Source organism: Callospermophilus lateralis, chromosome 1 (assembly GCF_048772815.1).
Source record: "Callospermophilus lateralis isolate mCalLat2 chromosome 1, mCalLat2.hap1, whole genome shotgun sequence".
Lineage (NCBI taxonomy): Eukaryota > Metazoa > Chordata > Mammalia > Rodentia > Sciuridae > Callospermophilus > Callospermophilus lateralis.
Window position 1 is genome coordinate 144,418,568 of NC_135305.1, and position 71,705 is coordinate 144,490,272.

The 71,705-nt window shown below is 42.3% G+C and overlaps 1 long non-coding RNA gene and 3 pseudogenes across 1 annotated transcript; 1 reads left to right on the forward strand and 3 right to left on the reverse strand.

Moving 5' to 3' along the window:
• Positions 1-12,047: 12,047 nt before the first annotated feature.
• LOC143642043 (chondroitin sulfate synthase 1-like) lies at positions 12,048-27,076 on the reverse strand (annotated as a pseudogene).
• An 8,357-nt stretch (positions 27,077-35,433) lies between these two features.
• On the reverse strand, positions 35,434-38,619 carry LOC143411701 (uncharacterized). Its single transcript, XR_013092888.1, has 3 exons — positions 38,571-38,619; positions 38,091-38,115; positions 35,434-35,477 (listed from the first exon to the last, which is right to left on the reverse strand). It is a non-coding gene; the product is annotated as an uncharacterized LOC143411701 (long non-coding RNA).
• A 15,177-nt stretch (positions 38,620-53,796) lies between these two features.
• On the forward strand, positions 53,797-58,002 carry LOC143642044 (carnosine N-methyltransferase-like; annotated as a pseudogene).
• Positions 58,003-68,141: 10,139 nt separating this feature from the next.
• LOC143642045 (protein phosphatase 1 regulatory subunit 26-like) lies at positions 68,142-70,152 on the reverse strand (annotated as a pseudogene).
• Between the last annotated feature and the right edge of the window lie 1,553 nt (positions 70,153-71,705).

A 71,705-nucleotide genomic window follows, 5' to 3' on the forward strand; every position in this document is an offset into this window, starting at 1 on the left:
TGAAAGAACCTTCAGAATTCAAAAGGGGTAGGGAATCTAATGGTGGAATAACAGGCCCCGCTGTTGAGGCCAGTTCGCCCTAGCCCAAGGAGAAGTCTTTTGCTAGTATAGAGCCTCATTGAAGGCCCAGGAGTGTCTGTCCCTTCAAGGGAAGAGAGGGTGAAACAGCATGAGCAGGGGGGATTGCTGCTGGGAGGCTGTCCCAGTTGAGTGTGCACCTGGGTTGGAGAGTTGAGGGCAGCTGGGACCATGCAGTGACTGGCTGGGAAGAGTGAACTCCTCCCCTGGGAGGGGATCAAGCAGAGAATGAGGCCAGGGAGGAGGCTGCAGGAAGTGTTCCAAGCCAAGTCAGGAAGTGCTTAAAAGGGAGGATGTGTGGAGGAGGGAGCAGCCTGCTGGGGGCAGGGTACTCTGGGGTGGGAACTGTACTCCTTCACCCATGCCCTTCCTATACCCAGACCCCTGTTCTTGTGATAGCAGAGGTGCTAGTTGGTAGACCCACCTATACCCCCTGGAACCCATAGTGGCTGCTATTTGCAGTTTTTTCTTTAAATCACAACTCCCCATTGTGAAATGAGGAGGACTCCCCAGAATCCCAGCTGCTAGGTTTTATCAAGGGCTACAAGGGCCTAGGCTGGGCCTATGGTTCTGAACCTCAGTGTGCCTCTTTCTATGGTCTGAGAGGAGGATTTCCGCATAAGCTACCCAAACCTCAGCAGCTGACAGCCTAGGGATGAGACTTAGATTGCAGCTCCTCTTTCTGAACCCCACTTCCTAGTAGTTCCTAAGCTCAGTCTGGGTGGCCCTACAATGTGTGCCAAGAGCAGGTCTCCTCCTCCTCCAGCATGACCTGCAAGCTGTTAGGGGGCTGGGGGCAGGCAAGCCAGGAATATTGCTTCAAATATGGGGATGGAGATCAGGCCCAGGGGGACTCTGTTCACTAGAGTCTCAAAGGGAAGAAGTAGACATCCATTCACCCATTCAGGAGTGCAGACCTGAACTCCAGCCCTTCCTATCACCAGGCCCAGACACACCTACAGCTGTACTGTGAATCCAGGGGCTAGCCACCTATTCAGAGGACAGGTACCATACATGGGAGAGTGGCAAGAGGTGATCCCTCCTTCTATGGAATCACACAGTGTTTGGTACATAGAATCCATCCACCTAAAGGATAGGGAGAAGGCATAAATGTACCTCACATCTGGTTTCATTACTAATGTCTGATCCAGGAAGGGGCTGTGTCCCCAGCTCAGCTCATCTTGGGGAATGTACTGGGCAAAAAGAGAGAGTCTTGTTTATATCACAGTGAAAGTGGAGTTGGGGACCTGTGTGGAACTGAGGCATGTAGGAGGGTCCTGGGTGCCGATTTTAAACCCCAGAAGGATGTAAAATACAGAATGTGTGTATATGTGCTCGTGTCTGTAACATATGTGGGTGCCTGCATGGGATTTCACATGTGCATTCATTTGTCTCATAGCTCAGGTACCCACAGTGTGGGACTGCCAGGACAATAACCTGTTTAATAGGACTAACACAGAGTTCCTAATGAGAGGAGTCAGTTCAAAGACCGATGCAAGATTTAAGGCTGGAATCCAACACTTGACTGTAATCTGGAGCACTCATTGACTAGCCATGAACTGCTGAACATGAAGAACTAAAGAAGGGAACTATTGAGCTGTCCATAGGGGACAGTAGACAGTAGAGCTGACCCATGTCTCTGAGGGACTTTGAAAAAGGAAAAATAGCCTAACAGGGAACACAGAGAAGAATGTTGAGTAAGTGAAAAGGATCTAGGGGTCAAGAATTCCTTTCAGTGAGTGCTATACAGAGGGATTATGGGGACCAAGACTGTGTCCTGGGGAGGTAGAGCAGGATGGACATGGAAGGAAGAGCAAGTGGCTCCAGGCTGTAAGGACAGATATTACGAGTGGGGGAAGGGAGACATAAAAGGGATGGTCTCTGGGATGTGGGCTTAGACTGGAGATGGAAGGACATTCAAGGATGAAGTGACATTCAGAATGTCCCAGTGAAGGGAACTCACACATCCTCCTGGAGGCCTTGGGGATCCAAGGAGAGACTGATTCTGGGAGTGGGGAGGTGAACAAGTCTGCACAAGAGGAGCAAGCACAGGGTGGATAGGTGAAAATATGCAGACTGGGTTCCTGCTGGGGGCCATTCCCTTGCTGTAGAAAATTCTGTGGAGTTTGGGTGAGAGTAAAAGCATATACCAGGGAAATATCATAAGTATTTCCTGGCCATTTTGACTCAGGTATAATTGTGTACACCTGATGGGATGGCCAAAGTTAAGATGGGAATTGTGTAATCTAAAATAATCAAGACCATGTTTTTTGGTTGAAAAGAAGGATGTTCATTGAGGGTTTTCTGGTTTGAGGGAGAATGGCTGGGATGCTCAGGGTGGGAGGAGAGAAGCTACCCTGGGGTTTTCAAATCCAGGGTGGAGTGAGGGTCTAGAACCTAGGAACACTGTGCAAGGGACACACTCTTCTCTACTGTGCTCCCCTCAGGAGTGACCTGGCAGGGGTATGTCTTATGAGATCCACTCATCTGCTGTCAGAGTCAGGTAGCTGCTGTCCATGTACTTATTGTTGGTCTGTTTGGAGGGCTGAGTGGTCTTCACTCCCTGGGTGACCTTAGTGCCACCTCTGTTCCAGGACATCGTCATGGACCTGAGTAGAAATTGTTGACCAGACACACCAGTGTGGCCTTGTTGCTCTGGAGCTCCTAAGAGGAGGGTGATAACAGGTAAGTGAGGACACAGCCTTGGGCTGACCTGCAAGATGGAGCAGGCAAAAGGGATCAGTGTTCTGGTGTACACTTAGGGGGGCCCCTATGCTAAGTGTGTGAGGAGAGTCATCTTAGTTAAGGAGTCTGTTGGAGATTGTGGGATGTAGAGGGTGTCCTGGGGAATTCCTTAAACTATTCTCCATGTTCCTACACTTTAAACCACCCAGGAGTCCTGTGTATCACCTTTTCTAGCACCTCTTAGACTATGGCCTTGCACATAAATATGTCACCCTTGCCTTCTTGTCCTGATTACCCCTACATCTTGTTTGGTCTATGTGTGGTCTCTGTCTGTCCCCTGAGCTCTCTGGTATTTCAGTGTGTTCAGTAAGGGTCAGTTCTTACCTGATTCCTTGGCTCTGAGAGACAGTGTTTTTACTAAGGAACCCATTTCACCCCAGTGAGTCTCCTCTTGAGTCTCTGCAATGGGTAAAAGTCTGTCTTTCTGGCAGGACCTCAAGGTAAGGGTCCTTGTCCACAGGGCAGATATGTTGGTTTTCTGCACTGGTAAGTATTTTTCTATGAGTTCAGGATCTCATACTTCAGAGGAGCTCACATTGCCATATCATGTTCTTCAGTGAATCTGTACCCAGCATCATGTATACAGTCTTCTCCTCCTTTCTTTCTCTTACTAAGTTTTATGAGCCCCAATATGGCTCTAGGCCCTTTACCTAGAAAACCATGGGGGTTTAAGGATCCCTTCTATCTCCTACTTGTCTGGCTCTGTATTATGAGTCTCACAGCCTTGGGCACATGATATTCTGACCTCTGATTTCCCAGCCTTAGGTGTTCCATTTCTTTTTAATTCAACTAATTTCAGTTCCTCATAGTGCCTGGTCCCTCTTCCCCATAAGATAGTGCCTCAGTGCATGTTCACACAGCTCATTAGACATGGGTTAGGCCAATGGAAGACAGGACAACACAGCACATCTGAGGGAAAATATATGGCACAAATAGAGAGAAAGACAGCTGAGTATCCAAAGGTTATCCTGTCCAGTTTCTTTCCTCTGATGTCAGAGTTGAAGGGTCATGGGTACTACCTGAGTTTTCATGGGGTCTTAACAAAAAAGCAAGAGTTCAGTATCCCAGGGCTCAAATCCATGGAGAATATTTAACCCCAACTTGAGACAAGGCACAACACAACCAGGAGGAAACTCTTACAATCCTCGGGGATAACAAAGAAAGTGGGGTAAGGAGTCACTCACCCAGGTCTGTCAGCTGGTTCCCTCACCAAACACCAAAACACTGTGACACAGCTTGTGCAAAAACCTTTCCTGACTTACCCCTATCCCCTTAGATCCAGCTGCAGCTGTGCTGGAGGCAGTCATTGATAGATCTGGCATCTTCTTGATAAAAAGGTGAAATCCCTAAGAAATGACCAGTACATGGTGTCTTTCTTGGAAGGTGGCATCTGTCCTGAGAAAACACCTCACCAAGAGATTACCCGAATGTATTTCTCTTCACTATGGAAGAATCACTTGTTAAGGAAAGGAAAAACATAGGAAGGGCCCATTTTGTGCTCATACATTGCCCTGGACCCTCATTGCAGCCTCTGCCCACACCCATCTGGGCTGCCTACCCCTAGTGGAAGTGACAGTCCCTGGGTCTGGATCCCAAGGAGTCCAGTTAATTGAGGGTTTCCATGGAATTGGGACATTTCTTGGGGCTATAACCCTGCTAGTGTCACACTGCTATCTGACGTTCTTGGAGGATGTGTAAGTCCTTGGATATCTTCCTATCCCAACATTTCCCTATCACCTGTGCCTATCAGAATATCTTCCCTGGGAATCTTCTGTTGGGTCTCTCCTCCAGTCATAGGATGGAGGGTGGACACATTGAGACTTGTGAGTCCTTAAATTTCCCATCCCTGGCCAAGGCATCCCAACTATAATGGGGCAGCAGGAGAAGAGACCCAATAACTGGATCTTTTTCCACAGAAAGTTCTTCCCCCATTCTTGTTTCCTTTATATTTCCTTCTCCATCACTCCAAGTTTGCAGTCTAAGTCTCTCCTTAATGTGTTGAGGCAGACCATAACAGAGACCATGGAGGATAGACCCTGGGAGGCCAAGCACTTCCCATCCCCCTTTGTAGAACCCATAACCCTACAGCTTTAGCCAGAGACACTTGTGTGACTCTGATCCCTGTGGTTTAGACAGCTCAGCAAATGGAGGTTGTGGATATTCCAAAGATCAGTCAAAGAAAACCCCTTGAAGATGTCCCTTGGGCCAGAGGGAGATTCTGGCAGGGCACAGGAAAGGGTTATTTCTATCCTGCCCCAGAAAATAACTAAGACTAGGGGATGAACTGGAGAAAATGAGTAAGCAGATAAGGAGGGGCAAAGATGTCAGATTCCTGCATAGGTTGAAACCTCAGCTCCAGAAAGGATAGAAAGGAGAGAGAATACACCAAATGGGAGAGGAAGAGGAAACTCACCAAGGACGGTCACCTTGGTCCCATTGCCAAACACAGCACCCTGTGACACAGATCTGTACATGAACCACTTTTTTTCACCACAGCCCAGACCCTCCTGCATTGCAACAGAGGCCCAGTGTTCAGCCTTCTTTCACAGGGGCTGCTCAGCCATGGGTGGGTGAGAATTCTTGCTTCAGCTTGAGTGGGAAGATGACCTCTTTAAAGGCTGTAGGATAGGATCATCTTGAGTCATCCCAAGGGTTGGAGAGGATTTCTTTATTTTCTTTATTTAAATGTTGTATATATGTATTTTAATTATAATATGAAGAGATGAAAGTGTAGAAATCTGTCAAAAATCAATGGCAATCATATGAGGTGATGGGGTTCTGGATAACTTTCTCCTCATCTTACAATTTTTTTGTAATTTCCCAAAACAATATGAAAACCTTAACATTACTGAGTGAATGATGACTTTATATGTACATATATAAATATATATTAATATATATGTATATGTAAGTATATACATGTATGTGCATATATATACATGTGTGTGTGTGTGTATATATATATATTTACATATATGGTTTCAGGTATTTGAAAACTCAATGACATCCATGTTTTCCAAGATTTATTGTTCTCTCCTTTCTATTCAGAGAATACTCAAAATTATGTCACAAGGATATACTGGACAAACACCCATTATGTAATATTCTAATAAAAATAATGTTCTAATAATACAATATTCTAACAGCAGTATAAATCTCATGACTGATGATCCTAATTTAAAATTCCAGGGGTAGTTCCTGGGTAGTGGTTGGTAGATTTCCCTTGCTCCTAGTACAGTTTATTCCATGAGCTCTAAGTGTGGGATCTCTGCTTTCCCCTTGACCTCCTTCTGACTTACACATGCACATGTGCACATACTTGCTTCAACATGTCCTTTGTGCAGACATGAAGCAGTCAGCCTCTGTTCATATTGTCACCATCACTGGGTGCACCTACAGCCCAGAGACACACATGGTAACCCTCATGAGAAGGGCATAAGCACAGTGGGATCCCAGAACCAGCTCTCAGTGCACTTCCTTGTGCTGGCCCATTAACTTGTAGAAATCACAAGGGGACACACACCGGCAGTGTGGAATACCTGAAGTATCCTCCACAACAAGTACCTCCCTAGTTCTCCAAAGTCACCTGCTTCTCCCTGAGAAGAGCCCTTCCCAAGCTTTCTTCTCATTGTCACTCTTGGAATGGACAGAAACTTCCTCCCTTTCCTCAATGTGAGTGGCCTACCACAGAGACCATTATTCTGGGATTTTGGTGATGACATTTGATGATCGTTTTCATGACACCAGAGGGCTTCACTGTCTCTCCTGCTACCTGGAGTCTTCCTGATCCATTAATAGAGATGCTCAACATGACAATGTGTATCAAAGGGCATATGCTTGTTATATGCATTTTGTGTGGAAAGGTGCTTGTTTGTTTGCGGGCATATATGTTTATGTGTATGTGTTTCTACAACAGCAGGGAGCCTACACCAAGTTGTTAAGAAGGTGCATCAGCTTGCACACAAGTATGTGGAAGGTATCTCAGAATGTGGCTACTGACTTTGAACACATTAGACCCACTGACAACCTTAGGGCACCTATGGTGGGTCCATTAGAAGCAATACTGATTTGTGCCTCTCAGGGGACTGGAAAATAGATGGAAAATCGAGGGACACACATAGACCACAGGTCCCAAGAGGGGAGTGTAGGATGAATCACCAGGTTTCATGGACTGAGGATCCTATTAATAAGTTATATAAGGGCTGGGAGTGGGCAGTGCTATGGATCCCAGGCAATGTCCCCAGGGAGGTAGGAGCAGGGTTGACACAGAAGAAAGAGCAAGTGGCTCTAGGCAGCAAGGACAGGAATTACAGGTGGGGAAAGGGAGACAAAGGGGAAAAGAGGGATGGCCTCAGTGATGGGGGCTTAGGCTGGAGATGGAAGGACATTCAAGGATGGAGTGATGTTCAGACTGTTCCAGGGAAGGGAGCTCACCCATTCTCCTGGAGGCCTTGGGGATCAAAGGAGAGACTGATCCCGAGAGTGGGGAGGTGAACAAGTCTGCACAAGAGGAGCAAGCACAGGGTGGATAGGTGTAAATATGCAGCCTGAGTTCCTGCTGAGGGCCCTTCCCTTCCTGTAGAACATCCTGTGGATCTTCCAGGGTAATATCAGCAGCCTTTCCTGGCCTTTTTGTCTCAAAGTCTTTGACCACACTGAGGGGATGGTCAAAGTTAAGATGGGAAGTGTGGAAACTAAAATAAACAAGACCATGATTTCTGGTTGAAAAGGAGGATGTTTATTGAGGGGGTTTCTGGGTTGAGAGAGAAGGGCAGGGATGGGAGGGGTGGGAGGAGAGAAGCTTCCCTGGGGTTTTCAGCTCCAAGGTAGTATGAGGGTCTGGGACCTAGGAACACTGTGCAGGGGACACACTCTTCTCCATGGTGCTCCCTTCATGAGTGACCTGGCAGGTGTATGTCTCATGAGATCCACTCATCTGCTGTCAGGGTCAGGTAGCTGCTGGCCATGTACTTATTGTCGGTCTGTTTGGAGGGGTGAGTGTTCTCCACACCCTGGGTGACCATGGTGACATCTCTCTTCCAGTCCATGGTCACGGCACCCAGATAGAAGTTGTTGATCTGACACAACAGTGTGGCCTTATTGCTCTGGAGCTCCTCAGAGGAGGGTGGGAACAGGGTGAGCTAGGGCCCAGCCTTTAACTGACCTGCAAAATGGACGAGGCCAAAGGGATCAGTCTTCTGGTGTCCACTCTGGAGCCCCTGTGTTCAGTGTGTGAGGAGGGTCTTCTTGTTCAGGAACTCTGTGTTGGAGCATGTGTGATGTAGAGGGTGTTTTGGGGAATTCCTTAAACTATTCCCCATGTTTAGCCTTTAAATAACCCAGGATACCTGTGTATCACCTTGCTGTCACTTCTTAGACCATGGTCTTTCACACAAATATGTCACCCTTGCCTTCCTGCCCTGCCTTCTTCTGACATCTTTCTGGTCCATCCTTAGTCTCTGTCTGTCCTCTGCGCTCTCCAGGACTCCAGTGTGTTCCATTATGGGTCATTTCTGACCTGACTCCTTGGCTTTGAGGGCCAGAGATTTTACTAAGGAGCCCATTTTCATCCCAATGTATCTCTTCTTGAGTCTCTGCCATGGATAAGGCTTTTTATTTCTTAAAGTCTGTCTGTCTGTCTTGGCCCCTCTCATTTTGCAGAGTCAGACCAGAATGCCTTGTTTACTGGTCATATCTGTAGGTTTCCTGCATTAGGTTCTGTTCATGTGTAAACACAAGAGCCTGTGCTTCTGCAGCATGTCCCTCTGGAGACCATATCTACCACTCTCATCTTCAGTCACTCTTCTCCTGCCTATCTGTTATCCAGCACCTCCTCTTTTTTTCTTCCTCCTAAGTTTCCTGAAACCCAATGTGTGTCTGGGCTCCAACCCTGGCCAAACTTGAAGACTTGGGTTTCCTTGTACTTCTTATCCCTTTCATGACCTTTGATCCTGAGTTTATAGTCCAGGATGCCTGGTCTGACTTATGAAATGATGTTCCCCACTCTTACTCCTTAGTGTCCTGAGTCGTTTATGTCCACCCTTTGTCACTCCCACAATGTCTTTTATTTCCTCTTCCCCTTAGATAGGGCCTCAAATTAACCCCTCACAAACTAATTAGAAAAGTGCCCCACAAGGGAGAACAGATCAGAATACATCTTATGGACCAGCATGCCAAGACAGACAGGCAGGCAGACAGACAACAAAATCTTAGTAGTTCATTCTGTGCAGTCTCTTGCCTCTGGAGTCAGAGGTTGAACAGCTGCCTACTAACCACTGAGATAATCACAAACATCTGAACAAAAAGAAAAGAGTTCACTTTACCAGAAGTAAAATCCAGGGAGACTTCTTGTCCCTGGACAGAGACAGGACACAGGAAAAAGAGTAAACAAGCAGAAATTTTCCCAAACTAAGGTTGAGCAAGAGAACAAAAAGTCACTCACCTAAGATGGTCAATTTGGTCCTTCTGCTGAACACCCAACTCTATGACACATACTTGTGCAAAAATTACTTTCTCTCTTGCCCTGACCCTCCCCCAGCCAGCTGCAACTGTACTGGCTGCAGCCATTGATGGAATTGGGCAACCTGTATGAAGGGAAGTTACCCTTGCTGAAAGATGATCAGTACGTGATGAGACCATGGGGGTCATTGTAATTCCTGTTTTCTCTTTGTGTTTAAAATTCTTACCATAAACTCCAATTTTTAAAATGAAGAGATGGGGCAGTGTTTTGGGATGGGGTGGATCCTGCCATTGTATGCACTAAGGCCATTGATAGGGCATTGGATAGTCCCAGTTTCTATATCCAAAACTTGGAGTCAGTTTAGTGCTGAGGCATATTAAATCTGATGTTTATGATCAGGTGTGTCCATAATCAAGGTCGAGGAGGACCCCTTTTTGTCCCATTGTGACACCAGAACTTCCTGTCTTTGCAAGTGGTATATTTGGTTTTGCAGCTCTGGTGCGGATTTTGCCATGTTCTTGATGAAGTAGACACTCAGAGAGGGGGCCTGTGAGCACTTTGGGCACAGAGGACTAATAGAGACAGCTAGGGGTGCATATTTAGGTTACCTAATCCATTGTCATGGCACCTGAGAGTGTGTCTCTGACTTTGGGCTGGAGGTGCACATGATTGAGCCCTATGAGAGAGGAAGGGTGTGGGCCTTGTGGGATGGAGAATCTGGGGGCTCTGAGTCCCCCTGGAAACTAGACCTTAGTAGTAGCTATTTTCATACATTAATTCTGCCCAGATTTATTATGAACTTTACCTAATTCTTGTCTTTAATTGATCTCTGACACATCTTCCTTGGGAAATCAATGAATGCTGGTTCTGTGCCCAGTTTGGTGCCTTTTCTCATTTGCCTAATTTCTTTCATATCTTTTCAAATGTTTCAATTTCCACCTTTTACAGGCTGACCATCACATAATACTAGCCATCAACCAACCATAAACCTTCTTCATTCTGGAAGGTTCTGTTCCAATCTTTCAGGGTTTCATTCCAACCCCATGATATTGTCAAACTTAATTTCAATTTCACATTCATTGGATCATACAATGATCATTTCTTTATGCTTTTGCTTTACCCTATGTTCCCCTAACTGTCTCCATGAAATACGAGTCTCTTTGAGAGTACTATAGGCCTCCCAAGAGTGTAGGTCAACACAATGTGGAAAATACTTTTTCATTATATTAGCTGTTTTTCCTACTGTAGAACTTGTATCTTTACTTAGCTAACATGTAATGTTAAAGCCTCGGGAATGCACATGTAAGTTTCATTTTCCAAACTATTCCATTATTCCCTGGTGATGACAAACTATGGACAACTCATTTGGTTAATAGTCTCCCAAAATAGTCTCATAGGAAATGGAAATTTCAAACATTGTTCATGCTAAGACCATGACCTTAGCCCAAGGGTCTTCTTTATCTTCATGTTTCTACCTCTAGGTTGTAGCTGAGCATCTGGAGTCCCCTTTATTTCTCACTAATTCCTCATCATGGTCAATGCCATTGTTCTAACAGGCCTCTGTCCCTTCCAGGTAGGTAAGGACATTCTGCAGGGATAAAATTTCTGGTCACAGTCCCGACCAGCATAGGGAACTCACCAATTCTATCGTGGGTTGGTGGATCAAATGAGCAGGAGATGGCATCTCACAGAGCCTTTGGCTCTGCTGTGTTCTTGGGACTGCTCCTCACCCCCAGACTGTGAGGCACAGCAGCCCTTACCCACCCTCACAGCCTCTGATGACTCTTTAAAAAATGCATTTGTAGATGGACAGCATGCCTTTATTTTATTTATTTTTATGTGATGTTGAGGGTCAAACCTAGTGCTTCATGAATGCTAGGCAAGTGCTCTGCCCCTGAACTACAGCCCCAGTTCTTGATGACACTGATTTCACCTAGAAGCCATGTTGTTCTCTGAACCTTCTATTTGCTTTCTCACTTATCATCCCCTGAGTTTAACACACATGCATTCCCTTTGAGGGAGGCAGGAGTCTGATGCACGAAAAAGCAAGGCCCCAAGCCCCAGGGTTCAGGGGATCCAGGTCCCTAAGTGGTGACATTTCTGCCTAGAGCCACAACCAGTTGCCAGTGGCACATTAGAAATGTGAAATGATACATGACTAAGTCCTTATTGATGATATTTAGGAATGAGGAACATGTGAGATCCACCTGGTGTGACCTTGTATGGGGGAATATAGTAGAGAGTTGGGGAAATGGGAATTTGGTTGAGGAGGGTACCTCCTGGGGTTATTCCCCAAGAGATGATTGAAATGGCACTAATTTTCCTACTGGGTGCCAGGATTCCTTTCACACTACACTGATAACTCTGAGGCCATTGCAATTAAAATAAAGATAAGAACAAAGGAGAGAGAGCAAGATTTGTGAATCACAATGGGACATTTTTTTGAGCAGTCAGTAGGTTCAGAGAGAAGGGCTCAGTAGGAAGACTAAGAAAAGGAGGGGTCCCTCACCAGGGTCCTTCACTTCCAGGATCATGAGGGTGGGGTTAGGGACAAAAGGTTAAGAACATCCTTCAGGAGACACACTCTTCTCCAAAGTGTTTCCTTCATTTGTGACCTGGAAGCTAAAGCTTTTGGGATATTTCCACGTGTCAGGTGTGATGGTCAGGTAGCTGCTGGCCATGTACTTGTTGTTGGTCCATTTAGAGGGCTGGGTAGTCCTCACACCCTGGGTGATTGTGGTACTATCTGCCTTCCAGGCCACAGTCACGGCACCAGGTAGAAGTCATTGATCAGGCACACCAGAGTGACCTTGTTGGTCTGTAGCTCCTCAGAAGAGGGTGGAAATACAGTGAGTGAAGGAGAAGCCTTGGGCTGACCTGTGTGGATAGAGAAGTGGTGTGGGTCAACAGAGGACAGCCAAGGTATTGGGGATAACCCCAAAGTTACTGCGATCATTTTCTTATCCCCTCAGGGACTCCTCTTCCATTTTCTTTCCTTTCTTGTTCAGTTAAGCCACCTGGAGAACAGACAACCCTTTCCAAGGTACCTCTCCCAAATAGTCTGTGTCCCTCCCCTTTGTAGCCTTAGTTAATACTAGTTGTCACTGGAGTAGGTTGTGCGCCCTCTTCCCTGGCCTGAAGTCCGAGTTTGGAATTTTCCCCTGACCTCCTCAGGCCCTCCGCAGTCCATATTTCCACCTCACTTTATCCTTCTCGTGCCCAGAACCTCCTCTGTGAAATGATGAGTGCTCTTGGTCCATCCAGGATGGAAGGATGGTTCTGGTGGCAGTGGGGAAGTCTTGAGCCTGTACTCACTTCACAGGGTTCCTGAAACTTCTGGTCCTCCTCAACATCAGGTTCTGCTCCAGCCTGGTCCTCTCAGCTCTTTTGCAAAAGATTTGGGCTCTACCTAGAAGTTGGGGCTCCTCCAAGTCTGCCATCTCCTCATTACAAGACCCTTTGCCTCTGCTGTGTTCTTGGGACAACTTCCTGCCCTAGACTATGGGGCACAGAAGCCCTCACCCATCCTCACAGTCCCTGATGACTCTGGAATTCACCTAGCAGCCAAGGAGTTCTGTGAGCCTTCCATTTGCTTTCTCATTTATCATCTCCTGAATTTAACATGTGCTTGAGGAAGGCAGGACTCTGATGCATGAATAATAAGGTCTCAATCCCCAGGGTAAAGGGGATACAAGGACAGAGGAGTCTTTGCTTCTTTCTGAGGACCATCCTGTGAGGGCTGCTCACTTTACCAAGTCCAATCTGGCTCTGAATCCCTCTGCCCTCATGGCCCATTAGAGGACCAGGGAGGTGCAGCCTAGAGTGAGCCAGACCTCTTTCGCGGTCTACTGTTGATGTCTATTTGGAGTAACCGCTTGAGTGCCCAGGGGCTAGGTTCCCAGCTCCAGTCTTGTCCCTGGGTGTTCTGTGAAGCCTTCTCAAACTGGATGAACATTCAGCCCTCAGCCTGGATTCTGGGGGCCTGTGAACTCTCAGTAAGGCCTAGTGCCCCCTAATGATACCTGGTCCCTGATCTCCCCTGGGTCTTCAGTCCCAGAGGAGGGAAAGGGACCCTGTCCCTGTCTCCAGCCCGGGCCTCCAGGACAAGGCCATATCCAACAGTTGGAATCTGAAGGTAGCTGCTTCTGCTGTTGGGACCCTTCCTGTTGTCTACCACATGACCACAATAAGTGATCTCTCCTTAAGACAGGGTACAGCAGAGAGTAAGAAGCCCTTAGAGAGCAAAAATAGACTTTCCCAAGACCTGAGGATATGGAATAGATTGAAAAATTTCAGAAGAGCCACTTATCTAGAATAGTGAGCTGGGTCCAATCACCAAAGACATATCGCAGTGATTGAGGCTTGGACTAAAACCCACAGGTTCAGCACCTGGGGTCTGCTCCCTAAGGATTGGGCAAGAATGGAAACTCTTGGGCATGACAGGTAGGGTTGTTTCCTTGGCATACTGCAGGTTGTTGACTGGCTATCCAGATACTCATCCCCCTGTTCCATGCATACAGTGCCCATGGCCTTTGACATACACCATGTGTGTCCCCTATCTCTGGAGTTCTCAGTGCTGACAAAAATGCTAAGCACAGTTACTGCCTGGAAAATCCCTTATTGATGCATATTCTTAAGTGGTTATGTGATGTGGGAGAGAGTTCTGGGCTGGACTGGACCTGCTCAACCTCTCGTGGTCTCACTTTAGAACTTCTGAATCCCCTTTAGACAAATACCCAATTGTCCAACCCTAACAGTTTCTTCCCTGGACTCACAGACACTGATCATGCCTGACTTAAGGAACCTCCACATGGAGATACTTCTACTTGCATTTCTACCCATGGAGACTTAGTGCAATCCACCACATTTATGAAACCTTCCCTGATGTCCCAGACCACGCTTTGTATCCATTCAGACTTCCATTTATCCATCCATCCATCCATCTATCCATTCATTTAACCAATCATCCAAAATGTCTATGAAACACCCACCCACGCCAGGCACTGTTTTGCATCCTGGAACATTATAGGACTCCCTTAGCTCTCATCCTCATATTTTCCTGAAACTTCTCAAGTCAAGGTTTAAAAGGCCCTTGTCTCAATCTGTATGTCTTTCCTAGTAGCCTGATGTCTCTGCAGGAGTTCCCTTTTTCTGGTCATTCTCTTCTCTTTCGTTGTGGATATGGCCCACACTCTTGCTCCCATTTCTTCCTTTTCTCCTTGACCCATGCATAGCTGATGACCCTAGACTATCACCAGGTGCTTTTTCCTCTGTACCTTCCCACTGTTTCTGATTTGACCCTAACCATGCACTTGCACAACTGTCCCAGGTCCAAGATCCCTATTTCTTGCTCTGACATTTCTTCTCGGCACCAGATCTACATTTATTTTGATTCCTGATCCTATTTTTGCTTGAATGTCTTGCAGGCACCTTGAACTCAACAGCTTCCAACTACATTAATTTCCTTGAAAATTTGATCCCCTGCAGTGTCCTCATTTCAGCAATTTGTCTCTAAGTCAGACGTCTGGAGTAATCTTAGAATGCTTTCCACTCATTGAATCACCTTGTGTATCCTAGACCCTATACCACAACCCAATATACTATTAAGATATTCAAAAGAAAAAGGAAATTACAGAAGTCACACTCTAAGAATTGATTGGTGTCTTTGTCAAATCTGAGTTTATCTTTAAAAATAAAGGTAGTATATTTACACTGCAAGATTATGTATTACATTGGGATCACCATTTTTATTTATTTATTTATTTACCTTATCAGCAGAACTAATTAGCACTGGTTGTATTGAAGATATGCAGGAGGTTTTTTGAAACAGATTTAGTGTCATATTGATATGAATCCAACTCTTATTTCTGAATAAGAAAGGAAACATTTATCCTTGCATGAAGGTATTCAAGGAAATTTCCTCAACTTATTAAAAAGTGTCTTTCAAAACTTACAACAACCTTCATACGTAAAGGAAAAAAACATTTGCATCAGAAACCAGGAAAGTTGCTCATTCACACTTTTCAATATTCAACAGATTCTACCCAATGAAAGGAGATGAAGGGAAAGAAAGTTATAAGTATTCTGAAAAGAGAGAGAAAATATTTCCTGCAAATGATGTGCTAGTCCACTAAAAAACCAACCAACCAACTTAAGAGAATTAGTAGAACTATTAGAATTCATACAAGAATTAAAGTGGCTGAACAAAAGAGTGACATGTAAAAATGATTAGGTTTCTCTGCTGCATAAGCAGTAATATTTTAGAATATAGAATTGGGGAGAAATTTCCATTTCAATAAAATTATATTTGAAACACTTACAAATAAATAAGATTTATAAATAAATAAATAAATAAACCAGAAAAATAAACCAGATTTTCAATGAATAAATTACAAAACTCTTTGACTAGAGACATAAATGTGAGTGAATGGAAAGCATGTCATGTTCCTGGGTGAAAGTACTGAGCTTATAAAGGTATCTGTTCATCTCAAATAAACCATATATTCCCAGAAAGTACAAATATAATACCAAAAGAATGATTTTTGAGAATTAGGAAATTGATACCAACATTCAACAGGAAGTAAGATGGAGAATATGTGTTGATATTTAGGAAATCAGTAATAATCATGGGTTATTTCCCTAGCAGATACAAAAACATATTTCAAAGCTAAAATAATCACAACAAAATAGAAGGAAGCAGGAACAAATCAATACTTCAAGAGAACCACAGAGAGAATGTGATAAGTCATTGTTTAGCATTTGATAAAAGTCTCATTTATATTCAACAGACGTCTTTCCATTTGGCAAATAAACAAAGTTATATGCCTATGTGCACGAACTCCAGATAAAGTTAAACACACATGCACCAAAATAACAAAAGTACTAGTACAAAATAGAAGAGTGATTTTATCATATCTAAATAAAAATCACCTTCCTAAACTTGGCACGAATCACAGAAACCATCAAGAGAAGGCTAAACCGAAGTGACACAATAAGATTAACAACCACTTTATGGTGGAAGACCTCATAAACCAAAGTTTTAAAATAGGTCAAGGGTAAATATTTATAACGCATTTTCTAAACAAGGGGTTAAGTTTCTATAGACAATATAAACAGATACAAGCAACAGAATTAAAAAGCAGGCAACATTATGACTTGTTAATTCACAGGAGGAAACACTAAGTAAAAAATAATAAAGGATAAACATTTGAACAACAATCAAATAAATAATAAAACAAACACATTTCATTTTTTTCTCAACACATGGGTAAAGTAAAGAAAGATCAACAAATCACATTATTGGCAAGGAGGTAGGAGAGAGGGCACTGCCACTCACTGTAGTGAGTATAAATTGGAGCAGCCTTTGGAAGTAGTTTGGAACTACCTACAAAATCTCTTCGGAGATTCAGAATTTCCACTTTTAGGCATTTAATCTTTAGAGATACAGAAGTACAGTATGCTCACCTCCAACCCCCAGATTTTCAAAGCATCATCTCTTGTGTATTTTCTAGTGGAGACGATCTAAATGATCCTTAAAAGGGGAATGATTATAAAATTTTGGTACATCCAAACTGTTCCTAGATAACAATTTATGAGAATACCATAGATCCATATGGACTAATCTAGAAAATTCAATCATAGATAGGTTAAAAATCTAATTTCAGGGTAATATACAGAGTGTGACTTTATTTTCAAAAAATAATATCTCAACACCAACTCTCTCTCCTAGAGTGTGTGTGTGTGTGTGTGTGTGTGTGTGTGTGTGTGTTTTCAATAATGTACATACAATGAAATGTTGAACTATATAGAACAACAAGACAGTGGCCATGGAAAGTGGAATAGGTTTTTTGGGGAAAGATGGTAGGAAAGAGAGGGTAACAAAAAATATTTGCTGTTTACATTTTATACATCTATATATAATATACTTATTATAATATAATATACTTATTTATTTATTTATAATATAATATACTTATTTTTTTTATTTTTAAGGAAAATATTCATATATTTACAAAAAGTGTTTCTATTATATTATAATCATTTTAGAAGAGAAAATGAACTATTTCCTCATGTGAACATTTTCATAAAGTCAGAAAACTATAAAACTAATATTGAAATTAAGTGAAACTACACCAGCTAGAGACATACTATTGAAAATTTTAAAAAATAAATTGAAAAAAAACTTCAAATTTTAAAGACAGGCTTTTCAAAATTCACACATATATTAAGAACATCATTGATAAGAGTCTCTAAGTTGTCAACTTACATTTTTAAAAAGAATTTCTCATTACTAGCGATGCTTCAGAATCAGTTTTTATAAAATTGATGAATTTCTCATGTCAATATTAAAATAACATTATTAAGCAGTAATTTGTTGCCAGAGTCTACCTTACAAATATAATTTTGAAGGTTTGCGTAAAATGATTTGTGATGATGTGCCACACTACTCTGTCACACCCTTTCTCATGGATATTTCAATTATCTCCAATTTTCTCCCATTATTAACAATATTGAGCTAGATAGATAGCCTTGTTGTAAATCTTTGGTAATGGCTTTATTCTTCCCCCTGAGGATAAATTTCAAGAAGTGGAATTATACACTTTAGATAACCCAGTTTCTTTCATGACTTCTTGCCTTTTGCTGAATTTGTTGTACATTGAAACCCTTATAAACAGTTCATGTAAGTGCCCATTCCTTCCAAGTATCATTGCTCTAAATTCATTAGTAAATTTCACAGCAATTTTGACAAGTGGACCAGTGCATTCTCTCCATGCCCAGGAGATGTCTGTGGTCTCAGTTCGCCAACTCCCAGATCTTCAGCAGCTGCCCCATCTCTGTCTTCTGTCTCTGTCTCTGGACACAAATCTGGCCTCACAATAGACTCCAAACCTGAGCCAGTTTTTCAAAAACACGTTTGACTCTGACTTAAATCCCCCAGAGCCTGCACCCAGACAGCAGAACCTAGTCTGGGGCACGAGACCTAAGGGTTCCACCTGCTTCAGCCCAGAAGCTCCCTGTTTCCCTTGGTGCCCACTCCCTTCCCTAGTATCTCTGCTGGGCTACCCCATCACTACCCAGCACCCATTCATCTGTGATACCAGCTTGGGCATCAACCCACAGAGGGAGCACCCTTCTCTAACTCTGTGGCTCCCAGAAATGACCACGAGTCTGTCCCCCATGACTAGACAGGTTCCTTAGTGCAGGCAAGCCCTCTTTATTGTCTCCAGGCCTGTCCCTCAGGAAATGTTTATGACCAAGGCAGTGAGGGTACATCCTTGGGAGACCAAGTCAAATCCTCACTTCATTCTCAGGGGAGGGCTTTGCAGAACACCCCTTCTCTTAGACCATCATAGGTCAAAGCTGAGGATATAGCTCAGTGGTAGAGAGGGGCTTATCATGGGCCAACCACTGGACTCACTCCTCAGCACCTCCCTTTTTGTCACAAAATGCAAGACAAGGTCATGCATCTACAGCTCTGGGAAGGAGGCAACCTCATGATGAAGCCCTGGTTGAGGATTGTTGGCTGAGGGTCTGATGACTGGATCCCTGCTTCCCATCATAAGTGGTCCAGCCAGACCATAATGGTGCAGAGCACAGCCAAGAGGAAGCGTGGAGAAGGAGGAGTGAAAAAAACTGAACCCTGTGCAAATGGGAGATTCTACCAATGGACTATAGGAGTGAGTGAAGGACTGAGGAGCCAAGATTAATAATAGTTCAATAGAATGTTGAAAATTAATTCAAACAAACCCAAAATGGACAAAAAATCAGCACTTTAGGCCAGCATCTAAAGCTGATCCTTTGTCACCCCTTTTGCCACCTCTCTTGCCCTCCTCCTCTTCCACCCATTCCCAGCTTCAGCTGAGACTCCCATATTCCTCCAAGACTCCTTACTTGCTCCAAGGCTCTGCAGGTTGGACAGACTACTTCATGGTCAGGCACCTGGACCCAAAGCCCATTCCTAGTTGCTACAGTTGGGGCCTCTACCATGGGAATCTACTGCCATGCCCAGCAGCAACAGGAGGGTCCAGTACCCAGTGGCCTACCCTGGGCCTATCTGCTCTCAGGGTCAGAGGCATCTTTGTGGCATGAGGTGCATAGAGGGTACAGTCCTGCTCCTCCTGCTGGCAATGACTGCTTCAGTATATACAGGTCCATGTGACCCTTGGCCCCATCCTCTTCCTGGATTGGCTCTGGTCTCTGTCCTCAGTTGGCCTGATCCAGGGTCCATGGCTGTTACCCCTGGGGGTCTCTTGCAGAGAGATATCTGCCAACTGCCCTGCTTTGTTAAGGATTCAGGGCCCAACTGCTCCTCAGGGCAGCCACCTGTCTGGCCCCATCCCTGGAACCCTGGGTGGGGCCCTCCTGAGCCACCTTTTGCATCTTTCCTTAGTTCCCCAAGGGCATCATGGGTGTGTGGACTGTCACCCAGGGGCCTAGAGAGGCTGTGCAAATTGGCTGAGTGCTCATTGGAACAGGAGCCCCAGAAGACTTGATGTCAGGAGGAGGGGACAGGGCTGTGGCTTTTCTGATCAGGCCCCAGGCTAGACTCCTACACATTGCACTCTGGCCAGTTTAGACCAACCCTACCTTGTCTAGGTTGACTAAGCCTGGCCTGCTCCTGTCTGGCTCTCTCTCGAATCAGGAAAGGATCCTCCCTACAGGGAGTGATTCTGTACCCCCCCCCCAGACAAGCAGTGGTGGTGAGATCAAGATGCTGAGTCCCTTCAGGCATAGGTCACTTCTGGGCTTCAGTTTTCTTGTCTGTAAAATGGGGAGAATGTTTCTTGTGTATCAGGGAGGTTATGAGGGTTAGTGAGACCAGCAGGTGTCTGATGAATGCTGGTTTCCTTGTTTGCTATCTCACTTTGGGTTCAGAACAACTCTTGGGGTACCCTTGGGGCAAGTGTCCCTGTTTTACAGATGAGAAAATGAGGACCCAGAGAAGATGAATGTAGGGTACAAATTTGTTCTGTAAGTGGGGTGAAAGATAAGCTAGAAACTAGAAATGAGCTTGTCCCTTGCATTTCCAGTCTTTGGTCCACCTGGAAGACTTGTGCCTGGCTCCCTGCCGAGTCAAAGTTTGAGTTCTGTTAGGCAGTGATGGAGGAGGAGGAGGGGGATGGGCACAGGCTTAGAGTTGGGGTGCATTGAGGGAAAGGTATATTTTTCATAATTTAATGGTTATAGTGACTGGCTGAGTGATTTACACACTTTAACCCTCCCCTATTTGAAGATGAGGAAGTCGATGCTCAGGAAGTTGCCCTACTTTTGTGATGCCACAGGGCCAAGAAGTAGGCTAGAGTTGCTAGAGTTGTATTTTGAAGCCTGGACTTTGAATGGCACCAGGACATTCTTTGTTGATGATGACACTGTTCTCCAGATGGTGTCAGGCTGCTCAGTGCATGGGAAAACTCAAAGTTCTGAGTCCATTCTATGATGGCTGCTCAGTTAAACATGGGCCCAATCTGAACCTTATAGAATAGAGTTTTCTTCTGCATTACTTGTGCACTGGTGCCATTTGGGCTCCTTCACATCTCTGTACTCTGATGCCCTGAAGACTAGTGTACAAATGTTTGAGATCCTTAGGACTTTGGATTTTACCTCCTGATGAAAACTCCCTGCTCTGCCACTCATAGGACTGAAGTGTGGATCAGTACTTTTGTTTTCCTATTGCTTTTTCTGCCAGAAGAAAAAAATTAAGTGTTAATTAATACATGATATCTATACACATTTATGGGTTACAGTGTGATGTTTAAATATGTGAATTTATATTTATACATATATTTCAAATGACTAGGTCAGGGGCATTGGCAAAAGGATTGACTCAAACATTTATCATTTCTTGTGTGGGAAACTGTCAAAATCCTCTCAATTAGCTACTTTGAAATATACAATGAATTGTTGTGAACCATAATTACCTTGTTATACCATAAGAAATTAAATGCATCCCTTCAAGTTCAGAAATGCAGCTCTGTGGGAATTTGCCTTGTTTTGTTTTAGCGATTATTAAAGGGGTCTCCTACGAGCAACCAAGGTAAATTTTCCAAAAGTTCTCTTTCAAGAGTTGCTTGTTTTGAATTATAAACTCTTCAAAATTCCAAGTAAGTTTGGTGAAAATCAGTCTAGCAATATCCATGGGATGTAGTAATGGAAATGGAATTTCCCATTGTGAGTATAGATCGTGGGAGTCAGGAAAAAATATGGAGCTCAGCATTTCTTCATGTCTCTTAAGCCCAAGTGTTGAACATCTTTTATTCTGGACTGTGTTTTCAAGGATATTTGTATAGTGAGCAACCTTGGAAGGTAGAGTGTTTCCCTTTGGAACATAGAACAGGTAGGCTTGCTGTTCAAAATAAAACATTTGGGGTGCTCAACTCCGGTTCACAAATATCACCTGACCTTCTTTGCATGGCTTTGTGGAAAAAGTGCAAGAAAGTGCTGCTTTGGGGCACCTGCTATTGCTGTGAGTGACAATCTGTTCTTTGTCTCTGATCTAGGAGTCAAAATATTGTGTTCTGCAGCATCTGTGAAACTGTGGCAAGCTTGCAATTTGGCTTGTAAATAAGGTAAAGTCTCAGAACCTTCACAGTTATCAATAATGATCATGAAGAGATGAAAGAGATAAAATGAAGGTTGGTAATCATAACTGAATGATTTTTCTTAACTCATCAGATCGGATTTCAAGGATCCCCAGGCTGGATCTTTCCTTGGCACAATGTTGTTTTCTCCTTTTCTGAGGGCCAAGACTGGTGCTAATAAACCCCACATGTCACTGAACTTGCAGATGAACAAGGTGGTGTAAAAGATGTCTTGCATGGCTCAGGGGACAAGCCCTGGGAGGTCCCTGAGCCAGTTCAGCTTCTCTCCTGTGGGGGTGCATGCCTCACTACTACCTCAGGCCTTGGACTCCTCACATCCCGGGGACTGGTGACAGGTTCCATCCTAGGAGTCTGGGCTACAGCTGTTCCATCCACAGCACCCCTATATGGGCATGGCTATCTCACTACTCAGGACCCAGAAGCTGTGGTTTCCCCAAGAGACTGTCCCAAGTCTCAGGGAGAATAAATGAAATTGTCCCTAAACACAGCATCCCCAGCTATACTTCCCCCAGGCTCAGCTGCCCTCTCCCGATCAGCTCATGCACCTGCAGCAGATGTCTCACCAGAGACCCCATCCTCACATGGTGGCCACACTCAGAAATTCAAAAGCCCAGGTCTGGCCTGATCCTGAGAGATCCTCAGGGGGCTGGGCAGGGGATCTCCCCAGCTGTTGCTGCTGCAGCTCTAGGTGCCCACACCCTCCCCTGCTCCAGACTGACATACACTGAGAGCTGAATTCTGGCAGTGACAGAGGAGTCTGGGTCTAGCTGGCCCTTTTCTCAGTGTCTCTGGAGCCTGGATTGTCTCTCCTGGTGAAAAGGGGTAGATATGCTTTTCCAGTTGCTCCCATCAGAAGTACTTGTCCTAGCCTCCTGCCGCCTCACTTCTGCTCACACATCTCAGAGACTCTCCCTGTGGCTATGGGACACTCATCTTTCCCAGGCCCAGGTGTCCTCAACTTCCTTCTCCCTTTCATCCCCAATGGTTCTTCTCATTTCATGTGGTTGTCCCACTGCAGAGTGGGGAATTGGGGATTCTGTGGCAGAGGATGATGATATTGTTCTGGGGACAAAACAATGGTTCTGAGCCTCAGAATTCTCAGGTAGGGGCTAGCTCTGTAGATCCAAGTCCCCTTGGAAGCCTCCAAAATCTTAAGAACCCTGCCTCCTCTGGTAATATTTGGGGAGTAGAGTATCCCCTACCTACCTCAACTCTCCCCAGGAATTAGGAGAGACTCTTCTCCCCTAGTAGAATATGGTATCACAGACTTACCAACCTGGCATGGATATTCTAGCTCCTTCTATTGATGACTTAGTGGAAGTACAGAGAGGGAGTTTTTCTTGCCTAAGACACACAGCAACTTTGTATAAAGTCTGTGTCCTTGGACTTGACTAGTACCAGCCAAGACCTTGGGAGGACCAGACATTTTAAAACACCTGGGATGAAGCTAGCCTGAAACTGGATGGTGGTTTTGGGGGACAATTTTAATTCTTTAACTTCAATCTCTCCATCTAAGTGTTTGGAATGGAACCTGACATGGACAATCCAATACTGGCCAGCAGAGAAGGCTGGTCATTCAGTGGAAGGCTGCACGGGTGGTTACAGGAAGAGGGATGCAGGGATAAAACTCTGGTTCTGCATTCCTGCAGTGTTAGCTTTCCATCATTCTAACAAACACCAGAAAAAAACAACTTAAATGGATAAAAGGTCTCTTCTGCCTTTCCGGAATGGATGTTTTGGTCCATGATTAGTTGACTCCATCACTTTGGCCCTGAAGTAAGGAAGTTGATCATGTTTGGTAGCACATGGTAGAGAGGATCTGCCCACCTCACGGCAGGTAAGGGAAAGAGGAAAAGAGAGAGAAACGAGGACTCCATTTTCCCCTTGAAGGGTACACCATCTATGACTGAAGACCTTCCACAATCCTCAGATCTTAAAGGATTCACCATCTCAACGCTGCCATAAGACCAGACTGCAACATCAGTTGCATGCACTTGCTGCTCAACTTCCTGTAATAGAACTTGAGATGACTTTATAAAAACTTGTAAAAAGAGAAAAAACTGAGTAATATTAAAAAGCAGAATGTTACAGTGTTTTGTTTCTTTTTGTTACTATAATACTTCAAGAGAATGTTCAGGATTTTTGTCATAGGACTATAGAGAAGGGACCTGGAAGGCATTCAAGATATTTTTTTCATCCAAGACATTTCAAATCATCCAAGACATTTCTGCTACATAAGGTTCAAAGGAATACGTGTTCAAAGGCAAACACTAACCACAATTTTGTTCACAAAGCTGAATATTAAAGGAGTCCTATGAAAGAAAATCACTTAGAAATTGTATCCTTGCATGGACTTTAATAGCTGATCTTACAAAAAAAATTAAATAGATAATTAAAAATGTTTTGTCCAGCGGAGGTGGCTGGCTGCTTTGACTGTAACTTGGATTATTTTTCTCCAGTCACCTTTCAGCTAATTGCTGCATAGAACCATGTGATGATGCTTTGGACCCCAAATACACTTTGTATTCTTTGGGATCCAGATTGGGGTCATGGAAGACAGGGTGCTGGACATGAACTACTCCTACCTCCTGGCTTCTGAACATCTTCAAACCTGCTTGGAAAACATTGCTGAAGATTTCCACATCCTTCAGCCCCAGGTATGGATGGAAATTGCCACCCACTTGGACAAGATGTCCTTTAAGTACCAGTAATGCCAAAAACATAGTTTCTCCAGAAGCCAGTTTTTTTGAGTAAAAGGAAAAATGGTTGTCCCTGGTAACTTTCTCACCATAAATAATGTTTCAATCACACTGTCTAAAGATGATTGGAGAATGTGTTTGTTGGCCCCAAACTGTATTTGCTCAACACTGTTGCAGGGTTCCATGGTAACAGCAGTCAACTTCACAGAAGAAGTGCAAAGATTTGTTAATAATTGGGAACATTCCACCCTGAGGGCCAGAAAATTGAAAATTCTACAGACATAGGCAAAGTCTTCATATCACCTTTAGGGTACTTACTGCTATAATCTCTCATCCTTTCTACTAGAGTTTAGCCTTATCAGGATTGGAGTCAGAATAAAAATGTAGTACAACCACTTTGGTGTTCTGATTTGGGGTGGGACATGTCTTCCCCAAGTTTCCCAGAAACCTCACAAACATGTCAAAATGTCCAGATAATGGCATCAGTATATGACATTTTCATCTTTGGGCTCTTTGCATTTGTTCTTGGATCCAGGGAACTGGAAAGGAAGAAGCTTCTTCAGGGAACTAGAGAGGAAGAATAGGTTTTCAGACTTCTGGTTGATTCTGTTGGCCAGCTCCTGAGTGTCTAGTTTCTCATGCTCCACAAACTGGATCTTGCTGAAAATCTGCTATAGGTCTGCATGCCTCGTCACTGGAACTGACATCTTCTTGCCTTTATACTTCCTGGGTAGAAGAAGCAGGTTCAGAATGTACTCTGCCCCATACATGGAATTCACCACAAGACGATAGCCACCTCGGATATCCTTGAAATCCATGATGCATTCCCAGGTCTTGGTGGTGGCCTTGATCATTTCCACAACCTACATGAAGATATCATCCAAGGGCTGGAGATGTGGCTCAAGCGGTAGGGTGCTCGCCTAGCATGTGTGCAGCCTGGGTTCGATCCTCAGCACCACATACAAAACAAAGATGATATGTCCGCCAAAAAACTAAAAAATATTAAAAATTTCTCTCTCTCTCTCTCTCTCTCTCTCTCTCTCTCTCTCTCTCTCTCTCTCTCTCGGGTGCAGATTGGGTAACTGTCCACAGGCAAATATGAATTCTACCCAGTCAGAAATTCCCATTGCAGAATTTCCTCTTGATGGCAGGACTGAAACCTCATGAGGGAAGCAAGGATTCCCAGATGTTGGTCCTCTTTATGCATCTCTGTGTTGCTGTATTTGCTCATTAGGATGATTTCTCATTGGAACTATATTGTGTGATGCTGCTGCTCTGCAATTTGCTGACTGAGAATGTAGCTGTGCAGTTTGTGCTGGTAGCTTGGGTTTTTGTTCAGGTTGAAGGTGATAGCTTAGTGAATCTTACTGCAATGGAGATCTCAGATGTACCCCTTCTTGTTCTTTTCAGAATTCTAATTTAAAAAAAAAAAAAAGCTGATGCATCTCACAAGACCCAAAACACTTCTGTGGAGCTCAGTCCTGTCTGCCTGAGAAACAGGGGCTCACTGATATTCAAGCTCCTCAGAAATCTCTTCAGATAATCTCCTTTGATATAAAGATCATCATCTGCTTCCAGATCACTGTCCAAGCAGTGCTCATGCATATATTTAAGCATCATAAAAGTCTTCTGGGGTAGGTAAGTGACATCCACACCCCACAGTGGCACTACTGGAATTGGTACAGATGTGTCTGAACCCTCAGTAGAGAAAAACTCCACTATCCCAAGAATTGCCTTAGGTCATGTTCTGAAGGTGGTCACAGCAGGAGTCTGAAGTATTTCTGGGTGGTCATGACTCCCACAAAGAGCAGGTTCCTGTCATGTGAGGCCACCAACTTGGCAAAGCCTTATGGCCACAGCTGTGCCTCACGGACATCTTCCTGTGCCCTGCAGCCTGGGTCTTTTGCTGTGCCCACAGTCCTCCGTCTGCTGTGTCATCACTGATGCGCTGGTCCCACTGGTTGTAGCTCTGAAGCACAGAGCAGAGCAAGCCTGTGAAGCCAGCACAACGCCCAGCAGGACCCAGATCTGAGGCCACAAGCAGAGCTAGACTCACCAAATTGCCTGGAGCCATGCCCATGCCACTCTGCCTGCAGGGCCGCTCCCACCACCTATGTTCAGGAGCCCACCCACCACAGCTTCCAGTGGCAGAGACCAACTTGCCCTCGTGCCAGAAGGCCTGGTCCCAGATGCTCAGCCGGTGACTAGGGCCAGTCATGCCCATGGCTGCCACAAAGCTGACAGCAGGCCTGATGCTGAAGCTTCATTATGCAGACCGGCCCACACCACAGTGATGTGCTCCTTTAAGAGGGGAACATGCCCTGCACATGCAAGCTGCATCTCCTGAGCAAGGCTGCCATGACTGTTCTTGCTTTGCCATGGGAGTGTGGGGGCAGTGCAAAGGCAATGACAATGCCCTGATGGCACCCAGGCAGGTGCTGCCCCTGTTCTCCTTGTGGCCTAGACTGCTGCTGCTGTTGCACATCCTCAGACATGGCTCACCATTTCCCTTTGATATATTTTGAGTTGATTTTTATGCAATGTGAGAAATAGGGGTCTAGTTATATTCTTCTACATATTCCACCATGCCCTTATACTAAGCGGTTTCTGTGATAGAGTCAGAAGCTCATGAAGACCTGTGAAGTCATGAGCCAAAAATTAATGTGCCCTTCTCTAACTTGTTCCTGTCAGGTATAATGGTCACAGTGAAAAAGAGCTGACAACCACAAATGGGACAGGTACAGACCACATTTGTGGTTCTGGTAGTCCTGCCCAGCATGAAATACCAAGAGGAGTCCTAAGACTTAAGAAGGGTAAGAGATGGGAACTTCACCTGAAGAATTAATATCTCTGCTAAAGGTACTTACATAGCTGAACATAAATCCTAACAATGATATAGTTTTGTACTTTAGTTTCTAACATATTACCATGTGAATTAAAGACAGGATAAATAAAGTTCACAGTTTGAATCAATAATGGAAATGAACACAAGAATGCCAGTATGCACATCATACTTATGACAACAGCATCATAAACAAGAAGGAATACATGAGGGTGGGAGGAGAGGGAACATGGTAATAGAACTCAGGCAGCATCATTGCAAACTATGTTGGTATTGATGTAAAGCACATAGAAACCACTATAAAAATAAATTTCAAGTATAGATAAAAGGACATGAAAGGTAACAAAAGTGGTATGATAGGGGAAAATAAACCAATCACAATGGAATCTGCTAGGGGAGCAGTGAGGAACCTAAAAAAAAAAAGGATAAAACACATGTAGAAAACAGCACATAGGCAGAAGTCTGTCATTATCTGTGATGACATTAGATGGACACATGAGTCTTGGTTTCTCAATACCTAAGAAGCCTGCATCCACACAAATTTTCACACAATTACTCTACACTATTGCATGTGGGGAGATCAGCTTGGGTTTGACAGATTCTCTTCCAACAGATACAAAGAACCTGTTGACATGAACTTGAATTGCCATGACTTCCCATGCACTGTCAATGCCACCAATCTGAGTCACAGTTTTGCCACAACTGGCACAGAGTGAGGCTGGACATACTGACAATAGGTGCTCCAGTGACAGAAGATTTGGGTTCCTCAGGAGAGGGGCTGCCACTCTGTGAATCTTAAACCAGCAAATGTCAGTGGAAGGGCATTCAGAGGAATCCAGAGAGAAGCTGGTGTGGCATAGAGTTCAGGAGTCAGGCCATCCTTGGGGGTGAAAAGGAGGAGTCCAACTATAGTCCCTGAATGGACATCAGGAGTTTTTAATCTGTGTCTGGGGTTGCAGTGACATTGCAGTGATATTCTGAGGGTCAGACTAACACAGGATCACCCCCAGGACACTGGAAATAGCCAAGGCACAAAGAGGACCTCACCTGGAAAATGCACTGAAGGAGGCTGATTGTATGTGTAAGCCTGGCAGACTACACTGGTTGAATTTCATAAGGGAGAACACGCTAAGCTCCAGATGCTGTAGGAGGGAGCAGAGTGTGAGAAGATGGGGCTCCTCGGGTCTATTTTCTTCTCCCAGCATGACTGCATGTGCCTCCTGCTAGTCTCAGGGAACTATTTATCACTGTCCAGAAGTCATCTATGGGAAGGCTTCTCTATCCTAGGGTCTTCCAAAAATGCCTGCACAGTCTTCTCTGGCATTTCCTCCCACCTCCAGCCATACATACCTTTCCTCAGGAAGAATTTCCTATGTGGTCTTGCATGAGGGAAGGGGGCACTTGGTCACTTCCCCCTGCATGGACAGGCTCCCTGAGGAGAATCTCAGATTGACACTAACTCTCATCTGCCTCAGTTCATATCCCTGACCCTGGAATTCACCTTAGTTCAGAGGCAGGACCCTCCCTGCTTGAGGAATACTTGACAACTCATTTTTTAAAGCTCAGCCATGGAAACTGTGATACTGATGAACTTCACAGAAAATAGAAGACCTAAATTTGTTTTGTCCATCAGGACTGGATTGTGGTGCTGTTTAGCATGTCACATAAAGCATGGAAGATTAAAAAATGAGAATAAATGTAGCCACTGACAGTACACTGCAGAATGAGATGTGTCAAACACAATGTTTGAGACTAAAATTGGTGGTAAATCCACAAAAGTAGGCAGTAGATTAAGGAAAAAATGTATAACATGTGAAATGCATAAAAGCATGTCAACAAGACAGAAACATTAAATGAAATGCCAAAGATGAAACCAAAGTCCATGTGGGAGATACTGAGAGGACTATGAGGAATGTGAGGGTCCATGGTGACCTTATGCTGAGTCACTTGTCATCAGTGGTCTCTCAGCAGGGAGCTGCCAAGCCCATGAATAGGAACATGAAAGGGCAACAGCCCATCTGAACTAGACCTGGATTTAAAAAAAAAAAAAAAAAAGCTCAGAAGAATTGGAAAAGTGGGAAAGGGGCCAAAACCTGGAAAGTGACTATAACCAACGGTCAGGGAAGTCAAGGTGATATTTTGCCCAAAGCAGCTTGAAGGAAGTTGAATGCTGAACCTCCAACTCCTAGGTCTCTTTTGTCCCCACAGCTAATTTGAATGTCTTCCTATTAGTAGCATTCCCAGAGGGTTCATAACTTCCATGTTGACTAAACACACACTTACCCCCAAAATCTAGAGATGAATGAGAGTGGTCTCAGAGAGCCTGGCTGTGCTGTGCATGTGAGGACAGAAATCAATGAAAAAGATGTCCCTAAAAGGCACTCAGGGACTCTTATGGTTTGGATATAGGGTGTGCCACAAATATAATGGGGGACGCAATGCAAGAATCTTGAGAGGAAAAAATGAAAAGGTTGTGAGTTGTAAACTAATCAGTGGTTAAATCCAATGATATAGATGGTAACTATATGCAGGCAGATTGTGGCTGAATGAGGTTGTCTGGGGATGAGACTTTGGGGTTTCTATTTTGCTCCTGGTTTCTCTGGGACATAGAGGTCTCTCTGCTTCCTGATTTCATGATTCAAGATGCTTTTCTTCTCTATGTCATTTGGCCATGATATTCTGCCTCAGTTTAGAAACAGCAATTAAGATGACCATATATGAACTGACAAATCTCAAAGGCTGAGTCAAAAAAGAAAATTCCTCCTCTCATTTTTTCTTGTCAGATTTTGATCACAGCAACAACATACCTGACTAGTAATGGACCAGGAAGGCCATTGTATCCTCAGAAAGCTCCTCTGGGATAATAAATTCCATGGTAAATATCCTGATGCCCCATCTAGTACCACTCATTCCTTGCATTTTGTAAAATGAAGATTGAGCCAGATGTCCTAGTTATTCTGGGTTATGAAAGAGTTGAAGCATCAGAACCATGCTGGAGGTGAATCCAAGGACATGTGAACCACCTGACCCCTCCTCTCTATATAGTGGCCTAACAGATACACATATGCAGGCATGAGTCACAGGATTGAAGGGATTCACTTCTAGCCTCCATGGCTTGTACAACAGAGAGCATTCCTCCTACTACAGAAATATACATGTGATCAATTTTGAGAAATACACTGAAACTATCACATTATAAACTAAACATGGCACCATATTCCAATGAGTTTCTGTCAACCAGAAACTCATTGCCACTTCCATGATCACTCAGTCTCCACCTAAACATAATTATGATATCCAGGCTTCATGTAATAAGATGATCCACCAAACTGCCACCCCCCAAAATGTGCATCTTTTCCAAGCAAGAGAATACATTAAATCACCAGACCTTGCCTTTTCTCTGGTGGCAACAGCCCAGGCTGCACCAAGCATCATAACTGGGGCTGCACCTTTTCTCTGAGAAGTGACCCTGAGTACTCTTCTCCAGCTGACCCTACCATAATGCCTTTGATCAGACAAATTCAGACCTCTGTCCTGCCAAAAGGAACTCCTCACACTAATGCTGCAATTGTCCCTCCAGGGCCAGAGGCTGGGTTGATCTACACACCCTACAAATATCTTACATGTTGGCACCAGCCACTTCAGTTCTAGAGTACTCTATTGAACCCAATGGTGTATGAGGTGCAGTAGCTACTAAAGTTCCAAGGCACAGTATGTGTGTCCATCCTTTCCAAAGGATTATGACTGAAAGTGGAGCTGACATTGGCAACTAACCTATGAACTTCTGATCTCTGAACTCTTTGCCCAGTAATGACCTGACCGTGCCTGCCTGCTGATCACTTAAATGGTTATTGCTTTTGCTTGCCTGTGGTCAGTGCAGCAGGCTGAGGGACTTGTCTGTTCATTCATCTTACAATCTAGGCAAACAAAAGACAAATAAAATGTTGCCATCCAGCTCAGCATTTTGTCACCCAACTCCATCCCTGTGTGGATGCAAGGGGTTCTAGAACCTGTATTGAATAGTAGTAAACTATTAGGACCCAAGTCATCCTACAGTACTGATCATCTTTCAATTTATTACCCCAAGATTAAATTACATTTTCGTTTAATGTGCCACTGCTCTGACTTTGTGTTACACATGCTGTTGTTTGGATTTATTTACAATACAGGCTGTGCCATTATGATTTTAATTTTGTTATTTTAGTTGAATAACATGTAATACTCAAACACTTGAGGTGACAGTGAAAAATGATACTATAAATTCTTTCAGCTTCATTTCATATATATTTAACCTGAATATTTTGGATATTTATCAAAGTTCTTTTATGGGGAAAGAAAAATTATGAAATACTAGATGAGTAACATGTATGAGTAATGTTAGCTCTGAACAAATTTTGAAAATTTAGTTGACAAAATATTGGATCAATGAAAAAGAAGCATGAATTTTTAAATCTGAGTGCCTTAGTTCTCAGTACTACCATTCTTTTTTTCTTACATATTTTTTTAGTTATCAATGGACCTTTATTTTATTTATTTATATGTGTTGCTGAGAATCAAACCAAGGGCCTCACATAGGCTAGGTGAGTGCTCGAACATTGAGCTACATCCCCAGCCCATCATTCTTTTTTTTTAAAAAAAAACTTTTTAGTTGTAGATGGATGCAATGCCTTTATATTATTTATTATATATGGTGCTTAGGATCAAACCCATGGCCTCACACATGTGAGGTAAGTACTACTTAGCTACAACCCAAGTCCCTGCATTATCATTCTTTATTGAACTTATTTCTTATTGAAGTACATAGTTTTAACACATATTTTTACAGTATTATGTAATTTTAGCATGGTAAGATTGGAGTGATGCCCATATGTTACCATAGAACAGATATTTATATTTTGTCTAGATTTATTATTATCTTAGTAATTTTCATGCTCTCTCTATATAGAAACCAACCTATTTCCAATGAGACACATGTCATTTAATGTATTTATCACCATTGGTACAAGTTTATAATATATGTTTCCAACTTGTTTTATATGTATGTGATATATTACAAAAAATTCTTCTTGAGAAAAGAATATAAAATGTAAAACCACAATTTTTATAAATGAAAATTTCCAATTGTTTCCCAGCCCTTTCTTATATTGAGTGTCTTGACTTGAGATTTAATTAGCTATTAAATGGATAAATTAATTAAACAATTATGAAATTTAGTTGGAATTTTACTTAGCTTGCAATTTAATTATTCATTTCTTTATTGTACCTTGTCACCCACATCGTTAATTTAGTGAATGTTGTAATACCAACCTGAAAAGCAACCTAAAAAGCAAACTGAGGGGTATGGGAGGAGAGCACTGATGGTGATGGGGGTCACCAGGGTAACTACTTTGTAATTCATTGGGATCTACCTTCAGAACACCTACCTCTGTTTAGTGTGTTTTATTTTACAGAATGAGTTGAAAAAACAACTCTTACCAAGGAAATATAATTTTATATAAAAATTTAATAAGAAATACTAATATTAAAATTATTAAACAAAAAACGCATAAATCTGTAAATTCTATACATAATAGACTGTTGTGTCTTTGGAACCATAAAAACAGCTCCTTCTCCAAGTCTTGCTGGCTAATTCCAGGTCCTGCACACTACAGGTGTCATCTCTCCTGTGTCCCGGGGCCAAAATTACTTCTCTCCCAGGTGTTTTACGGAGTCTATAACACAGAATCAGGTTAAAAAAAAATGTCACTTTGGATGAGTTGCTGGCTACAGAGAGTGGCCAGAGCCACAATTGTTCTCAGGAAATGCAAGATGAATTGGGGCCCTGATCTTTCCTGGGCTCTGGGCAGGGAGCACTGAAGCAGGTATGTTGCCTTCAGCTGAGGCTGTTGTCTGTGGGCAGAGAATCTCTATGAATGTCCTCGGCAGCAAATTCTCACGGACATTCACCTTCAGAACCTTCTGAGGCTGCTCCCCTAGAGAGTAAACGTGAGGGAATAGGAAGGGTTCTCTAGGACATTTGGGTGTAAAGACTGAGTAGCACACATCTGGGACCCTGAGGAGCAGCCCCTGTGATGACACAGGGTGGAGCAAGGACCCTGCTCCTCCAGCCCTATCCTCTGTAGCTCCATCCTCAGACAGCTTCCTGCACTGATTTTAATCAAATTGCACCTCCTCTTGCATGGCCATGGTCACATGTAACTGGGGCCACTTCAGTGCTCTATTTCTTCTGATGGATTGCATAAAGTGCAACAAAGAAACTTAAGGAAGCAATGGAGAATATGTGATTTTGACCTCTCCTCTCCCTCACATTTTTTCCACACGCAAATTTCCTCTTCCTAAACTGCTTTATCACTTTTGCTGCATTGAGCCCACATTTTAAACCAGGAGAGGGCCCCTGGAAACAATTCATGTTATGGGAACTACTTTCCAATTGTGTAATCTTGACCTAGGAAAGGAAGGGTAAATTCATGCATGCTCAGAGTCATCAAAGGCAGAAGAACCCAGCTACTCAGTGGTCACTAGAACAGAGCCAGATTATTTATGTCTCATGCATCAGGCAACAACTCAGTATTTCTGATGCTCCCTACAACTCAAACTCAGTGTATGGGTATGCAGTATTGCTCAGCATGATTCAGTGATGTTGCCTGTGGTAAAAAAACTACGGAAAGACTAAGAATGTTAGTGCAGAGAGATTTAAGAGAAATTGAAGGTCCAAGGACCTCAAAGATCTGGATGAGGAAAGCACATTTAGAAAAGTTGTAAATATGGGAAAGATGAAACATAGAAAAGCTACAGAGGCTCTACATAAGAAAGGATAAATAAGAGCACCAATAGGAAATCAATTACGTACAGATTTCTGGTACTTTTCTCCTTCTCCTTCTCCTTCTCCTCCTCCTTCTCCTCCTCCTCCTCCTCCTCCTCCTCCTCCTCCTCCTCCTCCTCCTCCTCCTCCTTCTCCTCCTCCTTGTCCTCCTCCTCTGCATCAGTTTCTATGTCTTCCCTATGGACCATGGCCTTGATGGTAATGATGTGGCCTTAGAAAAAGGAAAGGCAGAGTTAAAGGTGAGAACTTGAGTTGCTCCATCTCCTGGTGTCCTAGAGACAAAGTCCAGCTCTCCATTCTTCCTCTTGTCTGCACTTCTGTCTCCTGGCCTCCATCACCTCACCTCTGCAATGAGAAACAGATCTAGGATACTAAGAGCACTTTTCCAGTTCACATTCTGCCACTGTACTCAGTAGGGATGTCTGTGTCATCCTGTTCCTCCATGAGGCAGCCACAGTCTCTCTGACTTTCCAGAGTTAGGCCTCTTGAATACAAGCACATTCAGATGTTCCTCCTAGTCCCAGGGCTTGGGAATTAGATGAAGACTGGAGGTTGGAAACATGCTCAAGGAGGAACTTCTCCCCACTCTTTTACAGGAGAACACAGTGACCTGTCAAGGGAGCACTGAAACAATTTTCTTTAAGTCCCTCACAGTTGGGAGTTTATTTTAAACCAGGAGTAGACAAAACACAGAAGAGAAAGTGCTGATCTAAGAAGAGAACATGCAGAGGGGAATTATGACTTCTTATTTACTGCTTATCACTAGTGAGAGCTTCAATTACAGTTTCACAAAGTCACTTTAAGAAAGTGGGCTCTGCTCTAGATTCCTTCCATTGTGCATCAAACCTAAAGTGCAGATCTTAATTCTTTCATGTACAATGAAAAAAAAATAGCCAACAATAAAAGCCAAGCTACTTGATGCTTAGAAGAGGCAAATTCAGGACAGAGTGGGACTTGCATGGAAGAGTGTGTTTAACTGTCAAAGCAGAAAAACGTCTTCTTACAAACAGGATGCTCAAAGTCATGAGGTCTACTAACTCTTACTTTTATAAAAGCAATACATATTGCTGTTTATTTTTATTTCACGCCAGTTCCTCATTTCCCACATTAGTTAGGTGAACTCAACTCCTAGAAGGAAACCTTTCCCATTCTCTCATACCCTTAGGGCTGTTCCTACCTGCAGTCTCTTCCTCGTCACTGCTTGAATCATAATCTTTGGTCCATGTCCAACCTTTAGAAATACAAACATCAGCAACAGCATTACTAAAGATTGTCTCATGCATTCTTTGTCACAATTAAGCTCATGATGGCTACTAGGATTGCATGATATTTGTCCCACACAGAATTGTGTGATTGAGGCTTGGTCCTTAGTATGGTAATAATGAGAGTTGTGGCACCTGTATGAGGAAGGGTCTCCTTGGAGGCAATGAGGTCATTTAAGGGTATGAGACTCGGAAGTAGGAATATAGATTTCTCAAATCTTGTTAGATCCTGGTTATATAAGAAGAGAAAATGAATCATCTTCTCCCTGCTGGCTTCCTGTCTCCCCATGTGATGTCTCCCTCCTGCACCTGCATCCATGCTGACACCACCAATCATGCAATGCAGCTAAGAGGGCATTCACTAAAGCCAACTGTTTGCCAGTGCCTAGCTCTTGTATCTTAAGAACTGTAAGCTAAACACACCTGTATAAATTATTCAGTCTCAAGGGTTTTCTTATTAGCAAGCAAAACAGAGTCATACTTAATATTAATGGTCAGGATCACCCTGATCTCTGTTCTGGCTTCTCAGACCATCTCTAAGCTCTGGGGAGTCAGAGGCCTCAAACAGGATGCTGCAAACAATTGCAAACCTTCAAGATAGAAGGTTTCAAATTTTAACTACTTTCTTCCATTGGCACATTATTACTCTCTCTTTGAAACAGACCAATTTGACATGCAAACCTTAATGCCAACAGTTTCAGGAATACAAACTCACAAAACATACACTGTGCCATCATCAGAGCAGCTGCCCATGAGAGAATGGGAATGTTCTCTGCCTTCTGCACATGGGTCTACTGGCCACTTGAAATGTGGAACTGGGATAAGACTTTGAAAGTTTTGTATTTAAATTTAAATAAAATTAAAAATATACACCATATCCAAATAGTGATTGCTATTTTTGATAACCAAGACCTGGAGTTCAAAGATGAAGCAAGCATGAATTTCCTTCCCCTAGGTTTCCTTGGACATCAGTTTGCTAGCATAAACTCACTGCTCATTTAAAAGTAGACTGTGGACTCATGCAAAAGGGTCAGGAACTCTCTGAGGGACTGAGTGCTCTGCATCAACAAAATCAATATTTAAATCCCGATGGCTCCCCACAAGGTTAGGCACATACTACTTAGAGCTGATGAGAAATGTGGGACACAGTGCTATCTTCTAAACTTCCCTAACGATTCTGACTGGTCCTGGTGAGATGCCAGGTGGATAACTGGCTCACTGTAGAGCCCCACATGCTGGTCAAGTGAGGTTTTACCACAGAGGGGCATTCATCAAATGCTGATAGGGACTAAGATGAAGACACTCTGCCCAGGGATGAGCTCAGTGGTCCCACCCTCACAGTGACCAGTCAGTGTCAGTATCCATGTATGTATGATTAGAAGGACCTAGACAGCATTTGAGACCAACAATGTGAAGACCTATGTGATATCCTGCAGGCCACACAGGAAGCAGCACAGACCTAAACTGTGGGATCAGACACCACTGCTGAGCTGAGCTTGATCTTCACTGGACCCCATCTTTTGCTCTGTAACTAGATGAGCTGCAGCTGCACTGGTCATCCCCCATGAAAATACCTACAGTTTAAACATGTTTCCCATAAAGTATTGTCTATCAAATGACCCAATAAGGCAGATTTCAATGTCAGTTGGAACATGCAAACAAACCCCTTCCTTAGCTACTGGAAATGCTGACCTGGGCATTTTCTCTGTCTCAAATTCCTACCATAAGTGAGCACAGTGTGCTGGTGGATCTGAGGGTTCCTGTTAAGTATTGACCCTGTCCAGAACTTTGTGCTTAGAATAGGAATTGGAAAATAAATTCTGACACCTCTCAGAGAAATGTATATGAACGTGAAAAGCTGTCATGAGTGAAGTGTGATGAACAATCAAATGCCCTGACTAAATACAGGGCCATTGACAGGTGATGTTTGTTATTAAATGAAGTTGCTACTGGTGCAGAGACAGGAATGAAACAGAGTTTTTTTCCTTATTGAGTGTTGTGAAAATTTTCCATGTTTGGATGGGATATATTTTGCATGTTAATTGAGGTATTCATGGCATGGAATGAACTGCACACAATGAAAATTCATCATTTGCTCTATTCACACATATACAAAATCATGATCTAATGGACATGGTGTTTTTTTGTTTAAACAGGTGGTCATTGGCATCTTGGTGTGTATATATCTAGAGAAACACAAATGTGCAAAAATGAATACAAAGGTACACTCAGAATCAAGTGACATGAATGTACCCAGAGAAACACATACAAATCTCTTCTGGAACTAACCACATCATTCAACTCACACAGGTGCTATCAGGAACTATGGAGAATGGCCATAGTTTTTCTTGTGTGTTTTTTTTTTGTGTGTGTGTGTATGTGTGTGTGGGTGTATCCATATGTTTGTTTGTGTGTGTGTGTGTGTGTGTGTTTAATCAATTTGGACCACAAGCTCCTCACTTCTCATTCTCAAGGAGGTAGTGAAATTTCTGAGACTCTCAACTCAAAAGGAAAGAAGACTGTCCAACCCTTGGCATCATCTACATTTTGCATCAGGAAGAGATTGAGGCCAGGATACATACCAATTATGGGTCCTCTTGAATCCTCCTGTAAATACAGAAAAGGAGTCACTATGAGGATCAAGCCATGCTCTATCCTGTATGCACAAGTCCTTTTTTATTTTTTGATATTAGAAAATCCAATGAGAAAGTGGTTAATTCAAGGAAACTCAAAGGCAAGGACAAAGCAAATGTACACTCACCAAATGACACAAGCTTCTCTAGGGGAATTTGTGTCACAGGTCTATATGAAGTGATAAATAAGGAATTCAATGGCCAGGAGGAAAAAACCACAGACAGGCACAAAGCTTGCTATTATACAGTGTGAATCTGATATTCTTTCTTGTGAATGTTGCCTTCAGTGAGGTCTCAGTTGGCAACAGACACCCCCATAAAAATCTGCACACACAGAAAATTGTTTGTCATCTCCAAGAAATCATATTACAAGAGAAAGATAAACTAAAAAGTAACACTTGGATTTCAGAGGAAGAAAAACAAACTTACCATGGCTTTTGATGGGGCCTCCTGACCCATGCTTTCTCCAGGAATGAACTCCACCATTCCATTTGGGGGAACTAGGAGGATGCAGAAAGACTATTATTATATGGCTTATTGCGTATGAATTTTTCAGGGTATTTCTTGATATGAACAGCAGTGAAAATACACAGCAAAGAAAAGAACAAGAATTAATGAGAAGCAGAGCCTTTGGTTTTCCAGCTAGACTAGAACCACGTGTGATATGTACATTTGAAATTTTGTACCCCTAGGTATATATCTTTCTAGGGATGACCACTGAGGCCACTTTAAAAGTATGGAAAATATCTCACATCTCTGTAGGAGATATGAGTACACTAATACATTGGAATAATCTGGAGTGTGATATATCACTAAGTGATGAATACATTTCCCTATCCAAAGCATCACCATCAGGATAATTTCCTGAATTCTTATATCTTCTATCACTTACAGAGTCAAGAATCTGAATCTTTTCACTCAGCATCATCTCTATCTACCGAGTGGGCCTAGTAACCAGAACTTAATATCTGTGTGTCATGAAGTGTGAAGGAATTGTATCATACAAATCATGCATTAGTGTTGGTTTTTATTTTTAGAAAATGGACTCTTTTGCTGGGCATGTTAGAACAGAATTTCTGAGGAAGCTCCCACAGCCTCACAAATGCATACACAATTATTACACATGGACATGCTCAGAGATACCTCCCCACCTTCATTCACATAAATGCACACCAACAAAAAGACAGCTGTTTCAGGATCATGGTAGATGGCCACAATCCTTCACTGGATTTTTGCTTTGTCACCAAATCCCAATCCTCATTTCCAAAAAAAATATCTAAATCCAGGATAACTTTTTTCATAGAGACAGGAAGGAATGTGTGACCTATCTAAGTACAGAGGTTTTCCTCAGTATGTTAGGAAGTTGAGAATACTTACATTTCCCATTTGCTGCAGAGGATACCTGTAGTTCCAGAAAAGAAGACAGTGTGAGCAGGAGATCATTTTCGCAAGTCTATTGTTGGCTGTGGTGACATTAGATAACTAGATGGGAAAATGCAGTTGGAGCAAAGATCACAAAGTAAGGCAGAGAGGGCACTTGTGAAAATACTAGAGCTTTGCATGAGAGATTTCTCAGGTACAATTTTATGACATGCACAAAATTCATTTTCTACCAAGGAAAAGTGCCACTGAGGAAAATGCTCACTGCAATCATTTGACAATGGTTGTTGTCATATGTGAATGTCATCTTGAATCATTCTCACAAGTAATAGATGTATAGTCATAATTTCACCACAAAAGAAATTGTATGAGTCACCTATAATGATCACTGTCATATTTTCATGCAGGAATTTGAATTAAAAGGAACAGAACAACACTTATATCTTAGACAAAGAAGAGTCACATTACCTCAGCAATACAATTTATTTGGTCTCCTCCCAAATCCACTGATGCCACTTGCATGATGACCTGATTGCCATCTAGAGAAATACAGGGTCATTGTCAGTACATTGGTTTGCTGATGAATTACTCCAGGGGCTTCCTTACTGTGGACATGGGTCTAGAGTGTATGGAGATGGTTGTATAACACACACAGGCTCCGTTACTGCTGGAATATGATTGTTTCTGAATGGCAGAGGAGCATACCAGGAAACAAAAATTAAAAATATAGAATAAATGGAAGGAACTACAATGAGAAATGAAATATTCTATTGTTACTCTAGTAGTTTCAGCATTCCTTCATAACACTTGACAGATCCATCAGGAAGAAAAGAAAAAGTATACTCTTGAATCAATCATCGCTATTGTGGGTCATATTACTTCCACCCCAATACATGTTTAAGTCCTAACACCAGTACCTCCAAATTTTACTGGGTTTGAAATGAGAGTCATTGTGATCTTAGCAATTAAAGGTATCTTCTTGGAGCAGGGTGGACCCATTCTGCAAATAGGGCATCTGTTATCATAAGAAGTTGGGGCACATTCATGAGGGACTAATGCCATGTGATGATGGAAGCAGAGAGTAAAGTGCTGCAGTTGAAAACCAAGCAGAACAATGATGGCCACCAAACCATAGAAGTTAAGAATGGGCAGGAAAAATTCTTCCCTAAAGTTTTCAGAAGTAGCATGTTTCTGCTAACAGGTCAATGTGGGATTTCTAGGGAATAGAGCTCTAAGATAGTATAGTTGCATTACTTCAACCCAAGAAAGCTGGTAATTAGATTTGGAAACCCTAGGAATTTACCAACACAATTATCATTCACATTGATCTAATTGGCATTTGTACAAGTACTTCATACAACCACAAGAGAATAAAATTTGTCTTCAAGTTCACATGAGTTATTCATCAAGATGGAGAATATTTTGGCCTTAAACATTCCTTGGTGTCTTAAGATATTGTGCAAATGTGCTGTCAGGAAAAGGGAAGTTGGCAGATTGGAGGAAGGATGCACCCAGACTTAGAAGGCAAGAAGACTGCTTCTCAGTGGGGGGGAAACTAAAGGAACTCACCAAAACTTAATAGTGAATGAAAAAAATCATAGAGGCATATAAAGTCAGAAAATTAAGTAAAAGAAATAATTCTTTAAAATATGGAAGCAAATTTAAGGTGGAGAGAACCTTTATTTCTTGCAGCTCCACAATCTGTAATGCAAGCAGTGCGAATAGTCCTTCCTCTCAGGTGGACAAAGGAGGGGTTTCCATAAAACTCAATAGTGGACACTCAGGGAATCTTAGAGAATCAGAAACTTGGGTACATTAAATAAAGACAAAAAAAAGAAAGTACATGGGATCTAAGCTGGTGGTGGCAGAAGCAGCAGCTGCTATAGCAGCAGGAATAGTGGCACTGCTAGATCACATAGGGAGGGAACATGCACAGAACAAAATAGACAGATTTAGTTGAAAATCCTGAGGTCAGAGAGGCAACATTCCCTTGGCTGAAGAAGAGACTTCTTTGAACTGTACACTGGTGCAAGAAGGGAGCTCTGTGATTCCTGCTGTCCCCAGAGAACAAAGCAGGAGCCTTCTTACCACAGCCAAGTTGATGGTGCCAAGAATTTTCACCAGAAGAATTCTACACCTGGTGAATTTAGGAATGTATCAGGAGGAAATATCAGCACTCATAAATCAATAGCATTACTATATTCCAACATTGATGGCACTGATGTAGAATTCCAAAAACCATCCCTTTTACAATAATCTGAAAAAGCCCCTGAGAATGAATATACCCAAGAGGGTGTAAGATCTCTACATTGAAAACTATAGAATGCTGGAAAAAATTGAAGTTGATCTCAGAAGGTGCAAAGAACTTCTGTGTTCTTGGATAGCCAGAATTAATATTGTCAAAGTGGCCATACTATCAACAGCAATAATCAGATTCAATGAATTCAATACAATCCCTTTCAAACTACCAATAATGTTTCTCATAGAATTGAAAAACCAACCCGGAAATTCACTTGGGATAACAACAACAACAACAATTTTCCAAAGCATATCTGAACAAGAAAAACTATTGTGAAAGCCATCACAATACCCAATTTTAAATTTTACTATAGAGATGAGTAGCAAAAACAGTATGGTATTGAATTTAAAATAGATATGAAGATCCATGAAATAGACTATACCACACAGAGACAACCCACATGATACTTACAGCCACCTGAACCCTGACAAGGGCACCAAAAATGTGTTGGAGAGGACACCATGGTTTAAACAAATGGTATTCGGAAAACTGGATACCCATAGAAATACTGCAAGTATAGGAGAAATAGGGTACACCGACACAATGTTGGTGAGACTGTAAATTATTAGGACAACTCTGGAAAGCAATGTGGGGATTCATGAAAAACCCAAGAGTGAAACACACAAGCCTCAGCTATTACATTCCTCTTTGCTTATTCTTTAGAACTGCAAGTCAGCATAATATAGTGATACAATCACTTCAATGTTTGTAGCATTCACCATAAATACATTGTAAGATCAACTCAAGTGTCCATCAACAGTTGAATGAATCAAGTGCACAAAATTAAAAGGTAGCTAGATCTTTACTTCTGGACCTGCAGCACTGCTGAATGACTCAAAGCACATCATTTTGTACACATCAAACAAAAAAAGAATTGGAATTCTGAAAAAACTAGAATCATTATTGCAGAGTGGACCCAATGACAGGATTTCCACAGTACCTTTTTTGGACTTTTCCTTGGGCACAAGGATGTTTGGGGGCAACAGGTGGACCCCTCTGGACCAAGGCCTTTGGATGCCTTCTGTGTGTTTTGATGTTTTCCAGTGCTCATGTGGGAGGCAAGAGCCTGGGAAATGGGATAAAACAGAGTTAGCTGTTGACAACGTGCTATCAAGAAAAACAATGGGTCAACAATAGTAATTCAAATAATGATTTAAACAGTTTTAATAGATAAGTGATAATCTAGAATATCTGGAGGTATAATTTGAGCTTTGAATTCAAGTATATTATACACAAAGAGCATGCCCAGCATCTTAAATATTTTCTTATTTTTTCCCAGTGAGAAGAACTCTGTCATTTTCATCAACAAGGTTGATAATTACATTAACTGAAATAAGTCAGGCACAGAAGGACAAATGGTGCAAAATATCAGTCTTTTGTGGAGACTGAAGCTGCAAAATATCACTCTTTTGTGGAGACTGAAAAATTGATTGCATAGAAGGTGAGAGTAGAATATTAGTACAGTAGGGGAGACAATGTTACAATTGAGTATTAGAAAAAACAAATTCTGATATATTTTTGCAGTCTGTGAGCAGAGTTAAATATTACAAAATCTGGGTCTGGGGTTGTAGCTCATTTAGAGAGTGCTTGCCTAGCATGTGTGAGGCACAGGGTGTGATTCTCAGCACCACATTTAAATAAATAAATAAATAAATGTGCATAAATAACTAATACAAATTTTAAAATATAACAAAATCTATGTTTAATAAAATTTGAAGGATGGATGTGAATGTTCTTAGATTTCACACTACTGAACTCATTTTTCACCATTGGGGCAGCAAAGCACCTATGACAGATTGGGCTTTAGGATGACATTGCAATGTGTGAGGTCTACAACCCAACAGATTATTGTATGCATAAACAATTACTAAGGCAGAATCATAGAAAGGCAGAGGAAATAGTAACCATAAGCAGAGGCTGTGGTTATGTGGCTTTTGTTCAAATCCTACCTCAAAATTTAAATACTTGTGCTGTTAAATAAACCCCTCTGTTTCTCAATTGTTTGCAAAAAGTGTGCATCTGATCCATTTAATGGTATAAGGCTGACAATGATTACATCCATGCATCTTTAAGAGGACTGGTGTGCCTCATATGGGTGCTAATGTGTCCTGTCATTAAATAGGATACTTCATTAAATGTGTGGAAAAATAAGCTCAATTGTTGACAATGTTTGAACAGAGAGGTGTCAAACAGAGGTCATCCTCCAGAGCAATGGGTGAAGAAAGTCTATTCCTCATACTATACAGATGAATATGTGTAAAGCTCATGAAGAATATCTGTGACCTCCTGTGACTCCATATCAGCCTAAAGGGATGGGTGAAACAGAGTCTGTCCACCACAATTTTGAGTTTAGGTGTTTGTAATTCAGAGATTTTATGTGACTTGCCTAGATTCACAACAGTGATGAGCGTGGATGTGGGACAGGAATGTAGCTATTTACCTGGGACCAGAGATTCCTGAGCACTTGAGTCCTCTAGTGGATTCCCTAGAACCAGGAACCCAGACCTCTTCTCAGTCTTTCTCAAATACTCCTTCCCTGAAGCCTCTTTAGTAAGAGGATTCAGTAGCAGACAGGTGAATTATACCAAGAGAAATGTTCCAGTCATAACCCAGGCTTCTGCCTCTTCATCACAATTTCTGACTTAAAAAATGATGATTTCATGCAAATGAAGCCTATATGAAGGTCGAGAGTAGAGTACACACTTGTAACCACCCTCCCCCAGGGTCTTCTCACTGCCAGCTGCCTCTCAGTGAGCCTTCCTGATGAGTAGTTGATGACCCAAATCATCAGGGCTCTGTGGGGCTCATAAACTGTTTGAGAACTTAGGACATTCTAAACCAACTGCCACTTGATGGATGTGCCAAGAATGAAGTTTCCTTGTGCTTTTCTCACCTGAATGGCCTGTTAATGTGAATTAATGGGGGAAAACAGATACCTTGGAATGATTTCCATTTAAAAATCTGGCCTGCCCCATGTCTGCAGACTAATATTCTGGCTATCACCTGAGCAGCCAGACAAGGCCTGGTTGAAAACGTGGTTGCTGCAGATGCACCAGCTCTGATCTGGCATATTCCTTCTCCTGGTCTTCCACACCTCTTCCTAGATCCTGCAGGGCCAGAGGCCATAGTTATCTGCCTACATGGATCCACCAGTAAGTACAAGCTGTGAACCTCCACCAATGGATCCTCCTTGAAGATCCCTGAGACCCTCATTTCCTCCATTATCAGATGACCCTCCTTTGACCTCATAGCACTGTCCTTTTTGCCTTCTTCCCAGTAGCCCCCAAACACCAGGAATCCTATAGTCATCAACCACTTGGAAACTTTCCCTGAAATCTTGCTCCTCTTTCCTTTCTACAAATGTCTTAATTTAGACTTCTCTAATATTATGTTTATATCTTCATATACATTCAGTTGAGTTTGGCCTCTAATTGCCCTTTCATGGGATATATATTGCCTTACTTAGCATCCATTTACTCTCTCTCACTTTATTTCTTCATCTCATGAAACCAAGGTGGATGTCCTCCCCCTTTTTATTTATTCTCTTTAAGAGCACACATGATATTGGCCTTAGGAGTGGTTCATTTTTCTAAATTTAGAAAAACATTTTCAATAACCAGGTCAATAGTACAATCAAATATATGAATTGAGTGATAAAACAATATCACCAAATACTTAAACCTCAGGAGAGAACATTCAGGGTCAGAGATGAAAAAAATCAAGAGAAAAATATATTCAGTAAATGTTAACTGCCCTTTGAAGAAACAGCCTTGAAAATATCACTGACAACATACCTTTCCCACAGCAGTTTAGATTTCCCATGATCGACCAGGAACTCAAAACCTCCCTACTCTTCTCCAACCTTAACTGACACCAACTCACTCACCACACCAACTGAGTGGAAATGGCAGGTAAGATGTGCATCCCACATTACCATGGTGACTGGTCAACATGAAACTTTCATTGTGAGCACATGCCACATTCTGAGCTGCTACTGTTCTCTTAGTAAGTGTATTTTCATGTCCAAGTGTGTTATTGGAGAGTGTGTGATTATTGCTTTAAAAATTGAAACTTAGACCCACATATTAATATTCTATATTTATGAAAATATGTTAAATCAGGAAAAAGGATTTTGCCCTTCAAATATTTTGATCATATAATTATGGGTTGAAAGGGAGGCATAGCTATAATTTTGAGAATCAAAATAGGTTCCATTTCTGGCTTGAATGCCAAACCTACAGATATCTCAATATTTCTGAATCTCCAGACATTTTTAGATAGAAAAATTTAAGACTTCTTTTTGATTCAGAATGAAAATATACACAAAGCATTGTATTTTAATAATTGGAGAGATTTTCCAGTGGGATTTCAAGATTACATCCCCCTTATTTGAAATTTGAAAACAAAACTGTTTTCTATTCAGTAGGATTTAATCCAGTCATTTGAATTAATCTTCTTCTTCCATGACTCCTGATGATAAATCCATTTTTTTTTTTTTGCTTATCACCTGACCCTGCCATCTCATACCACAAGAAGTCATGCTTGAAGATTCCCATGATGAGGTCTAAACAAACAAGGTATGCAATACCTCCACATTGTCAAAGCTATCTATGCTAATCCCAAGGCCAACATCATTCTAAATGAGAAAAACAGAAAGCATTTTCTCTAACAAAACTCAAGCAAGACAGGGATGTCCTCGTTCATCCCTTCTATTCAATATAGTCCTTAAATTCCAGTCAGAGGAATCAGACCAATGAAAGAAATTAAAGGGATATGAATAGAAAAAAAGAACTCAAATTTTCACTATTTGCTAATGACATACTTCTATATTTAGAAGATCCAAAAAAAAATCCCCCAGAAAACATCTAGAACCAATACATGCATTCAGAAAATTAGGATATAAAATCAACACCCATGAAACAGATGCATTTCTATACATAAGCAATGAATCTACAGCAAGAGAAATTAGGAAAACCTCCCCATTCACTCTAGCCTCAACACAAAGTAAAACACAACAAACAAACAAACAATAACAACAACAAAAAAAACTTGGGAATCAATCTAACAAAAGAGGTGAAAGACCTCTACAATGAAAATTAAACAATACCAAAGAAAGTAACTGAAAAAGATCTTAGAAGATGGAAAGATTTCTCATGCTCTTGGATAGGCAGAATTAATATAGCCAAAATGGTCATACTACCAAAACATTTACAAAGATTTAATGCAATTCCTATTAAAATCCCAATGACATTCTTTTTTTATTAAAAGCACCAGGCTAAGGCTAATGCTCTCCCACATGGGGTCTCTCCCCTGGGGCCTCCTGACCCTCTTTCTGGCTTTGGCTTATGCTTTCCCTCAGGGGAGTCATTCTCTGGGGGATCTTCAGGACCTTCTTTTTGCTTGGGGATTTTTTTTTATTTCCCAAGTTGCATCAACCTGGGAGGTTCTCAGGATATTTATCCTGGCCCCAGCAACTCAGGAAACTCTGGTCACACCAGCATCTCTGGACACATTGAGGAGCTATTCCCTCCTGGAACCCCACTGAAGCCCACAAGCCAGGTGGATAGGTCACTACAGGAAGCACTTGGGGTGCAACTGCTGCCACTGCTATGGCTGTTGCTCCTGCTGATCCTGATTTCATTATTACAGGGGCTTGTAGAGGAGTATGGGAATCCCACTGGGATTGGCACTGGATGGGGCACAGACATTTGCACATGGGGTTGCATTGCCTGGGACCAAGGACATGGGTGTCCTGGCACACAAAGCAAAGGTGCTGGGGCTGGCATCTGGGCCTCCAAATGTGGCATGCCTTGTGCTCCAGGTGCCACCACCTCTGCCTGCTCCTCTCCTTCCAGGAGCCATGCCACAGCACCATGCTGTTGGGCTCCCATAACAGGTACAACCTTTGGGTGCAATGCTGACCTACCAATGCTGACCTGTCAGCCTGAAGTAGCCTCCCACAGAGCACTTCACACTCATCCATCACCTGCTGCAAGGCAACCTGAGTGAAGCTCACCTGAGAGGTAGCATCATCATGCTCCTCACACAGCCATTAAAGCTCAGAGGCCAAAGCCCAGCAAGCCGCCTCGCACTCCTCACTCCTCCACCTGATCCTGCAGCTGACAGACCTGACTCCCCTGCTGATCCCCCTGCCGGGCCACCACTTGCACGTTATCCACAAACTTCAGTTTCTCTCTTTTAGTACTGCAAGTGTTTCATATTGGTTAGTCATTGTGAAACTTAAAGCTCTTTACAAGCATTTCAGTGAATGAATGAATGATACTCATTTCCCAATGTTTACACTGTGATCTTAGTTTTCAGTTGTATAGTAAATTGTTCATTTCCCATGAAGGATGAGGATGGAGCCAGACAGTATCAATTTGGTGACCACGCATCTTTAGGTGTGTAGATATTTGAGCAGGTGAAGTCAGGTATTTAAAGCAGCAGGCGTCCACCAACCTCTGCTGGTCCTGGGGCTAACTTGGAGGTCCTGATAGGTTAATCTAGGGCATAGGAGATGGCCACCAGGGTGCTCAGGCCAGTCCCCTGTTATCTACCTGACTCTGGAGGAGGCTGAGAACCTCTGGGGCTGTTTGCTGTGGTGCCCCTATGGCTGGCCTGCAGCAGGTTTCAGAGAATCTTCTGGCCATATGTCTGGGCCTAGTCTCCTCTGCAGGGTCTGGCAAGGAGTAGACAGAGAGGCCTGGGTGTACAGAGGGGAGGTCTTGAGACAGGACGCCATGGAGTGGAGACCCATGAGGTGCAGAAAGGGGTGAGAGTGGTGGGAGAGGAGAAGGGCTGCAGAGGGTGGAAAGAGCCTGAACATGCTCCAGACAAGGAGCTCCAGCAGGGAGGATCATACTCAGCTCAGGCAGCCATTGACCTGGTTGGGGGAGCCATTGACCCAGTCTGTACCCCACACCAGCAGTCCACTGGGGGATCCTTCACAATTCCCTTTTCATCCAAATGTGGATAAAACCTGCAGGACTGGGATGGCTGACCCAGCCCCTCTCAGCCTTGCTCATGATTATGTGTCTGTTTCACTGTGGAAACCTCACATCCTCCTCCCTGTCTCATGATCACTGTCATCCCATAGTGAGTGTGTTTGGTGCTGAGGACTGAGGCCATCTGTGTCAGCCAGACACTTGTGTTCAGGAGGATGCAGGAGTAAATACTACCTAAGTAAATCTTTACTTCGGGACATTCTTGAAAAACAGTTGTCCAGAGAAACAGTTGGCTGCATTGAGCTCTCAATTTTCACCCATGCAAGTTGTTTTATTATTAAAAACTGATCATCATATCTTTTCCCCTCATATCCTCACCAACAATTATTGTTGCTTATATTCTCCATGATTACCTTTCTGACTGGAGTTAGAAGAAATCTTAGAATGTTTGATTTACATTTCTTTAATTACTAGAGATGTTGGATTTTTTTCATATATTTATAATCAATTGTATTTCTTCTTCTGTGACGTGTCTAGTTCTTTAGCAATTTATTGTTGGGTTATTTGGTTTTGTTTGTTTGTTTTGTTTTGTTTTTGGTTTTGTGTTAAGTTTTTTTAGTTCAATAGGTGCAACCATTATGGAAAGATGTATGGAGATTCCTCAGAAAACTTGAAATGGAACTACCATTTAACCTAGCTTTCTTACTCCTTGGTTTATACAAAAGGACATAAAATCAGCATACTTCAGTAATGCAGCCTCACCAGTTTATATCAGGTCAATTCACAATAGCAAAACTATGGAATCAACCTAGGTTCCCTTCAACAATTGATCGATAAAAAAGATATAGCATATATATGCAATGCAATATTACTCAGCAGTAGAGAAGAATGAAATTATGGCATTTGCCTGAAAATGGATGGAGCTGAAGAATATCATGCTAAGCAAAATAAGGCAATCTTTTTTGATAATGTTAATTCTTTCTGTCCAAGAGCAAGGTAGATATTTCTGTATTCTAAGGTCTTCTATGATTTCTTTCTTTAGGGTTCTGTAGTTTTCATTGTATAGGTCTTTTACTTTTTTCTTTGATTCCCAATTATTTTACTTTGAAGTTTATGCAAATAGGGTAGTTTTCCTCATTTCAATCTCAGAGGATTTGTCACTGGTATACAGAAGTGCCTTTGACACATGGGTGTTGATTTTATATTCTGCTACTTTGCTGAATTCATTTACTAGTTCTAGAATTTTTCTCGTAGAGCTTTTTGGGTCTTCTAGGTATAGGATCATATTGTCAGCTAATAGTACTAATTTAAGTTCTTCTTTTCATATACATATCCCTTTAATTTCTTCCATCTGTCTAATTGCTCTGCCCAGTGTTTCAAGAACTATGTTGAATAGAAGAACAAAGGCCAAATGTTTTCTCTGATAAGTGGATGCTGATCTCTTAAGGGGGAGTGGGAGGAAAGAATGAAGTAACTTTGGATTGGGCAGAGGAGAGTGGAGGAGATGTGGAGCTGGGAAGGATGGTGGAATAAGACAGACATTATTACCTTGTAAACATTAATGATTTTGTTTCTGGTGAGTCTCTGCACCAGGTATATCCAGAGGAATGAGAAGTTGTGCTCCATTTGTGTACAAAGTGTCAAAATGTATTCTCCTGTTATGCAAAACTAATTGGAACCAATTTTTAAAAATTTAATAGCATTGAAAGACTAGCCATAGATTAGGGCTGAATCCCATGATCATTCACACATTCTGGTTTCTTGATCTCTTTCATGGACCTGTCTTTGCTTTATTTGGTGCCATTTTTCCCTCCTCCTAGGGGAGTACACTATGAAATAATCTGCATCCCTGTCCCAGAATGTATCTCCACAAGGACAAACATGGACTTGCTTTTGTGCTACACAATGTTTAGTTTTGATCTGATTTAGGAGGCATGTGAGCATTTCTTCTTGGGTGTAAGAATATGGAGGTCCTTGCTCTCACCTAAGTCCCATGTGCACACTTCTTCATTGTATGAGCTGTTGGACAACCTTGTCCTCAGACACTGAGAACTGCTTTGGTCAGGTCAGCATGTGTCATGCTGTCCATGCCATCCTACAGGCTCACAATCTTTTGTTTTCTCTGCCAAGGCCAACCTGTCAAAGGAGGTCCTTTTCCTGACCCATTCTGTTCAAATGCAGGGAAGAGAGTGTGAGTGTCTAATGCAGAAACCAGGTTCTCTAGAGACACTTTTCATCCAGAAAACTGTGTACTATTTGCTTCATGGTTATGGATGGAAGTGATATGACTTTCAATTTAAAATCCAAAAAATTATTATTCTTTTCTTTTACTTTTGCTACTGCACTTTGAACCCAGGGCTGTTTCACCCCTGAGCAACAAATTCAGCCCTTCTTTTATATTTTCATTTAGAAATATGGTCTTTATAAGTTGCTTAGGGCCTCCCTAAGTTACTGAGGATGGCTTTAAACTTGGAATCCGTGTGCGTCAGTCTCTTGGGTTACTGGGGTTATAGGCATGCACCACCTCACCTGGCTTTAACAAATCCATTGAGATAACCCAATTTCCAGTCAGTATCTCCATGCTTATTCCATAGCTTGGATGTAGTGGGAAACCAGCTGAGTGAGTGGAGACCAAGGTCATGCCTGTGGCTCAGGGGGTGGTACACAGAATAACACTGGGCAGGTGTTTCCTGTCCCACATACCCTTCTGTGTCACCATGAGTCACTGCCAGCTGCTCCCACTGCCATGTGCGGTGGTACAGAAGTAGCCTCATCTGTGACCTGAGTCCTGCTGGTGGTCAGGGTGTCAGGTTTTCCATGTTGAAACCTGAAATCAGACCAAGGATAGTGTATGTCATTTGCTATCATCATAATTGACAAGTAAAGGAGCCTGGAATGGCTTCTGCTGGTACTAATGTCCATACTTATGCCCCAATGTGCCTTTAGAGCAGTGTTACTAGCTGTCTTACTGATGGCCAGGTACTGAGGATGGCTGAGTCAGGTCAGAGGAGGCCAAGGTGACTCCAGAGAGAGAAAAGGAGAGGTGGGATTAACATTGAGAAAGACTTCCAAAGGATTTTCTGCCTGCCTGGTCTAGACTCACTTCAAGGATGCTCTTGGCTTTCTGGTAGCCCCCTCCCTTCAGGGTAAGTCCAGTGTCCCATGGGCTGACTGGAGGGTGGTGTCATTGAGCATGTGAGCAGCAGCTCCTCTCTCCTGGCAGCTATAGCCCCTCAGACTCACCGCAACCAGTAAGCAAGTGTGGGGCTAAAATCCTGAGGATCCTGTCCCCCAAAGGCAGAGCCATGCTGAGCTGAGAGCCAGCTCCAGGTTGATCCCAGAACCCTGGGCTCCATGGGTTGGTCCCTTGAGGAAGAACTTGTGCAGTATCAGAGAAGCCCAAGAAGCAGGGGCGTGCAGACCATGGTGGAGGTTTCCCTGAGTCTGCATCCTGAGGACTTCGCTGGGCTGGCTTCTCAAGTCTTCTCTTGTTCCAATCTAAGAGATTGCTGTCCATCATGCAAATTATCCTTAGCTCCAGGCTGATTCTGGAGGAGATTTTTTATAAGCAGCACTTATCCACAGGGGACAGGGAGAGGAGGGACAGCCCTTCACACTCACCCTCAGCCCCTAGGATGCTTCTTCATGGTGTGGTCTCCTAGCTTCTGTTGACAAACGCTGCCCAGACTTCTTAGATGGACTCTGTGCTCAGGAGGGCCTGGAGGTCATTGGGATTATCAGGAGATTGAAGCACATGCAGGTAGGAGGACACCTGCATGACCCAGGTGCTCTTCGTTCCAGTGCAACAGGCTCTTATAAGAAATATTCATGATAGTTTTTTTGTATAACAGTATTCTGAACAGAGGTCATATAAATGTGTATTACCGTCTGAAGCAAGGTAGATACATTTTTATAAAGAATACTTCTGAGTAGTTATCCTGGGGTCTAATCTTCAGAGAACAGTGGGTGAGATCAGCATCTTTTTGGCTAGGAGAATGGCAACCAGCATGTTTTTTTCCCCTTGGTTGATATTTTTCTATCTTTTCTCCCTTGCCCCCCCTGCAATTTATCTCTGCTTCTCTCTTCTTCACTATGTAATATAATAGTAAAGTTGCAATCTTTAGTAATTAATTTCTCCACAAATTCCAGATCATTACTCTGATTTTATACTTGGGGTTAGAGAAACTGTGAAAAACAGTTTTAACTAGTTTTTGTTTCTTATTAGTATATGGTTTGTTGTGAAGTGCTTGTATAAACAGGGTTTAGTGTTTATACCACTCTCTCATGTGCTACTGATGCTGAGAAGAGAAGAGAACACACATTGAGTGTAGTAAGTATGAACAACTGGATATTCCCCCAACCAGGTTCTCTTAAGAGAAAGCAGCTCATGATATAGTCCCTTGTATAAAAGTAGAAGCAATAATCATCCCAGCACATGAATAGACATATAAGTGAAAAAGTAAAGTATCAAACAATCTCCAAATAGCCGACAACACTGATCAACAACTGATCCCATTGACATCACAGTTAAGGAAATGAAGAAAGAATTTAGAAAGTTAGTAGTTAAAATGTTCAGTGACCTAAAAAATTTAAGGAATGAACTAGAGATAAAATACAGAAAGTGAATGATCATTTCAATAAAAAGAGAGATTCTTAAAAAGAACCAATGGAAATCCTGGAAATTAAAGACTCAATAAATTATTTTTGAAGGCAGAATGTCAGGCTTTGAAGACAAAGTATATAACACTGAACATAGAGTCAAAAATAAAGAAAAGATGTTAAGTAACCCTGACCAGAATATTGAAGAAATCTGGGACAACATTAAGAGAACAAATCTAAGAATCATTGGTGTTTTCAAAATACAAACTAAAGGAGTGCACAATATTTTCAATGAAATGCTCAGAAAATTTCCCAAACCTTAGGAACAGAAGAAAATTCAGACTTCAGTCACCCGAAGGAGCTAGGGGAGGACTGGGGCCCACGAAACTCATGGTAAAGTGGTGGCAATGTCCAGGATCAGGTGGCAGCAGCAATGGGGCCCTGCTCAGAGCAGAGTGCCCTGGGTGTTAGCCTGCCCTTGGTTCCCTGGAAGAGGACCAGTGACCAGTGTGAGAATGGCAACAGCAGCAGAAGCAGATGCTCAAATTCTTCTCTGTATTTTTTAGCCTAAGACAGAGGAGGCCAGGCCATGTGGCCCAAGTAGCTGGAGGGGGTCAACTGCACAAGATGGGAATTCTCTAAACCAGGATATGGAGGCTATTCACTAATCAGGGTAACAAAATTATCACTGTAGGTCTGGACAATGCAGGGGAAACTAGCATCTATAAAAACTTTTCTATTTTCAATTTCAAAATTATAGGTTCTCCTTAAAATTTTTCAAGAAGAAAATTATAGTACATTAAAAAAGGTACTTAACTCTCACAATATTAATGTAAACCATAGTTTCTTGAAACATTTGAAGACATCATAGAAAATATGCTCTTACTGACAAAAGCATGTTAGTTTTTCAATATTTTTATAATTTCTTTAGCTCTGCTCCATGTCAAGGGAAAGTCTTTTTTGTGTGTGATTAAAGACATGGAAAATATCTAATCAATTTCCTTCAGATAAATATTTTTTAGTTTATATGATAAATATGGAAGACTAGTGCCAGTTTTCAATCTCCATTTTCTATTGTCTGAGCTTCCATTTCACTTCTTCTCTTTTTGGCTGTGGAGTCAAAATATGGTTACAGGAAAAATTTAGCTTTAAAATGGTCACACTGCATAAGAAGTATAATAGTCACTTGGTCACATTGCATAAGAAGAAGACCACAGAAGCCATAAGTGTGATTTAACAATATTTGACACATTTTAACTCAAAAAGTGTAGAAAAAGGAAACAAGAGTTGGTACTACTCAAGTAAGTGTTTGCCATTTTTTAAAAAATTTAATATTCAAAGTTTAACATTCAAATATCATCTTTTCAGCATGGTATTCAGCATGGTATTCAATTTTTAATTGCTAATTTTTAATTGCTAATTCTCATCTATTTCCTGGGGAAATATCTGGTAGACAAACTGAAAAAAATGAAAAAAAAAAAATAAAGCAGACTTTTAAAAATAATAAAAATAGTGGAAAGTAAGGGTTTACATTTATATGAAGGGGGAAAGCATACTTCAATAGTGATATCCACCTTTAATAATTTTATATGAATAGAATTGTACATATATCCTCTACAGTAGGAAGTAAGGTAGAAGAGATAGTGATTAACGATGTACATTTCCTAATGTGGGATATTGGTGGCCAAGAATCTCTTTATTCTTCCTGATACTTATACTAACACTGTCTTCATAATAGAATTAATGAAAGTGTAAAACTACCAAAGATCAATGAGATTTTTGGTCCTTTTGAAAGATAAACAAGACTGATAAACTCTTAGCCAAATTAACTAAAAGAAAGAGAAAGAAGAGTCAAATCAACAAAATCATAGATGAAAAAGGAGATATCACCACAGACAATTCTGAAATTCAGAGGATCATTAGAAACTGTTGTGAAAACTTATATCAATAAATTAGAAAATCTAGAATATATTGCCAAATGCTGAGACACATATGACTGACCCAAAATGAATCATGAGTATCTAGAAAATTTGAACAGACCAAGATCAAGCAATATAATTGAAGCAGCAATTAAAGCCTTCTAACAAAGAAAACCTAGTGGCCAGGTGGATTCTCAGCTGAGTTCTGTGAGACTTTTACAAAAGAACTAATGCCATTTCTCCTCAAAATTTTCCATGAAATAGAAAAGGAAGGAACACTGTCAAATTCACTCTATAAGCCAGTGTCACCCTGAAACCAAAACCAGACAAAGACACATCAGACTGATATTCCTGATGAAAACTGACGTGAAAATCCAAAATAACAAGCTGCCATGCCACATTTAAAATAATTTAGGAAGATAGTACTACATGATCAAGTATATTTTATCTCAGGAATGTAAGTGTGGTTCAACATATGCAAATCAATAAATGCCATTCACCACATGAATTATGTGATTATTAAGTATAAGAATCATGTGATTATCCCAAGTGGTGCAAGAAAACTATACAAAAAAGTCCATCACCCATTTATGTTGAAAACACTGGAGAAACCCTAGTGTTTACACTAGGGATGGAAGGAACTTATTACAATACTGGAAAGGCTATATATGACAAATTCAAGGCCTCCATCATACTTAGGGATAAAAGCTGAAAACATTTCCTCTAAAATCAATAACAAGACAGGGTATCCACTTTCACCACTACTATACACTGTAGTCCTTGAAACTCTCACCAGAACAATCAGGAAAAAGAAGGAAATTAAAGGGATACAAATAGGAAAACAAGTCATCTCTGTTTGCTGTTGATAAGATACTATATTTAGAAGTCCCAAGAAAACTCCACCAGAAAACTTCTAAAGTTGAAAAACAAATTCAACAAAGTAACAGGATAAAAGGTCAACTTACATAAATTAATTGCTTTCCTCTTCTCCAGTAATGCATCTGCAGAGAGAGAAATCAGGAAAAGTATCTCATTCTGTTAAGGTCTGTAAACAAGTCAGATTGGCACCTGTTATTTTGCCAGAGAAATGTTAGAGTCTGTAAACAAGTCTGGATGGCACCTGGCCAATTGCCAGAGGGAGTGGTTTGTGAAGTAACAAAAACAGGCCAATAAGTGTGGAGATTCCTTATTGGTTGACTGCTGTATCTATTTTATGCTAATTAGATAAGCTATATAAAATGTATAAATATCGCTCAGATCCTACAAATCCTACAATAAACGGCTCCTATTCCTGCTGCATCAACGTAAACAAACTGGGGTTAGTAGCTCAGTAGTGGAGCGCTCACCTAGCATGCATGAGGCACTGGATTTGATCTTCAACACCACATACAAATACCTTAAATGTATTCATTTACAACAAAAACTATTTTTAAAATACTTGGGAATAAATCTTATCCCAGCTAGCCAACCAATTTATACTGCAGACCTGCCAATTTACATATATCTCTGATGCCCAGGTGCAGACAGTGTCAGAGAATAGATAATTTGGTAAGATATTGACATCAAACTCCATAAACTACAAAGATAACACTCAATATTAGCTTGACAATTTGCAAGATTTTTTTGTCTTACATTCATGCAAATTTGTTAATTATCATGAAAATATACATTTAAGCACTTTATTGTTAATCTATATTCTTGAAAGCAACTTCAATCACTCCTTGAAGGCCATACAAGCTCAGTAGCTGAAAACCAGTGGGACCCCAGTGCGTTTGGAACCCTGAGGTTGGTGGGGGCGGGGTGGGCAACCTGTTCAGGGCATGTCTGCGACGAGCGCCATCTGGAGGAAACCAGCCGACACAGCGCTTTCAGTAGCTAGGAGCAGCAAGGCTGAGATGCCTGGGGCGAAGCAGGCAATCTAGCAACACTGTTGCCTCCCACTGACCCTTTCTCAGCTGCACAAGGGCTGCAAGGGAGGCTTGGGCAACCTCCGTGAGATTAAGAAAAGTACAAGTGCAGTTCTCTGCCTGGCTTTTGGGCTAATCATTAAAGAAATTTTGAGTTTTTCTAAAAGACAGATGGGATCCTACTAAAGAACTTATTCTGGTATCTGTAGCTGGACTAGGAAATCTGGACTGGGAATTAGCCATGGTAGGTGATGCTTGTTAAAGATAGGAATTAATTTTTTTGTTTGTTTTTTTGTTGTCGTTGTTGTTGTTGTTGTTGTTTTAGGCTCTTTTATCCCAACCTTGTTCTGAACAGATGTTCTAAAATTAATAAACATACATTTTATTCCTGGATATATCTGTTTAGCAATAATGGGAGATCAAAAGATCAGATGTCACCCATTTTTTCCCTGATATTGACCCCCATAGTCTTCCTCCTGGTTCTAAATTTTGACAGTAGGAGATTTTCAGGAGATTTATTCATAATGCAGGAGATGGCACAATATTGCCACCTGTTTCTGCATAGGCACAGCTCACAATGTGATTGACTATTTTGATACAATATGAAAAACATTCAAGCCAGGTGAATTTTGATAAATCTTGGTTCTCTGCTGTACTACTTTGAAAATTTGGCAAAGACTTTTCCATAGAATTGAGCTATGAGGATATAAACAATGTTGTTTTGCAAAATAGATTCCAGGTACAGGTGGAAAAAGAATCTGTATTGTTAACCTAGATTGTGAAGGATCTCTCTATGATGAAATACTATTATAGATTTGTCTTATTTGTGGTCCATAAGCCACAATAATGGTTTTAGGTTATATCACCCAGAAAAAAAATTAATAAGAACAAATGCTGAGATAAACAACTCAAAATCAACTATCAGTGATGACAAGATATCAAATCAGTGGTGCCTTCTTATTCCTAATAATATGTAGAAATAGTGTCTATTCACTTTAAGATACCTATACTTTTGTTTATAAATAGAGCATGTAATGCATATTTTCATTGCACAGGTAAAAATGGAGGAAATAACCTTCACATATATGTTTACATTGAAGCCCACAATTGTCTTTCAGTTGAAAAAAAATAATCTCCAGTGTCTTCATGAAACTGTCACAAGTCTGCCATGTTAATGACTGATTTTATTGAAGTCCATAATAATCTCCTTTCTATTGTTTTATATGCATATCATATGCTATTTTTAGAAATCTAAGAGTCCGTTACATTCAACATGTGGAATTGTCATTTGTTTGCTTTCTTCCTGAGCAATCTATATATAAAATATGAATTTATTCATTTTTCTTCCATAATAGTTGACTGTATTTTTTTCTGGTTCACCTGAATTAAGAGAAGAATCAGCTATTTCATTTTTATGAAATGTTAAATTTAATCAGTAAAATATAATTGGGTAATTAAGTCTTTTATGCACATTAAGTGGAACACTTTAAGAAAGCAAACTCATCATGGGACACTTTGAAAGGTATGGGATCTCAACATTCTAAGTAAGGAACAAAAGTAGTGCTACAAGAGTGGAAAATAAACATCTGCCTATTTGAAATGTATGATTTCAAACTAGAAATGAATACAGTTTGTCAATGTGATGTTTACAGTAATGTATTTTCTTGGTTTTGGATTACCAGGATTATGAAAGGAAGCACTTTTTTTTAGTTAATCATATACTAGTAAAAACTCTCATAATGGTATTAATGTGGAAAATCTTGACTATGAAATTAGGGATAAATTATCACCAGTGGTGTGTCCTTAAGCAGAAGGCATTCATGTCATTTCATATTAACACAATTTTGTTCCTTGATAGCTGGAGCTTAAAAATTACATATGCTGCCATAAATTTTCTTTTTTTAATCTCTTGGAGAGCAAAGATGAATAAAGTTTTAATCTTTTATTGGAGAAAAGAAAGAACTTTTATTGAATATTTTCACAGACAATTATGATTGCTTTAAATTATCTCTTTGGCAGTTTGAATTAGAGGGACTTATTATGCTGGTAACATAAGTGTCATGGTTTTGATAAGAAAACTTAATTGTGAATCATTAGACCTGAGGGCGGGTTCTGCATAGAGTGAGGGAGCACTTTTATCTTTATTCCTGGTATTCAGGGTAGGGTTCCAAAAAGCTAATTTGACTTGTCAAGTTAGAGAAATCTGAAACCTGAGGTTTTTCAAAACAAACTAAAACTATGATGTTTTTGTGTCCCTCAGTACTTGGCAGGCATATATTTGGTAGGAATTCTCATCACTTATATGAAAAAACATGAAATTAACAGTAAAATGGAAAAAACACAAAATTATATTTAAGAAAAAATTAATGAGCATATATATTTAAAAACATACATTGGACAGCAAAGAATGCTTGCTGTATTTGAATAATTTTAAAAAAATGACTTTTATTTGCTCACTAGTGTTTTCTCAACTTGAATCAAAACAAAAGACATTTTTTTCACAAAGGCAAAAACAGATCAAAACTGACGGATTGTTTTTGTTACCTAATTTTTTTTCACTATCAGGTTTTATCCTTTAATAATGTTACCTACATTTCCAAATTATAGAATATATTTTAATTAACTTCAAAATTAGATATTTTATTTATTTTAATTTTTCACTCATGAGTGTTGATTTTAAATGTTCTATAAATATTTGCATCACTTTTTTGTAGCTTTTCAGTTAAGATATTCTAAACTCAAAAATGTGGTATCAATAAATAATAGAAGAGTCTTTGGAGGATTTTCTTAATTCTGTATTTCTTAAGTTTAGTCATAACTGCTAAACTATGTAAGCCTTAACATTTCTTTCTTAAATTAGCTCTAACCATAAATGGATAGTTTTCAAAATGATCAGGTGTTGATTTAGGGGTGGCAGGACCATTCTGTCCTGGTATTTTCTAGGCTGGGGCATAGGTGCAAAAGACAACTGACCAAAAGGAAAATCAGGGGCAGACATCTGTTCAGTGATCATGATCCCTGGATTCTATGGGTGGTGATTCTCCAACCCTTGGCCCAAGTGAATAGGTCAGAGGACATAACTTATTAAGGCTGTGTTAACCATGTTTATACTTACTGCATAGGTAAGTTCCTCCTCCCAGAATCTGGATGTCACAGCAGCATCAAGTCTAGTGAGGCAACTAGAGAAATTACACACTCATCACAGAGTGGACAGGACAAAGAAGTTGGCTATAGGTATTTTTGTACACATCCTGGGGATGGCTCTACAACTAGGACCAGGTCCCTGTAACATAAAACCATCTACTTAAGACATGGGGACCCTCTTCTAGCCTATGCACATAATAAAACCATCACTGCCCTTGTGTGCATTTAAGTGTATCTATATGTTTATATGAGTGCATAGTTATATTGTGTGTATCCAGCTGTGCCTCCCATCCTGGCCTCATGCCCTCCCCCCAGCCCCAGATGACCTGTACAAATCCTGCTACATCAAAACCAATACCTGTGTTTAGCATAGCTGGGTAATTTTCTTAGTTTGAAAGAAATGTTCACGTTTATCCTGGAAATAGAGTCTCCTTGGGCCTCAACTATATCTACTATGAAATTGGGAGACTTATATGGATTTCTAATTTTTTTTTCAAATTAAATGATATAATAACAGAAAGCATCTCATTAATTGGAAAAAGGTTCAGCCTGGATCTCAGTGAGTGAGAAGGTTCTTGGAGTCTTCTCCTTCCTGTGGAGAAATGTGGAAAATTGGATCAACAAACAGTTGTTTGTTGGTGTGGTGGGAGAAAACTTCCCCGAGAGAGAAGAGAAGGAAGTCCCCAGTTTGAAGAAAGGACACACTGAGCTGATGGGGAAGTCCTCCTTTATCCACTGCAAATGTGGGTGTGGAATAAAATAGTTGTAGCAGAAGTGATAATGAGGAGGAGAAAGAAGATGGTGACGGTGACAGTGATGGTGATGGTGATGCTGATGGTGATATACACACAGTTGGACTGCTGTGCCAGAGCAACAGCTGTTCTATGACATTGTTACTACTTCTACTGGAGCATAGGAAAGCATCAGTCTTGATTCCTGCATAAAATTTGAAGGCAGTAAATGCACCAAAATGTGTCACAAAAATTTCTGTGGCCCTGGACACTTTAAAGAATAGCTATAGTTTATTAAATAGGCTCCACTTTCTATTAAAACACAAGGCTGAGAGACAGATTTTCATACTAAGACTCAGTTACAGGAAATACACCAGTGTCTCTCCATACACGGGACAAAAGCTGCCTCTCTGTGCTCCGCGGGACAGGATGCAGCTGGCACAGTGAGGCAGCACTCCTGTCCACATTATTCCAGGTGACAGAGGCTTTTGGTGTCATCTAGAGGAAATGACAAGCTCTTGGTCTCCTCCATCAATGGATAGCAGCAGAGGTACTACTCCAGGTCAGAGGATACAGCTGCTCAGGAAAGACAAAGAGGAGGCCAGCATGGAGATTCAGAACAGAAGGTTAAGGGTTAGGCATTGAAATGGAAGTTACCCAGGTATGAGGGCCAAATCTCTGTGTCTCCCCAGGACATTTTAAGAAGCCCAGGACATAGAACAAGACTCACCAAAGAAAGGCACTGGAGGAACCTGGCCTCAGGTATCAGTGAGTAGATTTTGTAGGGCTGAAAATCACTCAGGAGACAAAGCTGAGGTGCAGGTACCTTAGAAGGGATCTCTGGAAGGTAGGTGTATAAATATCCCTTCACCAAAGAGGACCCTTTCACTTAAGCAAGTTCAGGCCCATGATCATACCTGAGGCCCTGAGGCAAGTGAGGTTGTAGAGCACTCTGCAGTCTCCTCAAGGAGGCTGTGCATGCTCCATCCAGGGAAGGGGCCCAAGTGTCCCCTCCCCCACCTGTTACTGAACATGATCAAAGAGCCTTAAGGGATGATGTGAGTGGACATGGGAGGAGAGGCCAGGGATGAGTGGGAAGGCATCTCTGCACGTTCTTAGGATGGAAGGGTAATACCTGGAACATAATAATTATCCTCCTCATTATTACATCTGCTACGTTATTTTAATCCACCACCCACATTTGCAGTGCATAGTGGAGGACTTACCCACCAGCTCAGTGTATCCTTTCTTCAAACTGGGGACTTCCTTCTCTTCTCTCTCAGGGATGTGTTCTCCCACTGCACAGAAAAAGAACTGTTTGTTGATCCCACTTTCCACATTTCTACAGAGAAAGGACAAGACTCCAAGAATTGTCCCACTCACTGAGATCCGGCTGAGCCCTTTTTCAATTAATGAGACCATGTCTGTTATTATGTCATTTAATTTGAAAAAAAAGTGAGAGTGTGGGGCTCCCAGGGCCTGTGTCCTTCCTCCACTATGACTGCAGGGTTTCCTGCCTAATCCTAGGCATCGCTGATCATTATCCATAAGTTTTTCCAGGTATTACCCTTCCATCCTAAGTACTTGCAGAGATGCCTTCGCATTCATCCCTGGCCTCTCCTCTCATGTCCAATCACATCATCCCTTAAGGTTCTTTGATCATGTTCATGATTTAGGTGACACCAAAAGCCTCTGTCATCTGCATCTGGTTTTGAATGGTGGAAAATCAGTCAGGAGACAAAGCTGAGGCGCAGGTACCTTAGAAGGGAGGTCAGTGTTGGAGTGTTGGGCTCCCAGGGCCTGCGTCCTTCCTCCAATATGACTGCATGTGTTCCTTGCCTGGTCCTTGAGCACCATTGATCAGGATCCGTAAGTTGTTCCAGGTATTACCCTTCCATCCTAAGAACGTGCAGAGATGCCTTCCCACTCATCCCTGGCCTCTCCTCCCATGTCCACTCACATCATCCCTTAAGGCTCTTTGATCATGTTCAGTAACAGGTGAGGGAGGGGACACTTGGGCCCCTTCGCTGGATGGAGCATGCACAGCCTCCTTGAGGAGACTCTGCAGAGTGCTCTACAACCTCACTTGCCTCAGGGTCTCAGGTATGATCATGGACCTGAACTTGCTTAAGTGAAAGGATCCTCTTTGCTGAAGGGATCTTTATCCACCCACCTTCCAGAGATCATCCACGTACAACTGTGAGCCCACAACCTTAAAAGAGACCATAGGGATTTTGTTTTTTTCTCAAGCATCTCTGGCTTCTGGAACTAATAACAAAATTAAGTAAATTATTTTGCAAAAAGAAAAAGTAAGAAGAAATCTTGATGTCAGTTGCTAGTTTATTTTGGAAAGGGTCTGTCATAGAAGAGAGAGAATATTAAGTTGAATGACACTTTAAGATATGATAAGTCCAGACATTGAGGTGGTTCTTTATCAAACAAAAGGTCATGTATGAAATGATTTAGCAACAATTCTAATGACATAGTGCCACATTCTAATTAAATGACCAGGATGGGACCAAACTGCAACTGGACTCACAGAGAGGAAAAGGAGGTGGAAGGCATGGATAAGTGGTCCACTTTCTGCTGTCATGTGTCCCAAATGATCTCAGAAGGTTGCAGCTCAGCCCTTGGCCAGGATTCTGGAAGGTCAATAGCCCTGCTAAGCTAGAATCAGGACATATAATAGTCCAAAGGAAATAGAAAGATGGTCACAGATCAAATTCTGGATGGTTTCTGTGGTGAGGGGCCTTGGGGTCCAAGGCTAAGTTTCACTGAGAGCAGGAGGAGAAAGTTGGTGTTCTATCCCTCCACTGTATTCTCCTGTACTACCTCATTTGTGGTTAGAATGTTAACCAATATCCCTAAATGAGGAAAACAATTCAAAATAACAAGACCTTACTGTCCAAAAGGCTCTGTGAAAGACCTATAAAAGAACAGCTGTGTTATAGATTTCAAAACATAGAGTTGGGACATCAATACCACTGCCTGGACCCCTCCCTGTTCACCTTCTCATTCTTTGTGTAAGTGAACTGCCTGTGTCTTATCCCTAGGTTTAGCCCTCAAAGTACCCTGAGCTGGGTCTGATTCAAACGTCATGCGCAACCTAGACAAAGTCTAATTGGGGCTACTGAGAATGGATCCTTCATCTTGAGGCCATCTCTCCTCTTGTCTCTTGCAGGATCTTTGGCCTCCTAAGAGCTCATACATATGTTCTCAGTTTTAGTGCTCCTAGAACTGACAGCCATACTCCCCTGCTCTGATGACACACTGTCCAAAGAATATAGCTATTGGAACCAGCATATGCCAAGTCAAATCCCTGCTCAAATGACATGCAAAGTGAGCATCCCTCACATATCCCTGAGAGATATTTTGGCACCAGCTAGGAGACAATATCCACCCTTCTGTCAACACAGCACATGTCAAGGATGAGGCTGTTACTTTAGTCATGGGACTGCAGTGGTACTCATCTCACACTGGTACAAACAGGTGGAAAGGGAGACCTATACTCCTTCCCTGTCAACTGTCACTTTTTGCCAGCACCAGAAGGAAGGAGACAAAGCCATGAGCAAGATGGGCTCAGGCCACCCAGATCAGAGGAAACACTGCTCTCTCCACCCAGCTCTCTATCCAGGCTCTGCAGGGTTGGTGGGAATGTGGGAAGGATTCATGGCTTGCATGACGATCCTAACCTGCAATTTCTAGCCCAAAGTTTGAGAAGCAGGGTGATGGCCAGAGTGGAAGTACAATCATAGGGATTCTTATGTTTTACAGTCATGGTTCTTGGATTTCTGTAAGATATGACTGTCCACTCCTTGGTCCATTTCAGCAGGTAAAATACATAAGATATTCATAAATCATTGCTGATCATGTGTCTAGTTGTTGCAGAGCTATGGACATCCTTCCAGCACTAGGTGCTCACAGACAGCATTGACAAAGCAGAAAACTAGAGAAGTGATGGCACTCATCACAGAGTGTGGACAGTGGTTGGATTTAGTTCCTGTTGTTATTGAGGACCAGGGCAAGGTACCTGCCACATAAAACCCATTTAGCAGAAGGGTGGGATGTTAGTATGGACATCTTTGATCAGTACACACACTACAGCCATCCCTGCAATCTGGGTATCCGACTGTGTGCATGTATCCAACATTCCCTATGAATTCTGTCATTTAAACACAATACCCCTCTGATCCAACCATTGATCTTTTCACAGATGGGGAAGCTGAGGCTCAGAGAGCAGAGGAACTTGCCCGAGTTCAGAGCTTGAAACGGGCCAACCCAGCAGCACAGGTATGTTCTTTATGCCCCAGGGTCCCTGTTCTTCTCAAAGATCCTGTGCCTTCCCATTATGCTTTCAAGTCCAGGATGCCAGTCTCTCCTCATATTCCAGAGATTCTTGTTTGTAACCTGCCATGGGAGGAGTAGAAGAAATGTCCCCTTTCCTGTCTTACAGAGCAAAGTGCACTTGGATAAAGGGAGAAAGGTTCCTGACAAGAGGGTTCAGAAGGCTTGAGTGAAGGAAGAGGAGATGGGTGGGGAGGCAGGCCATGGATGGCCAGAAAGGACTGCCCTGAGGTGAGTCTCCTCTAAGGACTCTTGATAGACTTTCTCTCTTAAGCAAAATCTCTCTCTTTTTTAAAAAGTTCCTCACACATGCTACTACCATTGAGTACCACCCCAGCCCCTTAAGCAAGATCTCTTAATCTCTGAATGATTATTCCTTCACCGGAACACAAGGGGACATATTATGCTCAAGAATAAATTTGGGTTATTTCAAATGTTGAGGTGAAGTATCTTGTTTAAGATTCTTATCAAGTAGGCTGCAATATAATAATGGTGCAGAATTGGTAATTCTGCATGTACTGATGATGCACTTTGGGTGCCATTTATCCTGTGGCCAGCATTTGGCACCGTGAGACTCAGGGTGGGAACTCCTAGAAATGCTCCAGTGCAGAGAGCATCATTCATTCATTACTTTTCCACTGAGGCTGCTGCTTCTAGGTGAATTGTCCTTTCCACCCATGACATCCACATGTACCTCTACTCTTTCTTCCTTCCTTCCTTCCTTCCTTCTTTCTTTCTTTCTTTCTTTTCTTTTCTTTCTTTCTTTCTTTTTCTGGTACCAAAGTTTGAACCCAGGGGCATCAGCCTTTTTGATATTTTATTTACAGAGAGGATCTCACTGAGATGCTTATGGCCTCACTAAGTTGCTGAGGCTGGCTTCGAACACACAATCCTCCTGCTTTGGCCTCCAAAGCTTCTGGGATTCCAAGTATTAACTACTGCAACTTGCCCCCTGTGGCCCTTCTTCTGAAATTAGAAAAATACCAGCACAAAGCCACCAGGCTCATTGCTCGTACAAAAGCATAGACAAACAAGCTGCTGAAGAGAATAAAAAACTGCTCCTCCCTCTCTAGCTGCAAGAACACAGGATTAAAAAGAGTATTGCCTAATCCAGGCCCAACTGGGCACCTCAGGACATAATGTTTGGAAACACTTCCTGTCCACCTTGGACTGGCTTTACATTTACCTCTTGCTCCTTGTTTTCCCCATAGGCCAGATATTCCCAAAGCAATGTGGGGACCCTCTTGGTATGTTCCTCCAAACAAAGCTTCTAAGGTTACGTCTTTCCCATTGTTTTGAGCACCCACTGTCACTCACAAAATTGTATGTTCTCAAGTCTTTGTGCTCTGCTTGTGCTGATCAAGTCCCCATCTGCTTCTTTCTCACTTGGGAGCCTCAGCCACAGTCACCTAAGCAGTGAACACAGCAACTACTTCATGGGGTGGTATAAGCAGAGGCCAGGAGAGAGCTGCCTGCATGTAATGAAGGTGAACAGTGAGGCAACCACAGCAAGGGGTATGGGATCTCTGATCACTCACTTGCTCCAACCCTGGGCAAACAACTACCTAACCATTGCTAGCACTCATGCTGAGGATAAGGGCAAGTACTATGTTGGAGAGAAGCATACAATTAATGACCAGGTAGGGTGAACCATAGGGTCAAAGGCAAAGGAGAAGTAAAGCCAAAACCTCTGTGCCTTTCCTCCTCTGCCTCAGGGACTTGGAGTTACAACCCCACATCCCTCTCCAGAACCCTGATACCCATGGTTTTTCTCCTTGTAAACTCCCTTATTCTGCAACTCTGCTCCCAGGACATTCCTAAAGAGAGGTAATTTGGGCCATAATTGAGGTCATTTTGACAATATAATGTTGTGGTTCTTTAATATCAGCCAGTGGAGACAAGGCTGTGAGAGAGGAGAGCTGCCCAGGGAAAAATTTATTCTGGGGAAAATGGCTGGGCTGAGATGATCCTGTGTCCAAAGGCCCATTAGTTCTTGGGATCCATCTGGATTTCTGTTTGTTGAAGGGATGCTGAGGGAGGTTCCAATAGGTTCCAATAGGTGACAAAAGTTGGCTGCAGTGAGTATGGCAGTACCTGGACACCACGTAGTGCAGCAGGATCCTGTCAAAACAGGATTTCCAACCAAGAAAGGATTAAGCTCATAGCGAAGACAGATTCTATTCAGGTACAGAACAGATTTGCATATCAGGAAATACAGTTTCAGTTAGAAACCCAGCAAGTGTTCAGTCAAGGTAAAGGCTGACTGGGGTTTTAAAGAAAAAACAGGGATCGATAGGTGAAGGAGCTTGTTTTTAAGGAACTTCAATTGATTATTGCATTAACCAAGTTGTTATTCCACCAAAAATATCTTCTCCAGGGTTTGAACAAAGCTGCCACATGGTCTGCAATTTCTTCCACAGGGCCTTGGTTAATCATTTTAGGAGTTAACTTTTAGGATACTTACCTAAGGACAAATTATCAGGGGGGAAATTTTAAAAAGGAAACATAGAAACTTCCTCTAGCTCCACTAGGCCTGCATTCCTACTGGCATCTCATAGGAATGTGGACACACATGAGAGAAAATCATGCTCTGCTCAAAAAAATCACTAAAGAAATCACACTTGGATTATAGTAGCTACAAATTTCTTATCCAACTAATGAGAAATGAAGTCAGGTATCCATCTGTATGGGGAAATTCCTGACTCCTAAATAATCATTCAGGTTTTCCTCAGGTTAAAGATCACAAACAGTTTGGGCACCAACTGCTTCTCGGGGGCTGAACCTGACCTTTTTCCTTCATGCTTCCCGGGGATCCCTGCAATTCTTCTTGAGCTTCTGCTTGGATCTTAGCATGTCCTTGATGGTTGTGTCCAGGTCCTGGTGGCTGTCCAGCAGGCTCCTTCTGTCCTTAGAGCTGTCTCTCTTTCCAACACTCCTCTCTTCTTCTGCCTTCCCCTCTACCAGAGGTCTTGAGACTTTCAAATGCCACCGAGCATGAAAGGTCTTGAGAGGACATGCTAGATCCTGGCCTGGAACTCCCTTCTTGGACCCTCACCTGCTTTTCCCTGTCTGGATAAGTCCTGCCTGCTATGGCCAGGCTGAGCATGCCCCAACTGCATTCGCCATCCTGAGCACTTTATTTCATCTTCCTTGTTTTTTTGGGTGTGGACAAACGCACAGCATGGCTGCCACCTCTGTGTTTCCTTTTGGAGCTCAGTGGCAGGTCTGGGGTTTTAGGGAGAGGATACGTAGGGTCACCAGTCTAACTGCTGTGGCCCAGTGGGGAGAGTAGGACTGGGTTGGGCTGTGAGCACCTTTTGGCTCTGGCCAGCAGGCTTCCTGACTGAGCCTTCAGATACAAAAACATCCAGATCTCCTGCTCTCTGCTGTCACAACTGTCCACAGAGCTGTTGTTCCCATTCGAGTGTGAAGGCACATTGGGGGAGAGAAGAGTGTGCTCACAAAGGCAGGCCTATTGCTGCCCTTAATGGGTGGTCGTGGTAATATCCAGGAGTGCTTCAGTGCACATCAGCTCAGCAGAAGTGTCTGCCCTGCCAAGACCCCTTCCATAGGCTCCCTTCTGGTGGTGGTGCTTGATGGAGGTGCAGCAGCTGTGGCATCCTTTGGTGGCTTGGAGAGGTCGTAAGAGTCCAAGCCCCTTGGGGACTGCTGAGTTTCTCTTGCTGGGTGTTCTCCTTGGCACTTCAGGGAAGGCAAGTTTCAGTGAGCTGCCCAGGCTGCTGGCAACTTTCAGCCCCTTCTTGATGAGCAGGGCTCTTGGTGGCAGATCCCTGATGGCCTCCTTCCTGGTCTTCTCCAACTGACACAGCTGGATGGCCTCCTGAATGCCGTCATTGCTGCTGGAGTCAGAGACCTTGTGGTGGATGGCCAGGGCCCTGGAGCTGCTGCCCCTCCCTTTAGCCCCTCAGTTCCTATTGCCTGTGCCCCTACTCTGTGCTTCCTGGGGTTTGGGGACAGCAGCCCTTGTGCTGCCCAGGTTCTCAGCTCTGTGGTAACCTTAGGCCTGAGGCTTCTGGGCGCTGTGCTCAAATTTGCTGACCTGAAAGGTCAGTGGAAGACAAACTCCTAACAGGCTCCATCAGACTGTGGCTGGCAGTGCCATGAAATGGGGCTCCTGGGTGGATTTCAGTGTGGATTGGGAAGAATTTTCGTTTGAGTCTGTTTTCTTATCCACAGACCTGTCACACTTTTGGTTTTCATGTTGTCTTTTCTCATACAGAAATGGTTCTGTTTCTGCCCGGTTGCTTGTTCAAAGGAGTCGTTGCTGCTCACCCTGACAGAGGAGGCTGAGCCCTATTTCCTGCCGGCCTCCGTGAGGCTGCCAGGAATATCACCTGATGCCAGGGTAAGTTTTGGGGACATAGGATGGAGAGGGTGCCACTGTGTGGAGGGTCTTTTTTGCCTCTGCTGTCCCCCCTGCAGCTTTGCGAGGCTGGGTCCCATTGGGCATGGGCTATTGTTCTAAGGAGAGCAAGAACCAGAATCCTTGTACATAGCCCTGTACATATGGACACTAACATGATGTTTTTTATTTAACAGATGTGTCCTGGTAAATATAATTTTTGTATCTTTTTGTAAATTAGTTATAGTGCTGTAAAAATATATTTTTGAAAAATGTTGTCTTTTGATTTTGGAGGGTGTTCCTAACTGCAGTTTTCTGTGGTCCACTCAGGAGCCATTGCTGGACATGCAGTTTGATTCTTACCTTCACAGTGAGGGTCATCCTGGCTGGAACTCTGGTCAGTTGGTAGTTCAGATGCTCAAGGCTGAGGAGGCAGTGGCCGCCTTCTAGGAAGCACTAAAATGCCTTAGTGTCTGTCAGAAGCTCCCAGAACAATGCTTTTAATAAACGACACACTGGTCCCTAGCAGCCAGAGCAGTTCCTCTGAAAATTGTAATCACAGTCTTGGATTAGTAAAATATTTCTAAGCACAGTGGCTAGCAAGCAAACTGACCAGCCAGTGTGTGCCTCATGAGAAGCCACTGAGACAGTGGCTCACTCTGCAGCCTAGTCCCCCTGTGTCCAGTCTCCTGCAGTCACTAGTTGATTCTAACATCTTCCATAAACCTCTTTTTGTAGGAGAGCTGCTATTCTCCTCTTTTAAACATGATTCTAAGAGATCACACCTCATGTGAATTTTAACTGTACTTTTCTTGATTTGTGCACACAAGTGAATAAATACAGCAATTAGGTGGTTTGTTCCACAGACAACTTGGCCAGAGCTCAGTGCTGGAGACAAGCCTGGCATAACTCCATATCTGCCATCCAAGAACTGCAACCCAGTCACCAGTCTGTTGACAGAGTCAGTGTTGTCAATGCCTCCTGCAGACCACCTCCTTGGGCAAAAGGGAGTTGGTTGTAGGCCATGGCCTCTGGTCCCCTGAGTCAAGGCCAGGTGTTGCTGCCTTGGTTTTCTTACCTTCTGCCCCATAGTACTGAGTTATCCATGGTCACTCTGGGAATAGGGAGTGCTAGCCACCAATGTTCTCCAGTCACCCCATGTTCTGCAACTCTGATTCAGCTGTAAGGCAGAGTCTACCTTGTAGCCAGAGGACGTTGTTGGTATTTTAATGTGTATGTGAGTCTTGTACACATCCTCCACCCCTGGATATAAACAGAAACCCAATTCTGTGCCCAAGTGCAGACCCCTGCCCACAGTGAGATTCAGCTGGGTGAAGGTGCAGTCCTGAGTATCCTAATGTGCCTGTGATACCTTCCTTGTGGTACACTCACTCACTTAAGTGCTTATGAGAAAAACAGTTCCATGTATTCCATGTTCTTTTATTTAATTTTTTGAAGAGTACTTTTAACTCTTGGAAACAAAAATCAACTTGTTTTTCCATAAGCACTTTTTTTTTAAATGAAGAAATCAAAAATCACACACACAAAAAAAATAATCACAAACAGGCCACATTAGTTGATTAGAATCTGGATTATTTCTGCTGGTAGATTCTAAGCAGCCAAAGGGCACAGATCTTGCCACTCTCCCAGGCCCCGAGCCACCCAGGGCTTACTTGGGGCAGTGCCACCACAGGCAGTAGGATTACCTGGCTGAGTATTCACCATATATTGCTTGTGGGACTGTAATTTGGTGTAGCCAATCTAGAAGTCAGTATGGAGATTTCTTGGAAACTTGTAACATAACCACCATTTGACCGTGCTATCCCACTTCTTAGCTTAGATGCAAAGGACCAAAAAATAGCATACTACAGGGACACAGACACATCAATGTTTGTAGCAGCACAATTTACAATAGCTAAATTGTGGAACCAAAC